Source organism: Mixophyes fleayi, chromosome 5 (genome assembly GCF_038048845.1).
Source record: "Mixophyes fleayi isolate aMixFle1 chromosome 5, aMixFle1.hap1, whole genome shotgun sequence".
NCBI lineage: Eukaryota > Metazoa > Chordata > Amphibia > Anura > Limnodynastidae > Mixophyes > Mixophyes fleayi.
Genome location: NC_134406.1, coordinates 31,168,663 through 31,240,751, shown reverse-complemented (window position 1 = coordinate 31,240,751; position 72,089 = coordinate 31,168,663). Strand labels below are relative to the sequence as shown.

The 72,089-nt window shown below is 40.4% G+C and overlaps 3 protein-coding genes across 3 annotated transcripts in view; 1 reads left to right on the top strand and 2 right to left on the bottom strand.

Annotated features, from left to right (window-relative positions):
* Positions 1–340, bottom strand: part of PTF1A (pancreas associated transcription factor 1a) — a 1,255-nt gene extending 915 nt beyond the window's left edge. Inside the window, exon 1 of the mRNA XM_075211227.1 lies at positions 1–340. This exon is cut by the window's left edge and continues 252 nt beyond it. Within this exon, the coding sequence (XP_075067328.1) occupies positions 1–340 (340 nt within the window).
* A 30,126-nt stretch (positions 341–30,466) lies between these two features.
* On the top strand, positions 30,467–35,335 carry SPMAP1 (sperm microtubule associated protein 1). Its single transcript, XM_075211473.1, has 3 exons — positions 30,467–30,733; positions 32,490–32,589; positions 35,031–35,335. Exons 1-3 carry the CDS (start codon positions 30,467–30,469, stop codon positions 35,186–35,188), a joined length of 525 nt encoding a protein of 174 aa, XP_075067574.1. The 3' UTR covers positions 35,189–35,335.
* Positions 35,336–45,868: 10,533 nt separating this feature from the next.
* MSRB2 (methionine sulfoxide reductase B2) lies at positions 45,869–70,959 on the bottom strand. The gene is made up of 5 exons (XM_075211949.1): positions 70,655–70,959; positions 54,050–54,156; positions 53,781–53,857; positions 50,394–50,541; positions 45,869–48,376 (listed from the first exon to the last, which is right to left on the bottom strand). Exons 1-5 carry the CDS (start codon positions 70,770–70,772, stop codon positions 48,278–48,280), a joined length of 549 nt encoding a protein of 182 aa, XP_075068050.1. The 5' UTR covers positions 70,773–70,959; the 3' UTR covers positions 45,869–48,277.
* Between the last annotated feature and the right edge of the window lie 1,130 nt (positions 70,960–72,089).

Here is a 72,089-nt window from a genome sequence, read left to right as displayed (position 1 = left end):
GCTGCATCTCCGTATCAGACCTGATCCTCCGTCTCCGCTTCGCAGCCGAGCTGCCCCCCTTCATTCCTGGGGACAGGTCTCCGCTGTCATAGGGGAAGCCGCCCGAGGAGGAGGAGGAGAAGGAGAAATTGCCTGGATCACAGTAGTCTTCCCCATGGAGTATCCGGCTGTCCTTATAGTACTCCTGGATCTGACCAGTCAAGAAGTCCACATCATCTTCTAAGAAGTCATCTGCGTCCAAGGGGTCCCTGGAGGACTGGTCAGTGAAGAAGTCATCTTCATTAAAGTAAGGGGAAGGGAAGGACTCCAGCCCTGTGAACTGCTCCAGCACTGTGTCCATGGTGGCCCCTTGTTGCCCAGCAGTGGTCTGGTCCCTGGTGGTTCTCTGCAGGTTGAGGACTTGCTGGTCTAAAGACTAGACACGCGAGGATTCTTATAACTACATCCACAGACGCGTGCCTTTACCCCCAGCCCACAGCCAATCAGAGGGCTGCACCCCCTGGCCATTTAAACACCTACATGTGCTGGGAGGACAGAGCCCACCACGCCCCCCTCCCCATTCACACAGGTAGCTGCAGCTCGGACGCCCAGCTGCTCCCTCCGTGCATCCCTTTCCTAGCATACGAGGGAGGTCAAGAAGAAAGACAACAGCCAGTCGCTGCTTGTATAGAAGACAATGAGCACACTGGGATTTCACAAATCTAACTGTCACCATATAAAGGCTCTTTAACTTGTACAGTCCTGGACTGCACGCCCTAATACATTCTGGACATTGTCCCGCTTTATGGCAGTGCGCATACATTGTGGCTATTCCAGCCACTGATTTCATGCATCTCCATGTTAGACAAAGTATAACTATTCTATCCAGGGCTATAGAAGATCTAGTCAGTATGACTGAGAATAACATGAAACAACTGAATGAACAAGAACATAGTGATCAGAAAACGTGTTACATTGTTATCAGCATCGGTATATCCCATGGTAGACACCATTTTCATATATATATATATATATATATATATATATATATATATATATATATATATATATCACATTACAAGTATATTGCTATCTAAAAAGTATTGGGTTAGTTAATGGAAAGCTGACACTATGCAGAATGATAGAAACTTAGGGCTAGATTTACTAAGCTGCGGGTTTGAAAAAGTGGAGATGTTGCCTATAGCAACCAATCAGATTCTAGCTTTCATTTATTTAGTGCCTTCTACAAAATGATAGCTAGAGTCTGATTGGTTGCTATAGGCAACATCCCCACTTTTTCAAACCCGCAGTTTAGTAAATCTAGCCCTTAGTGTTTCATATTTTCAATATAGTATATTAAGGTCACCTATGTGTGTGATGCACATGTTTCTATTGCATTACAATGTAGTGAATTACATATTTATAAGGATCAGTATTATTGTAGTATGATATAATCAGCGTTATGAAGCATAATCCCAGCAAATAAGGAAACGTTCCTGGGTGCAGGTATATGTTCATTTGTAAGTTTATTATGATACCATTCACCTTTTGTAATATACAATAGACAGTATTTTACATATAGGAATCAGACTGTAATAATCTGGTCAAGTACAACTGTTGTATTACACAGAGCAGACATCGATCTCTCCTGCACATAGCTTGGAGTATTATCAACTGTTATGTAAAAATATAATTCCTTTACATCCATATTACAACCATAATATTTTATTATATATTTTCATTGTTAAACAGATTGCATTTCCTTTATTGTCTCTCCTTTGTCCATTCACACCAATAGCTTTGACACCTCTGTCTGTTTTTCCTATGGCTGATGCTTTATGAGCAGGTGACATGTCCTTGACAATTATTGTGTCGTCTTTTCCCTAATTCAAGAGGTTTCCAGAGCCTCTTCATGAGGATAGAAACCTTCTGTAAGAATCAGGGGTTCGCCTGTCAGAATAGATTATTGTATATGGTGACAGGATAAGTCCCACACGTTAATAAGGTCCGATGGATATGTCCACTTGCTTTCTGATTTACAGTACATACAGGGCCATGCACATCGATCCAAATGGATCCTTAATTCATCTTTTATCATTTATTTTTTTACTATCACAGTTATAAGAGTCAAGTTGAGAGCTGAGGGGTGTAGTTTAAATCTTAAATTATGACACTGGCAGTTAGGGAAACGTGACCCCAAATTAACTGCCCAATTGAGACCACCTTATTAGCCTCTGCTCTCAAAGTCTATCTGAGATTTGTAAACAATTAACCCTAATGACTGTCACCATTTTCAGTGGACTAGATAAAGGACGCAGGGTCCTCATCAATCAACAAGTGGAGGGAGATGTGTGGTCAATACTGAGGATCTGGGGATGTAAGCTGCTGTGACCAGGACATTATCTGACGGTGACCTCTGTCCTGTACTGACCATGTTGCTTCTAGGTGTCACTAAGAGAACATACCATTTAACCATTCCCCCAGACAAGATCTATCAACACTGCCTTTATTCTGCGATCTGTATAATATGTATAATATAAAATAGTGATATAGGTTGACCTGAACAGGTTATATTACTACAGAATGTCTCAACATAATATCATTACTTTACCCTAACACCTTGAGTCTGTACCATATTTTGTATTATATGAGTGGTAGTATCACAGAGTTAACTAATAGCACAATAGCAGTAAGTTCAGCAACGTATAGGACTACACTCTACGGGGCTTATGTAAAGTTGAAAGCGATTTGTCCCTATGTCTGTCTTTTATAACGTTGCTTTATTCTCTGTAATATAATTTAATGTTATAATAACGGCAAATCCAGCAAAATTCATTTAATATAACAAAACGTACGTTCAGAAGTAATAGCAGTGTTCTATATATATGTATGAGGTTAATTGTGTTTGTTCCTGGTTACAACAGAAATGTTGGGATATTCAGTTGACTGATACACGTTTTCCTTCTTTGATGTGGTTACTTGTAATAAACATAATTCCAGGAGCTCACAGTACCTGATTAAAACATCGGGCCCCCGCATCTCTCTGACATCACCAAATACACCCCAAGGTCAGGCACACAATGATTAATACAATGTAAACTGTGAATGTACAGTAGTAAAATGAGAGATCAGAAAGTTCACTAATCCAGAATTATTTAACTGCACAGGACATGGATCCCAGCAGCCCATCAGTAACACAGACATAGTGTGACACCACTTCTCTATACTAATGATTTGGGGTCTGAATATTATATTTCAGTCCCTGAATTCGCTTTATATTCTGGATTCTGCAACTTACAATGTATGATGCATTTAATGTTGTGTTTGCATTTAATAATGCGATAAAAATATAAGTCATTAATTGTTCGCAAAATTGTGAGTGAAATGAAGATAAATTCAGACAGGTTTTTGAGAGCATATGATTTAAATGTATAATATAATAACATGTTTGTTGACTGATTGGATGGATACAAGTTAAATAAATATAAATATAGCATTCAATGTGCTTATATAAACCATGAAATACCAGCATCACCTCTGGGTTAGTTTGGCTGGCAGAACTATATTGGAAACGTGACCATATTGCAAACTGTCATCTCCAAAACTCTATTCAAGTTTAAGCAACCTGCTCCCCTGCAGCTAGGTCTTTCTGGGCGGCCTGCTAGCTAGGAAATGCTGGGACTTGTGGTTCCACAAAAAGCTGGAGCGCATTAGCTGGCTTACTTTTGCATATACATTGGGTAAAGGGGTGTAATATGTAAGTTAATCTATATTTTAAAACAAAATACCTCCAAAAGACTTTAAAACTATTAAAGATCCCCCAAATACTATCATTAGTATAAATAAATTATAGTAATTTTGTGTAATTATGTAATTAGTGTCTTGAAATGATATATATGCCTAGATATTTCCCAATTCTTTAACACCCCAACATGTGTTCAGGGTCCTAACTGTGAAACGTACACTCAATGAAATCAGATGTAACAAACTGTAATGGTTCTGAGAATTTATTAAAGTCAACAGTGAAAAATGATGCAACAATTTTAATATAGGGGATTACAAGCTATATCTCCCTGTTACAGTATCTATACGTATTCTAGATACGCTGGCTGTATTGTCACCATTTGTATAGGGCCGATCTCTTGAAGCAAGTAAACCAAAAAATGTAACTAAAAAATCTATTTATATGTCAAGTGTACTTAACAGAATATCAATACCAACTGTTTTCTCTAGCCCGGAGCGACACAAGCTTGTTAATAAGCAGCCACCATTTCATTTTCCCCGGTGCGTCTCACACAATTACCCCAAAAGCTGCGACGCTAATTTTTGGGTCATTTAGGGCAGTTGTGATATATTTAGGGCTAGTATATAAATGATACATCTGCTGTATGGGAAGAGGAAGGGGCCTGTGCTGTAGCCCCCTGTGACCGGCTGGGCTCATGGCCCTGTACACAATGATGCCACAGTTACCCCTTTCTTTAACCTCGTTCTCCGTCCTAGTTGGCACCTGCACGCCGGGCAGGCGCTACACATACATTATACAGGGAGCTGGTACCTGTGTGATTTACTGGTAATGTACCATAAAGAACCTCCTTTCAGTCTCTTTCATGTTAAGATGGAAGAGGTCACTGTGTCTGCCCCCCCCTCCCGGGGACTACTGCAGCCCTGGGTGCCAGCGCAAGCTGCAGAGCCGGCCCATCCATGGGAATCCAACCACTTGTGCTTCTCTCCCCCCACCGCCTGCAAAACAGCCAGTCAGGGGAACAAATGAGGTGCAATCGATCTGTAGGCTTTCTGACAAATGAAATGACAAGCTAAACATGGCTGTCCCACCATCAGGCAAATATACATAATCCAGACATATTAAAATTATGGGAGGTTCCCTTATTAAAGCTATGGATGAGAAAATAAATGCTGCATATACAATTATGTCATGCTTCACTGATCTTTATGTGCCACAGGGTTAGTGTTATTCAATTATATATCTTATATATAATTCTCTCTCTCTCTCTAATCAGTCTATCTTAGATATCTTAAAGTATATCTTAGATATACTATATATCAAATATCTTTATATCTTATTCTATCTCTCTCTCTCTCTCTCTCTCTCTCTCTTTATCTATCTCTATCTATCTCTATCTATCTCTATCTATCTATCTAATCACTCACTTATATATACTATCTATCAAATATCTGTATATCTCATTCCTTCTAACAATCAAATATAATTATGTCTATCTATCTATCTATCTATCTATCTATCTATCTATCTATCTATCTATCTATCTAATCACTCACTTATATATACTATCTATCAAATATCTGTATATCTCATTCCTTCTAACAATCAAATATAATTATGTCAATCTATCTATCTATCTATCTATCTATCTATCTATCTATCTATCTATCTATCTATCTATCTATCTATCTATCTAATAACTCACTTATATATACTATCTATGAAATATCTATATATCTCATTCCTTCTAACAATCAATCAAATATAATCATGTATATCTATCTATCTATCTCATTCATATATATATATATATATATACTCTCATTCCACTTCTTTTCTATCTACAAATAAAACATTAATTGTATCTATTTATATAATGTCTATCTATCTATCTATCTATCTATCTATCTATCTATCTATCTATCTATCTATCTATCTATCTATCTATCTCTGTCATTCCACTTCCTTTCTGTCTACACATAAAACACTAATTGTATCTATTTATATAATGTCTATCTATCTATCTATCTATCTATCTATCTATCTATCTATCTATCTATCTATCTATCTATCTATATATCTATTTCTCTCTGTCATTCCACTTCCTTTCTGTCTACACATAAAACACTAATTGCATCTATTCACATAATGCCCACCTATTGATATCATTATGTGTATATATATATATATATATATATATATATAAACCATTTTTCTCGCTCTTTCTCACTCTCATTCCACCTCTTTTCTATCTACATATTAAACACTGATTTTATCCATTTGTATAATGTCTACCTATCTATATAATTATCAACCTATATAGTATCTATCAATCATATACTGTATATAATATCTGTCTCATATCTATATCTAATCAATCTATCTTATATCTATCTATATAAAAATCAATCTTCTATCTAACTAATATATAATATTTATCTAATTAGTCAACCTATTTTATATATAATATCAATCTACCTAATCAATCTATTATATATATAATATATATCTAATCATTCTTCTATATAATATTTATCTTTCCCATGTCTATCTATCTAATATCTATCTGATCTCTCTTTCTCTCTGTTACCTTATTATATATGTCTTATAGAAGTGCACAGTGGCGAATAGCAGACAGGAGAAAACACAACTGTTTAGTACATTAGCATAAATAGCTTTATATAATATACATTTATGCAATATCATTATTATGCTTCAGGAGAATACCCTCCCGTCCCATACGTTTCAGCATGGATGGATATAGTTGTCCTTATATTAAGTATACAATATATCTGAATCGTGTTATAAGTCACTGGCTTGACGGGAATAGCTCCCCCTAAGGGTAAGGGAGTGAGATACCCTCTGCTTGTGTTCTGCGAGGCTGCAAGCAGAGCGAATGCTCTTCTCCCCAGTAACCAAAACCATTAAAGCAGTGTTTCATAGGCTGCCATACAGAACAATTAGGAGCACTCTGGGGTTAGGAAGTGAACACTAAGAAATGAACAGCGATGACTTAATGAGGCCTTCAAAAGCAACACCTGCAAGGACTGCCGGTTGTGAATTAAAAAATGGCATTGAGAGATGGCGCTTGTACCTGGGTCCTATTCTCAGCAGCTACAAGACGGGCAGGCTCAGGGCGGTCACCCTGCTGGAGAACATGCTGCACTATGAGGCAATACATGGGAATCTAAACACTTGTGCGCCCTGCAGCCAGGCGGGGGCTAAGCTTCCCTTTCACCAACAGACACAATTAAGCAAAATGCTCAATGAACATTATAAATGGTGTGCAATGGCTCAGCAGATTGCCTAGCAAATCAAATGATATGGTCACTTATTGATGGTTTTCATGCACTTTACAAGGGGAACAGGTAATCTGTGACTTTATGAATGACGCGAGATTTATTGGGGAGCACGCCTGGAAAGGGGGGGTGGGGGGGTCCTGGTATTATTCTCCCCTCACTCCTGATCCTGACAAAGGCACCGGGACATGGTCACTGACAATTCTATTTATGCTCTTTTCTCAGCTTGCTGTTAGTTTGCTTTTACTACACAACATGGCTCACGTTATACACCTGCTGGGTACGAGGTAGCCCTCAGGTCTCCCAAATGCTGGGAACGTCTCCTCATCCCTACACAGGCACAATGTGGATTCATGCTTTTGTGAGACACAGGTTCCCTATTGTAGGATATTCTAAATTACACATAGCCCGTCTGATAAATTATGTTTAACTTTACAAAATAAACGTAATCGGGTGTTTATTGTTATCTCACTTTCATTTTATTATCTGAGTTAGTGATGATTATTGGGACAAATGTTAGGTAGCTGTTCTGTAAATATTTTGACTTTAGTTACTAAATTGCTTTCAGTGGCAAAATCATGATACAATAGTATAGAATTGGCCACACTTGTTTTGAATCAAATCCATCTGTAAAACAACAAAGAATAGATACATATTAGGAACTTTATTAAGCGAGTGAATTGAATTCCTTGCCAGGGAGATTTCAGAATCGGGATCACACTGTCAAAAGTGCTGAATATTTAAACAAAATAAAATAAGATAGATTAAACAAAACTATATTTTTAAACTATGTAAAATGAGCATGGATAATACATCTGATGTAAATCTAGTAAATAAATTATTATTTTCCTCAATACTACAAAACGAAATTATAAATACATTCAGAGGTAGGTAGATTGTGGGTCTCTGGCAGTTGTGGTACTACATGTCCCAGCATGCCAGCCAGCTACAGGTTTCTTAAGGCTGGTGTACATGGTGGACCTCATTTAGAGTCGGACGCAAAGTCCGATTTAGGCGCATCCAACCAAAAAACACTACCACGCATGTGCAGAAAGCACCAAATCCGCCTGCATATTGGACGCAATTAACACTTGCGGCAGCTTGCAACTCACTACGAGAGAATGGGAGGAACACGGATTTGTGAAGGCGTGACCATGTAAATGCATGCTAGTCGCAGTGAGGCGCAGACGCAACACACGTCAAAACAGGGCTAAATCTGTGCGGCAGGATTTAGGTGGCGCAAGCGTTAGCTAGCTGCAGGAACTGCTCACAGCTCGATAGGGTATTAAGAGTGGGATACAACTGGGGTTGCTTGCCACTCTTAATACCCTACCAAGCTGAGGCACACTCCCACTCCTACACTTCTTAAACAGACTTTCCATCCGACTCTAAATGAGGTCTGGTGTGTCTAAATGCATGTGGACCCTATGTAATAATGGTAATGGGCCCCCAAAGATCAGTGTGGTGTGTTTAGTAGATATTGTCTGTTTTATAGTTCTGAATTCTAGATGGATCGCTGTGCAGTTCTCCCCATTTAGAAAACCCCATTGCTACACAGGCTGCTCTGCAATTACACAGGGATCAACTAAACAGCCCTCAGTCTGCAGAGCATATTGGGGTTACAGTAGGGCCACCACACAGAGGCTGGCCAGCGTATAGATGCTACCATAGGTATCCTTATTGCTCTGCCCTTGCTGGTATATGCAGTAAAATATGCATATTTGTATGTTATTCCAGTTAATATATTTTAGCATTTTTTTTATTTCTGTCTTGCATCTTGTTCATAAATTCTTTAGGTTTTTTTTAGACAATTATTTTCTATTGATTGTATGACATAATCAAAACTATTCTTAATGATTATTAATTATTATTATTATTATTATTATTAATGTTTTTATTACATGTATTTATATAGTGCCTTAATACTCTGCAGCTCTTTACAATTGGAAACAAACACAATAATAAAATAATATTGAGCATTAAACAGATGGACAAAAAGGTAAGAGGTATATACTGTATATAACATATAGGATATATTGGAAAATAGGTGTTTGGAAAAAGAGCCCGGTGGGGTTATTTGACCCAGTCACAGTGCAATGTTGATTTGGGATCACACAGGTTTATTTGAGTATGGGTGGATATTTAATTCAAGTTTTGAGTGAACTGTTTAGAATGGTGGTAATCGGGTCGAATTGCCTTGAGTGGATAAGAAGATGGTTTGGGAATTTGATAAGCTTCTAATGAGGTGAGATTTCAGAGAACACTTGATGATTTTAAGGCTAGGGGAAAGTCTTATATGAGGGAGGACATTCCACAAAGTAGGTGCAGCCTGAACAAGTCCTGTTATTGTCAATGGGAACAGGTAATGAGTGTGGATGGGAGGAACAGGTCCTGGATAGTGCAGAAATGTTGAGTTGGGAGATATTTTGAGACAGGTGAGGAGATGAAAGTTGGTGCAGTTTTGTTAATGGCTTTGTACGATAACAGAAGCACTTTATATAGGATTCTGTAAAATACAGGCAACCAATTTAGAGAATGACAGAGCGGAGATGCAGTAGAAGAACATTTTTCAAAGAAACTTATTCTACTCATTTCATTCAAACTATTTTAGGGGTGAAAGTTAGGTAAGAGGAAGACCAGTAAGAAAGGAATTACAATAGTCAATGAAGGAGACTATGAATCAAAGCTTTTGCAGTGTATTGTGTGAGATATGTGTATATTCTGGAAATGGTTTTTAGGTGTATGTAACAGGATTTGGAAACATATTGGATGTGGGGAAGCAAGAACAGTCCTGAGATAAAGCTGGCACCTAGGCAACATGCTTGAGTGCTGGGGTTTATTGTTCTGTTTGCAACAGATATAGATATGTTGGGTAGGTAGCTTCTGGTGGGTGGTGGGAATATAATTAGCTCAGTTTTTGAAAGACTGAGTCTGAGGTGGCCAGATGACATCCAAGATGAAATAGCAGTAACGTGGGTCAACACAGATGGTGAGAAGTCCAGAGAGGATAGATAAATCTACACCATATAGAGGTGATACTGAAATCCAAAGGAGCTTAGTAAGTTTCCATAAAAGTGGTATAAATAGAGAAGAGGAACGGCCTACCACTAATTCTTGTGGCACTCCATCCATCTGAACGAGGAAGCAGAGAAGTGGTGGATCAAGTGAACCTGGATAGGACAGTGTCCTAAAGACCAAGTGAGTTGTAGTGTTTGTCCATGAAGAGAGTGGTCAACTGTGTCAGATGCAGCAGAGAGGCCATGTACTCACAGCTGATATCAGGCCACTGGCTTATTGCAGCATTTGTGACCAACCACAATGCCTATTAGCAATTTCCTATAGATGCTGTTACAGACTTGTTACAATTACAGAACCCCGCTTCTCTGGGACCATTTGTGTGGTGCACTTGTCCCCAATACTTACGCTTTCGAGACCACTGTTTGAAAGCCGCGGTGTCGGATTCTCTGGTAGAAATGACACCCAGGTCTTGATTGGACAAGGGAAAGAGTCGTCCAATCAGGAGTCAGTGTTATTTCTATCAGAGCATTGTGTGAATCCCTCTAAGATTTAAATCCTCATTAACATTTTTTTATTGAATGGTGTGGTATTGCCTTTCACATACCTGTGCACATTAAAGCATTGGAAGGGTAGGGCTTCTTACCTTAAGTGATGTGTTCTCCAAAACACAATGGGACAAAAGAAAAGCAGCACATATTTAACTGCAGACAAATCTTTTAATTCACTTTGCTTATTTTCTCAGAACACAGACTCTTGAAGACCTGGAGGTTCCAGAATTAGGACCAGATGACACTATAGAAATGTGTGTACAGTGTTACTGGCGGTATAGTATGAATATCTCCTGAGACGACAAGTGAAGTGACCCTATACCAGGGGTGTAGCAATAGGAGGTGATGTGGGTTGGGCAGCTGCCCCCCCAGTGGCCCCCACTCTGGGACCTCATATGAGTGGTGCATGAGCAGGACCCGCTGACGCTCTGAAGAGGCCCCTGCTCTGCTCTATTGAGCCTGAGAGCGGTAGGGCCATGGGGCAAGTATGACATCCCTAGACCACTACCCAAAATTTGCTCACATGGAGATGAAAGACTTTGGTGGCCAATACAGTGCCCACATCCATCAGTAATAAAGATCATGGTCTACTGTGCCCCGGTCCATGACCTGGGATCTTAGTTGTCTACACGTCCGTGAGTACTACATCGTCGTTTCTCTGATCAGTGACCTCCTTGTGGGCTTCAATCTGTCCTCCATTACCCCATCAAACACTAAAGGAGGAGAGCTGGAATTATGACCCATGTGCACCACGTAGACTGACTCACTTTATTTGACACCCAAAATATCATGACATGGATTTTAAGGCTTGCGGACATAACATTTTTACTATTGTATTTTTGTTAGCCCTGGGGTTTTGTTTCAGGCTCAGCCTGTATGTCAAGTCAGGCTAAGAGTCAAGGTAACAAGCACTAAATGTTCAGAGTGGGAAATGCATGTTTATTGCAGTTTACAGCTCAATAGATCTCTATCAGGTGATATCAAGCAGAAGGGGAAAGGGTTCTTCTTCATAACACTGATACCTTTTATATTTTTCACTAGAAGGTGCCCCAACTTCAGGTCTATCTTCATCTTGACCGGTTAACTCATAGGTGGGATTGGTGGGAAAAGTTGCTCTTGTTCCAAGGACTCCAACAACTGGGATGGCCAGACCAGTGTGCCATGTATCACAGCTTCTAAAGCAGAAGAGCACCTGACCTTCTTATCTTCTTGCTGCAATAGAGCTCCACCAGGCTATATACAAAGGATAATATTCGGGGGTTAATGTACCATTAACAAGATGATGCCCTACATATATGAACAATTACTTATTAGGTGAAGATTTAACTGTGTGTTTAGTTCTTCTATAGAACAATATGTATATTGTCAGTATTGTCAGATTTGGGGCAGGGCACATCAGAAAAGCGATCTTTGAAAAAGTCACTGAGGTGAAGAAACGCGTCAGTATTAATTTATATTGTGAGGATAGTTTTGTAGGGGAGACGGTTATTCCACTTACTTTCAGATCTTTACTATAGATTTTCTTCTCACTATACCAACAGCACAAGTGATGCAGCTGAGATCTAATCTAACAGAAAGCGGATCGTGATTCTGAATCATTCATCATCAGCAGCTATTTATATAGCGCCACTTATTCCGCAGCGCTGTACAGAGAACTCACATCAGTCCCTGCCCCATTGGAGCTTACAGTCTAAATTCTCTAATACACAGAGAGAGAGAGAGAGGTCAATTTTGATAGCAGCCAATTAACCTACCAGTATATTTTTGGAGTGTGGGAAGAAACCGGAGCACCTGGAGGAAACCCACGCAAACACAGGGAGAACATGCAAACTCCGCACAGATAAGGCCAGGTCAGAAATCAAGCTCATTACTCCAGTGCTTTGAGGCAGAAGTGCTAACCACTAAGCCACCATTATAGGGGATATGGTGTAATCACTGTAGCTGTTTAAGGTAATAAGAAGTGGAATGTTGTGTTATCAATGGGGGGACTCTTTACCCCTAAACAGTTGTTTGTTTACAGCTCTGTGATGTATCTCACCATTTACCTGGAGCCTGCACTACGAATAGTGAGGTGAACTGGTCAATCACCTCCTCTATTATTACTATTCTCTAACATTTCCTGCTCGTCTTACTAGAGGAACCCAAAAGTGCTTAAGATATTACAAAGTTATATTATCGTGTACCGAAAATTTTCCAAAATTTGGATTTTCCCTGAACATTTACCATCAGCAGGTTAATATATCCTATGATATGTTCTGTAACCACTATTGTTTATAAATTAAACACATTGCACGATTGTGGAAGATTAATCTGGATCTCCCATTTGCTATATTATTTTATCCTTACTTCCAGTATCCTTTAGTGAGATAGTTAAAATTACGGATCTTTAATTGTTGCAATATTAAGGTAGGAGCCCGGACATGGCGTGCTCGCCTCCTGGACCCCCTGCTTTTCTGTCAAAAGAGCAGAGCACGGTGACACATCTGAGCATGCACAATGGGTGTGTTATGAACTTGCTCTTACAATAGCCCTTATCCCTGACTCAAGAAGATTCCATCTTGGATCTCATTTCCTGTTTGGTTATGGAAAAGGCACTTCCTGTTTTGAAGCCTTTGCTTCAAAACAGGAAGTATTCTGTTTGTATCTGTACTAGATGCTTCCACAGAACCTTGCTTCCTCTTGTAGTCTGGATTGCAATTGATTGATATTTCTACCAGACCTTTATCTGCCTTGAGACTTTGAAATTCTTTTGTTGGATACATGAGATTTATATGTATATCAAAATAAATCCTGTTTACTACAGAACTACCTGGCGATTGGATTCCGTTTGTGATACCGCTGATAAAAGGGCGTTGACACATTGTGTTGTGGGTGTGGCCAACATGGGGCATTGATACATACATTATAATAAAACATTACATTTATCACTCCCTCCCAGTCACATCACACCATCCGCCCAGGCACATTATGCCACCCCCAGCCGACTGTACTTATCTATGCTTCTGGTGCTGCTGACATCCATAAGGGTGGAACTTTCTGTAGAGTGAGCATGGAAACTCTTTGTCTCACGAGATTACCAAATCTTGTGATACTTAGAGCTCCTCGGCTTGCTCTGCAGTCTGTGTCCTGGTCAGGAACTGGGAGCAGCTATCAGTTCTTTTTCCCTTACCAGAGCTGGATTAAGGCTCAGTGGTCCCGAGGTATTTAAGACAGCTGGGCCCCTATTATGTAACATAGTTATCATTTTAGACAAATACACAGGCACTACTGTTAGAAGCACACAGCTCTGCCTTCCCAATCAGTACGTTGTGAAGCAGGACATACCTCCCAACTGTCCTTGCAGTTGGACCAAATCCTGACTAAATGAGACAGTCACCCAAATTCAGGACTGCCCCACCAGATTCAGGACAGTTGGCATACAGGTAGCTGTCTTGGTCGCTTTCACCACGTGTAGCAGCTGGTTTCTTTAGCTCAGTTCCTTCTTGTCTTGATCCTGGAATATTGGATGCCCTGTTTTAAAAAAAAAATGGGTACATGAGATTTAGAAAACTCCAACCAGCCCCAGTGCTAAAACAGTAGCACTCACGTTTTATAATTAGGCCTCCCTCCAGTCCCCACAAAAATTATATTTACATTTAATAAGTAGACCTATTTCCCTCGAACCAGTCCCAGCAATAAATTAAATAGCATTAAAGTTTAATAAATATAGCCATTTTCCACAACCATGACCGGCAATAAATAATTCATATTCACATTTAATAAATAGCCCCCCTCCCAAAAACAGACACATATTCAACCGATTAAAATACATGCACGCATGCACACTATATTAAAATACTGCACGCACACACACACATGCACACTATATTAAAATACTGCACGCATGCACACTATATTAAAATACTGCACGCACACACACACATGCACACTATATTAAAATACTGCACACATGCACACTATATTAAAATACTGCGTGAGCACACACACATGCACGCTATATTAAAATACTGCACGCATGCACACTGTATTAAAATACTGCGCACGCACACACATGCACACAACATTAAAATACTGTGCGCGCACACCCACACTATATTTAAAATACTGCGTGTACACATGCAAACTATATTTAAAATACTGCAGACACACATGCATACTATATGAACATGGCCAAACACACACACGCACTATGTGTACATGGCCAAACACACACACACACACACACACGCATACTATATGAACATGGCCAAACACACACACACGCAAACACTATATGAACATGGCCAAACACACACACACACACGCACACTATAAGAACATGGCCAAACACACACACAGGCACACTATATGAACATGGCCAAACACACACACGCAAACACTATATGAACATAGCCAAACACACACACGCAAACACTATATGAACATGGTCAAACATACAGACACACGCACACTATATGAACATGGCCAAACACACACACACACAGGCACACTATATGAACATGGCCAAACACACACACAGGCACACTATATGAACATGGCCAAACACACACACACGCAAACACTATATGAACATAGCCAAACACACACACGCAAACACTATATGAACATGGCCAAACATACAGACACACGCACACTATATGAACATGGCCACACACACACACAAACACTATATGAACATGGCCAAACACACACACACACGCATACTATACGAACATGGCCAAGCACACACATGCACCCTATGTGAACATGGCTAAATACACACACGCACACTATATCAACATGGGGCCACACACACACACACACACACACACACTATACTAACATGGGGTCAGACACACACACTATAGCAACATGGACACACACACACACACTTACCTTGTTACACCTGATCCAGCCATCTGCATGCCCGCCCAAGCAGCAGCACCCCCTTCCTGTGCACTGCTCGGTGAACGGAGAGTCAGTGACTGCTACCTATGCAATGGGACGGTACCACGTGACAGGTGCCGTCCCATGTGATTACTTGCATTGTCACTGAGTCTCCGTCCGGCGAGCAGCACGCTGGAGGTGCTGCTGGTCGGGCGGGCATGCGGACCGGCCCATCTAGCCATCAGCCCTTCTGGCATTTGGCCCTGCATGCAAAGAAATACAGAAGGAGAACATTTTTCACAAGACCGTAGGTGAACCTGGGTGAGTTGTGGTCATTCCTGATTTTACATTGTACTGTATGACTTGTATGTTATGCAAAAGGATCAGCACTTGGAACGCAGAGGTTTCCATGAAACGTTTACTAAGTTATCCTGCAAGCATGTAACGATGTACATAGATATCCAGATATAAACCAATATATTATATAAATAGAAGCAGCCGTACTGTCTCCTTCCTGTTAGGTGCTTTATTTCAAATCGACACCTCCCTTCTGCACAAGATATTTGTCTCTTATCCACTCTCATCACTTCCTCCCATTCCCGGTTATAGGACTTCTTTTGAGCTGCACCCACTCTATGGAATTCCCTCCCTCGCACAATCAGACTCTCCTCTGGTCTACAAACTTTCAAGTGTTCTCTGAAAACCCACCACTTCAGACAAGCTTATAATATTCCTCAACCACCCTCTTAACCTCACTAGATTACCCTATTTCCACCCATTACACAATTCACACAAGACAACAATCCTCTGACAAATATTGCTGTGTGCCTGCATCATATAGCATACTAATCCTTTATGGTTTTGTTTTTTACCTTTGCAATCTGGTTGGACTGAAATGCAATATGTAGACCTAGCCTCATGTACCCAACTCCCATTGTCCTATAGATTGTAATCTTGTGAACAGGGCCCTCTCACCTCTCTGTATGTCTGTATTACCCAGTATTGTTTTATTACTGTGTTTGTCCCCAATTGTAAAGCGCTACGGAATTTGGTGGTGCTATATAAATAAATGTTGATGATAATGATGATGAAGAATGAGGGTAAAACATGAGAAGTGTATATATAAGGGAAGTGTCTATGTAGCAGAGGTTGTACACAGGTTACACAAGGGGCAGTGTGGCTCTGTAACAGGGGTTGTACACATGTGTACATAAGGGGAGGTGTGGCTATGTAGCACAGGTGTACATAAGGGGCAGTGTGGCTCTGTAGCAGGGGTTGTATACTGGTGTACATAAGGGGAGGTGTGGCTATGTAGCACAGGTGTTCATAAGGGGAGGTGTGGCTATGTATTAGGGGTTGTACACAGGTGTACATAAGGGGAGGTGTGGCTATGTAGCAGGGGTTGTACACAGGTGTACATAAGAGGAGGTGTGGCTATGTAGCACAGGCGTACATAAGGGAAGGTGTGGCTATGTAGCAGGGGTTGTACACAGGTGTACATAAGGGGAGGTGTGGCTATGTAGCAGGGGTTGTACACAGGTGTACATAAGGGGAGGTGTGGCTCTGTAACAGGGTTTGTACACAGGTGTACATAAGGGGAGGTGTGGCTATGTAGCAGGGGTTGTACACAGGTGTACATAAGGGGAGGTGTGGCTATGTAACAGGGTTTGTACACAGGTGTACATAAGGGGAGGTGTGGCTATGTAGCAGGGGTTGTACACAGGTGTACATAAGGGGAGGTGTGGCTATGTAACAGGGTTTGTACACAGGTGTACATAAGGGGAGGTGTGGCTATGTAGCACAGTTGTACACAGGTGTACATAAGGGGAGGTGGGGCTATGTAGCAGGGGTTGTACACAGGTGTACATAAGGGGAGGTGGGGCTATGTAGCAGGGGTTGTACACAGGTGTACATAAGGGGAGGTGTGGCTATGTAGCAGGAGTTGTACACAGGTGTACATAAGGGGAGGTGGGGCTATCTAGCAGGGGTTGTACACAGGTGTACATAAGGGGAGGTGTGGCTATGTAACAGGGGTTGTACACAGGTGTACATAAGGGGAGGTGTGGCTATGTAGCAGGGGTTGTACACAGGTGTACATAAGGGGAAGTGGGGCTATGTAGCAGGGGTTGTACACAGGTGTACATAAGGGGAGGTGGGGCTATCTAGCAGGGGTTGTACACAGGTGTACATAAGGGGAGGTGTGGCTATGTAACAGGGGTTGTACACAGGTGTACATAAGGGGAGGTGGGGCTATGTAACAGGGGATGTACAGAGGTGTACATAAGGGGAGGTGGGGCTGTGTAACAGGGGTTGTACACAGGTGTACATAAGGGGAGGTGGGGCTATGTAACAGGGGTTGTACACAGGTGTACATAAGGGGAGGTGGGGCTATGTAACAGGGGTTGTACACAGGTGTACATAAGGGGAGGTGTGGCTATGTAGCACAGTTGTACAACCCAGTAAAACAACATATAAGATAAGGTGACTCAAAAGATATAGATTATTTATTTGACACCAGTGGGTCATGGCTAAACCACAGGTCACAGAGCAGATTTGTAAAGTAAATTATAACACCTATGTCTGCTTCATTGTACTTGTGTATTTGGGTGAAACAACAACCAAATGCTATGCTGCTATAACCCAATATATATACTGCATTATAAAGTATCATTTTGACTTTCCAGTCTCTAAACTTTTAACGTAACCTAAGTCAGCTGCGATTTCAAATTATTGACGCCCAGGTGACAATAATAGAGAACAGAGGATGGACATATTTTGATTGATAGAAATGGAAGCTCAGTTTCTTTTACTACATGTAAATTCCTCAATTTGTCAAGAAAATGTTGCAGGATGATTAATCTGACCATATCCCCATCCTGCCCATTGCCTGTGCTCTTTACACCAATGAACTGATATTCTCAAGTTTGATAAGTGATTTATGCCCTGCAACCCAAACAGGAAATCCCTCTCTGTGGAGTTATCGTCAGAACATGTTGATGAAACTGGCACCTCGAGCCACAGGTTGGAGTCGCTTCACCTACAGTTGCTCATCAGTTTTGACTAGGTGTGCAAATTAGTGCAAGGATATCCCAGTCCTGGAGTGTACGCTTCCACCCACTATTCTTCTTTGTTGACCATGTTTTTCCTGCAGAGATCTCTGCTGACATCACTTTAGACACCATGGCTTGTGAAACATTAGGAATTTGAGCTGTTTTGGTCACTAAAGCACCTGCCCAATGAGCCCCAAATATTACCCCCTATTGAGGTCTCCTCTTGCAGCCATTGTAGCCATAAGTATAGGCAACCAGAGCCCTCTAGGATATTTATACATAACCCTGACCATACAGGGATCTTATTTGCTTAATAATGCATGAACCACGCCTGTATGGAAGCCATTGCTTAAATATGCCCGCTGCCCCTCATTTACCCAGGTATTTCCATTTTATATACTTGTTTATACATTAATATGTTCTTTTACGTGGATTCATTGGATTTTAAATATTGTGAATAAGTCTGACTCAGATAAGCACCATCACGGGTGATATTGTCAGTGATGTACATAATATTATACAACAGTTTGTATAGCACCAGGTGTTGAATCTGGGTGTGTGAGATACACTATATTATTATTACATACCTACTGTATAGCAAATATCAGAGTACTATAACAAATGTCATGGTGTACGTTATATATAGGTTCAAATATTAGTATTGAGTAATTTTACAGGACACAATTATCAGACACGTTTACATGTTCAAAGGCGAAAGAGTTGTTGGTCTTTTGATGATCAGAGCCATTAGAGGCTCCTTTCTTAAACTTTTATCTATCTTGGTAAACAGTGTTATTTTTATCACCTATGTAGGAGCTTCCAGTTCCGCTGTTTAGAGAAAAAAATAAATGAACGTTTTTAAAAATAAAACAAGATTTTTATATAAAAAAATATGGTAGTTATAATATAAAGTGTTTATTATATCTCCCCCGCCCCTCCCCCCAATGAATAACAATTATATTCTGGAGTTGGGGCGATTCATTTTTATAACTTCCAGACTAAAAAAACATGACCATCAAGTGGCATTCCCTGAATACATACTTGATAAATTAGGCTTCCACATGTAAAGGTAAGGGTAAGCCTTCCTGCGACAGGGTTACTGCCAGTGTAAGGGGGCCATAACGCCTTACATCTATAGCTCAAAGTGTAAACTATTGTTTAACTGATTATAGGGCTTTTCATCCTTTGATAAATCTGACGTTGATTTTCAGGCAAACGTTGCAAATGGTTAAATAATAAATAGGTTTTTGATTTATCTAAAAAACATGGAAATAATTGTGGTTTAAGCTGCTGTCATAGAACCACTTCTTAGTAAATCTTACCCTGTAACTGCAGCAAATATGGATGACTGCTCCAGAGAAACCTGTAACCAGGGCCATCTTTTCCATTGGGCACAATGGGCAGGTGCCCAGGGGCCCCACGGGCAAGGGAGCCCCATAGGCAGGGCTCCTAATTAGAATAATCCTGCAAAACAAACCTTCAAGGGTCACTAAGCAAGTACATCTATCTAGCTATCTATCTATATCTATATATATGTAGGGGCCCCTGTGCACTGCTTTGCCCGGGGGCCCATAATGTTGTTAAGATGGCCCTGCCTGTAACCTGAATTGGACATCAGGGGAGGATTGATTGTTGCTGCTGACTATAACAGTGACACAGTGATTTGTTTGAGACCTCACTTCTTATCCGAATTTCAGTTCAGTGTGAGTTTAAACAATTTGATTTGATTCCCTGTGTTCCAGGCACAACATTAAGATTATTTAAGTTTACTTAGGGAAAACATTGCTTCTAGGAGAGGGTGACAGAGAAACAATGTATGTGTTGTTATAAAAAACGGACAACACAAGTAAACATTTTAACAAATTTATAATACCTTTATTTATGTTAGGGAAACAGACTCTTTTTTTTTTATTTCTTTGTTATTTGGCACCCCCTTGTGGCTATTTTATTAACTGCAATGGTCCGCGTGGACTACTACTGAGATCACAAAGTAGGGTATATTCAGTGGCACTGAGGGGTCTGGCGATTCAAGTCAATCCCCTGCAGAAAAGAATGTTTAATCGTAATAAATAGATATTATAGAAGTAAATTTCGAAGTGTAAAAGTCCACTGTTCAGCACCTCAACTTTTGTAAGTTTCTAGATCTCACATGACTTGTGGCGCAAGATAGCGGCCTTTGTGGAGGATTGACTGTGCTATTATTATTGATGTTGCATATTTATGTCAAGTTTATTGGTCCTTTATGCATTTAATTTGACACAGAAATGAACAATACATGCTAGTCATTAGCTCCTCTAGAAATTCATATTCCCCACCTTGGGCTAGATTTACTAAGCTGCGGGTTTGAAAAAGTGGGGATGTTGCCTATAGCAACCAATCAGATTCTAGCTGTCATTTTGTAGAAAGTAATAAATAAATGAAAGCTAGAATCTGATTGGTTGCTATAGGCAACATCCCCACTTTTTCAAACCCACAGCTTAGTAAATCTAGCCCCTTGTGTCCAACAGGGCAACATTTGGTCTAAGAGACAATTCTGCCACTATACAAGTACAGTCCAGGTATCTTCCCACACGGATCCACTGTGATTTCCATCCCACTTTACGACAGCTACTTTGCTTCAACAATCTGCTGTCCTGCTGTTATCCCATACACAGAATGCCCTGTCCCTATCCATATCTATCCCCTGTCAGTATCCCACTTTATTACATAAACCTGCTATGTTTTTCTATCCACATATAGACACTTGAGACCTGACAACCTCCCTTTACTTCTTCCCCACATAAAGCGTCTTCTGCAGCCTGCCCTTATCTATATCTGTTACTGCCCCTTCTCTCAGGCTTGGACGGGTGTTCTCCTCCTGGGAGGCTAAATCATGACTAAGTTTTGCTCACAAAACAAAATCCCTTCAAAAGTGGCCAACTAAACCCAACCACTTACATGTGGCTGGCAAATACATTTGTGCTTGACAATATCAATTTGTTCAATATCGCTGATTGTTCTATTGTTATTAGTAGTAGTGGTAGTATTGTTATTGTCATTATTATTATTATTATTATTATTGTTAATATACATTTGTGGCAAAATATTGTGCAGTGCTGTTAAGCAGTGAATATGTGGACATTATGCTATGGAAAATGGGCAATAGGGTTTGTGCAATGGGGACTATTCAATTTAGCAATATGGCTGCCAATAAAGTATGTGCAATGTGGTTGGTGATAATGTATCTGCAATGTGGTTGGTGATAATGTATTTGCAATGTGGTTGGTGATAATGTATGTGCAATGTGTTTGGCGATAAGATATGTACAATGTGGTTGGCGATAGGGTTTGTTCAATGGGGTCTGTATAATGAGATAGCAATGGAATTTGTGTAATGTGGCTGCCAATAGCGTGTGTGTAATGGGGTCTAATTATTTGGCTACCAATAATGTTAGTACAAAGGGGCTATAAATGAGATCTGGTTATGTGACTAGCAATGGTAAATGGGCAATGTAGGTACTAACACTGATGTGAATACTATGTGATATATGCATGGGCTATACACATATGGTTATGTACATATAGAAGGTTGCACAGACGGGGATAAACACTTCCACAATTATAACTACTAGTATTAAATGCAAATAAACCCAGACTTGACACACCTTTACAGGATAACACTATTGCACCAACAAATACACACAGACTGGGGGAGGGGGACAGTGTATAGTCCTCATAGCAAAATTTGGGCAGAGGCCAGGCGATGTCGCTCCAGTCTCCTGAGCTCTGCTCTTGTTGCGTCATATTTGTAAAATTAATTGTCTACTTTTTGGAAGGGAAGTTGTATTAAAAATAATATATATATATATATATATATATATATATATATATATATATATAATTATTTTTTCCTACAACTCTCTGGCTCCCTCTTGTGGGGCAATGTAGTATGTGTAATTAAAGTCCTGATCAGTGCCAGACCACGATATTTTACACCTCTCTTTATATGCTACATTCATTGAGCCAGTTAAGATTTAGAATATATATCTAATATGTGGCTTCTCAGTCTCATAATGTCTCCTATAATTACACTGCTCTGCAGAAATGACATAACAAAACAATAACATAGGCCAAAAGTTAACTGTTTTTTATATTGCTGATATTCGTACAGATCCTAAGGAGAACTTGTAAGTTTGTGCCTGGGGGTTAACATAACTAAATGGCCTTTAACACTACAATAGCATTAGGAATAGTTGCAGATACAGGTGACCATAGGAAGGTATGTCATTGTGGCAGCTGCTGAATGGTGACGATGGTGAGAATTGTAGAAAGACATATGGCTTCCTCTATGGAGAAGTGTGAGGCAAAAAACTAGATATAAACAGAACAGTTTATTAAAAAAAAAAGGTCACACTTCACCTGTCCACAGACAGAGCAGGGCTGCTTATAATTCAGTGATGTTTTTCGCACCAGGACATTTATAAAGGAGATCATACGAGTGGATTATTGCTTTGCTCTGTCTGTGAACAGGTGATATGAAGTTTTTGTATGTTCTCCCCTTGTGTGCCCTCCCACCCTCTATATAAATACTGCCACATTAATTGTCTTCTAACAAGAGTAGCTCTGGTGTATGTAAGGCCAGGTAGTAGGGGACTTAGCGGTATATTTACTAAACTGCGGGTTTGAAAAATTGGAGATGTTGCCTATAGCAGCCAATCAGATTCTAGCTGTCATTTTGTAGAATGTACCAAATAAATGATAACTAGAATCTGATTGGTTGCTATAGGCAACATCTCCACTTTTTCAAACCCACAGTTTAGCAAATATACCCCATGGACTGTAAGCTCCAATGACATGAGGGCTGGTGTGAATAAATAAACATTCTCTGTACAGTGCTGAGTAATATGTAGGCGCTATATCAATAAGTGTTAGCAAATAAAAAATATATATGTTGTATACAGAGACTGCACACACTGAAGGCGCCCTCAGCCACACGTCACTGATGTCCCTCTTCTATTACTCCCAGAAGGAGCAGTTTCATCTCTTTGCACTTGATCAGTGTAAGGGTGAAGCCGCTGTCTCACACAACCAGCGTGCGGTCCGACAGTGTACGGCTCTACCGCACCAATATTATGTTCCAGCTCACCTGCCAACATTCTAAAATAATTTCCCGGAACACGGCTGCTGATCCTGAGCATCCAGACCCGTCACACGCGGTCTTGTGTCCGTTATCCTTGGAGCACTGTTATTTACAGTTCTGGAAAATAGGGACCATTACAGGGACAAATCTTCAGAACCTTTGGCTGTCTCTATTATTTTGATTATCTAATGATAAGACTGAATTTGCCCCTTTTGAAGGTCAGGCAGTTGTCAGTATCTTATGGCTCCTGATGACCTGCTGCTATTTTTGCTGTGCACACAGATCCTGTGCTACGTTATTTATCTTTTCAATCACACTCAGCCCTGAGAATCCATCGACAGGAACGGAGAAAGTGGCTGTAATTATTATAATCTGGGAAAAGAACCGGCTTTAGAGTGTCAGGATAATTAATGGGAGACTTAGGTATAAGATTTATTATAATTACACTGACACCTGCTATTGCTTTACTCTGCACCACTACAGAGGGATCAGTCTTACATGTGAAGATATGTAGGAAGCTCTTAGATATTGGAAACAATGTTACAGCATTGTCACTATTCTCCAATGATACATTGTATAAGAATTGTTTACATCCAATGACGGGAATCTTCTGTATTGTCGATGTTCATCTAGATCAGTAGTGTTCCAATAACAGCACTTTAATGCTTACCAACATTTAATAAGTATTATCTTAACTGTGCACCTTCCAAGGGTTCATACACAATGTAGCATTCATATTACATTGCAACTCTGCCCTAATCACTGCAGGGGGAATAGAGAATAAACCACCCATATAATAGGGAGCATTGATCCCTCTGGAGAATAAGCCTATAATACACCTGAGCATTTGTAGTGGCTGTAGGGTGGTCCGAGGACTAGAACATAGTGAAGGTGATTTATGATGTATACAGGATGCATTTAGGTCTGCAGTAGTGTCTATCTGGACCACTCCGGCCCTTTAAGGTGCTCGCCCACTTTCTGGTCTGTGGACCCTCTTTAATCTACGTGTGCATGGAGGCTTGTGGGGAGGCAAAAAAAATCTTCCCCAGTGTGCACAAAAAGTGTAAATGTCACATCAGAGTCCAAACTCCGATCACTTTACTACCAGTCCTTATTACATCAAACGTTCCTAAAATAACATAAACATTAATGGTTTATCCTCATTTATGGCTCAAATGAATCATGGGTGAGGGGGCTGAGAGCATCTATATTACATATGGCAGGTTTTTGAGTTTCATTTTTTTTTATTTATTTTTTTCAGTGAACAAAGGAAACCTAAGATTTTCTCCCCCAGTACAACTGGAAGGTGCAAAATGCATCTCATTATAAGTATAGGACAAGACATCATCTCTGCCAGCGCTGAGTTGGTGCAAATACAAGTGTTTTTGTGGAGTAAAAATCCCTGTGCACTCTTCCCCATACCAGGGAATAACTCTATAAAGTGCTATACCCCTTTATCTCATTTTAATGATTTTGCAGCACAAAACAAAATCTGGCTTTGCGCAGGTAGACAACTAGGCCCACCCCTAGTCTGCACTTAGCAAAGTACACCCTGATTAGCCACTGATGTAAAAATGCTGCTCCTGACTCACATTTTTAGCTGAAGTGCAAAACATAAACCGTATATTAGAACTCTTACTCTTCAAAGCATCCGTACCCATTTGTGTTGACACTTGCGGCTGTCTGTGGCTGCTTTGCGGCTCTTTTTCTGGAGGCTGCTTGTTCCTTTTCAAAGCTTGTCAACATACTTCCATAATAATATCTATGGGAACACATTGGGTATATAAAATCGGTATGACCTTAAGGCCATCAAGCAGCGGAATCTTAAAAAATAAATAAATGTCAAAATGACAAATGGAAATATATAGATATGAGAAATCATTCCAGGTGCAGTGATTAAATCACTATTTAACATTTCAGAATAACAGTATGTATGTCCTCACAAGTACAGAGCAAACAAGATCCTAATTCCACATATAAATAGTCCCAAGTGGGTATTAACACTGAATATATATCGGTTTTCACATGGTCTCCAAACAGGATTAGATGGCTTAATTCCGATAGGAAGGAAGGATGATTATCCAACTATTCTATTCAGAATAATCCAATCCTAAATAGATTTCACACACTAAAAAACATTGCAAAACTATACTGGAAAGTATTAATTATTATAGTACAAATAGATATTGCATACTAAGCAAATACCTTATATTCTTGTCTTTTCATAAATATTTATTTAAACATTGCTATCTATTACAATGTATGGACCCACACCTTACTTCTGCCTTATCAGCCTTATGCACCTCAGCTCGATACATTTCTATGCAAAGAATAAGTCCACTTTGTGATCTTTTTTAAGGTCTTACATGTGCAAAATAGACCATATGGGTCTATTCTACAAATATAATCCTGATGCTACGGCTAATGGTTTTCTAGCTACCCTCTATAGTAGAGCTATTCTGCAGATTCTCTACCTTCAAGCACAGAGAAGCACTTGGCATTCCTGGAGGGAAATGTAACAAGCTGAGAGTTTCCCAGCGGGTTTGAAAGGTGGAGATGTTGCCTATAGCAACCAATCAGAGTCTAGCTGTCATTTTGTAGAATGTACTTAATAAATGATAGCTAGAATCTGATTGGTTATTCAAACTGCCAGAAAACTCTGAGCTTGATACATTTACTCCCTGATGTCATTGTTGGAACAGAGCAGTGCAAAGAGCTTTATGTGATACTCCATTCAGTTGACATTGGCTAGATACCCTTAGGGGCCTATTTATGAAATCCCCTGGAAATGCCACAAATGTAAGTATCACCTCTACATATAACAAGGGGATCGCAGCAGATATCAGAGATATCTGCTACAGTCCCACTGTTATCATCATAAGCAATAGCAGTTCCCATAGGTTTCTATTTAACAAGCTCTGAAGATCAAAGATTTTCAGAACTTGTGCCCGGTGGCGGATGCCAGCTGAAGCTGGTGTTAGCCATTGAAGCCTATGGGGAGATCATTGCAGTAGAGGGATCTTCGGATCTCTCACCGCATCTTACGTGTTTCCCTACCAGTCACTGTCACACGGTGGTAGACATTGGTGCGATGACCAACTTTCCGACATGAGTAACTGCGACAACAGCATGCTGATTGCTGTAATTTAGATAAGTAGGAAATAGCGACTTACTGAAAAAGACACAGACAGCTATTCCGGCGACCCTGCTATTAACCCAGACTGTAGAACATGCCGGCACTCAGAGTGACGTCATGTTAAATAGTGACAGTTACATTGCTGTATTAATGGGGCAATGCGAGCACCTGCCGGCTCTATAATGTTTTTTTACAAAGAGTTTAACATTATAGAGCTGCCGGGTCCTCGTATTTTTTTAATCTTACTAACTATATAACTATGTAACTGTTATCAGATAGGAAGCAATCTGAAAAATCTAAATTTACTATGTTAATAACCCCAACTTTCTTTTGCCTCCCTATAAAATTATCACATTTCTTCTTCAGGCCCACTTGCATAGTCTGTGTTACTCAGTGGACCCAACATCACAGAAAAGCCTCTCTATTACTTTAGGGACTTTGTGTTTATGTTCACTCAGTTCAATTAAAATCCTAATAACAAAGTAGAATGAACAGGGACTGGTGCACAGTGTAAATTCAAAAAGTAGTATATATGATTTTATAATATGCTAGATCAAGACAACTGAATAAGTCTAAATGTAATCTAACAGAAAAAAATTTAATCCTAGGCACCAGGGACCTGATTCATTAAGGAACTTAAATTAAGAAGTTTCTTTTTAAGTCTGCTGGACAAAACCATGTTACATTGCAAGGGGTGAAAATTAGTTTTCTGTTTTGCATAGAAGTTAAATACTGACTGTTTTTTCATGTAGCACACAAATACTTGATAGCTTATTTGTACACTGAAATTTAAAGTAGATATTTGTGTGCTATATGAAAAAACAGTCAGTATTTAACTTATGTGCAAAACAGAAAACTAATTTTCACCCCTTGCATTGTAACATGGTTTTGTCCAGGAGACTGAAATAAGAAACTTCTTAATTTAAGTTCCTTAATGAATCAGGCCCAAGATCTTTATTACTATATGTGAAATGTAGAAATGTGAGAAATTGCTGAATGCAAAAACAAAGGGATTTAAAGTCAATCGAGATTGTTTCAAAAAAGGAATTATATGTTTTATAACATTCGACACTGGGGGCGTGGAGGTGTACTCACAAGCCAGACAGTCAGACAGCAAATATCACTGTGACCTGTGTTCCTGGTGAAATACCCTGTCATCGACCTTTGCAAGCCTGTAAGCTTATACAGCCAATAAACTGCCATCTACAATACACTTCTAAGCCCTACAATCATGACACTGTCAATATCCAACTACATACACACAATACAGACACACACCCTTTACGTCAAACTACAATGCACTGCTACCAAACACTATAGTGACAACCACACAATTGCATAGACACTGCCAACTTGCACCATGCTGACCTACACTATGCTACAACCCTCTCTACACTGTCACCCAGAGCCGGATTTAGACCTCATGGGGCCCTAGGCAAGATACTGGTTTGGGGCCCCCTACCTAAAACAATCCATAGCACTATATTTTTGTAGCATACCATATACCCCTATAGTTGAGTAGAAGGGAAGCTATGTGCCGCAAAAGGAGGGGTGGCCATACCATTGGGGGTGTGACTTGCATCGTTGGGGGGCGTACCTAACGTGAAAAGAGCTAGGCCACCCTCCTACAGAAAAAGGCAACACTAAATAATTACAGAGCAGTCTCGTTTTTTAAGTAGTTGGGTCAAAACAACCTAATAAGTATTTAAATCAGGACAGAAATCCTTATTAAGTTGTTTGCAAGAATAATATGCATAAATCCAATCATGTGCCCCTTGTAACTTTTGTCCCTCCATCATAACACTATGCTCCTTAATTGCCACCTTTGCCCCTTCATAATATCACCTCTGTGCCCCTTTACATCACCTCTGTGCCCTTCACATCACCATGGTGCTCCTTCATAATTGTGTTTGAAACAACTTGTTTACCCTTTATCATAGTGTGCTATTGTGCCTCCGTTAGTTTGCATACCTTTCAATTGCTTTCTTCTCTTCTGTTTTTTTCTTTCTGTTTTCTCATCTTCTGTTCTGTTTTGTCTTCGTTCTTGCCCCGTCACGTGCGCTGCTCCTCTCCGCTGCACAATGAGTCTTCTCTGAATATGATGTCGGGCGTGATGACGTCAAACGGCGTGACTCACCCCGACATCCAGTGGAACGCAACTGAGCAGGGAGGAGGGGAAGAGGCTGCCTGGGGCTGGTGTAATCATGTGATTTTTTTGTTTTTGTTTTTTACTTCCTCGGACACAATGTTTTTTATTGTCTGGCATACCCCACCACCCACTTTGCTGCCAGGCCCCCTGGGGACCACTGGGCCCTAGGCAAGTGCCTAGGTTGCCTAATGGTAAATCCGGCCCTGCTGTCACCCCACATAATACTGGAAAAGCACTGTGCTACAGCCCCACACATTACTAACAAACACAATGCCCTACACTAAATACACAAAATACTGACAACATCCAATCTGAGATCTCCTGGAGAGAAGTCCAAATATTAGGCAAGTATGCGGATATGCTTCAAAAACACTACACATACACTGCTTGCAATACTGTCACCTATACTACGCTGCCAACACACATAGTATCCACACTATACTACAAACATTCACACTATAGTCATTAAATTCAGCCCTACATACAGAACCCCCACCACAAACCTATGTGACTAACCATCCACATATCTGTACATCAAAGCCGTAACTTAAACTTTTAGCGCCCCTGAGGTGAGAAACAAAAATACCACCCCCTTAGTCCTCAATTTTAACCAAATGAACCTAAAATATTCATAAACTGCACCCTCCCTTCAGCATTGTGTCCTGGGCGGTCACCCCTATTGCTCAGCCCTAGATAAGACCCTACTTTACATTTACCTTCCTAAAAGGTTTCACCTGCACATACCAAATATTACTGCACAAGAAATAAAAAATGCATTACAAAATCTAATTTGTCTTTTAATCTTAGCTTCTAATACTATGTATGTGCCTTTTCTATATTAAAAACAGGGAATGTTAGTTCCACATATTGAAATATATGTTAAGCTGACCAACTCACGCCAAAGTCTTCCCATTCTGATCAGTCCTAACATGATCAAATGCTATGCTATTTTATCTGGGCTTAAGGCTTTCCTGCACACGGCTTTTAAAGGCAAGTCTTTCCCAAGCACTAGCAGCCATGGGAGACCTGGGACTCACCTGACACAAGTTGGAATTAATTAATGTAAAGAATGGGGTGCAAGAGTCATGGGACTTACATTGTATAAACAAAAACAGACATAGGTCCTCTGCACTCACCATGTACAGACTGGGGTGCAAGAGGGGGTTGCCCACATTGTATAGACAAGAAAACAGGGATACTCTGCACTCTCCAAACACATAATTAATGCTGTACCAAATACTTTTCTATATTAAAAACAGGGAATGATAGTTCCACATATTGCTTCATATTCCTTCTGAATAAATGCCTGGGTCAGCACTTTTGCTAGTATACAAGCTGTCCCAGGGTGTAACACATTTGGTGTGTGGATCCTAATCTGTGTGTTGCTCGGGAGACTTGTACAGATAGCACGGTGTAATTGTTAGTAAAAGAGGCATGTACTTGTGTTAGTGTGTGTCTATAGCAACCCATCCTGACTGTGCCTTCAAATGAGTATTGTGCATTCCTCAAGAGGCAGATAGATCTACAAAGCCTCAAATATTTCACTTTCCAAGCTGGTCCAATGGCGGCATCCGCTGGGTCTCAGAGGAAATTAAAATTAAGCGAGTTAAGTCGCTTTGCCCCTTCTCTTTCTTTAGCTGAGCTCCAGATGAAGGAAAAAAGGTTTGTTTTGGATTGTGTGGCAACTGAAAGTATCGCAAAAGACTACAGCTTCTCCTTACCAAAACTAGGCTCTGTTATCCCTCCTTACAATGCCCAGAAGGATTCCCATGTAAACGGCTATTTCCGCCACAGACCTGTACCTCCTTTACTTAGGAGGACGGGACAGGTGAGTGTGGACTTACCTCTATTTATTGTCAGTGTTGCATGTCTCTTGGGAAGTGTTATGTTCAGTGCAAAATATTTTCATGGCCTGTCGGTTACCTCATCCACCAGGGCAGGCTCAGGTCACCTCTGGAGCTGTTTTCAAGCTGTTTTGGAACTACAAGTTCCAGCATGCCCTGCCAGTGAGTTACTTATTACAACTCAATAACTAATGAAAAGGTGTCATTATAAAAAATTGCAGACTTACAGCACAGACAATGCCCACTGGTAACAGGAAGCCTTTCCTCTGCAAGGAGATTTATCTCCATCCAGGGAATACATTAAGGTAAATCTTATTTAATGTGAGATTTTCCATCGCAATCAATTTGGTTTAGGAAGGTAAATAGAATTGATGTTCCTGCCGTTAAAATAAATTTAGAGCTAAGAGTAACACTATATATAATAAATTGTGGCAATATTTACTTTTTATATACATGTATTTTGAAGAAACATTTTTTTTAGTATAATATTTATTATCACAAAGGAAAAATATATAAATCTGACGACACTATAAACTTTTATACACATCACAAGCAACATTTTGTTCTTAGAATCAAGGCAGTTGCTGAAGTCAGATTTTATAATATTGGTGATAAGAAATATTGATATATGTGATATTTAATCTTTTCTAAAATCTGACACAAACAACTATCTTATCATAATTCTTAATTCTATCTATATTGTGTGTTTGATTATTGTAGTTTATAGTCCATTATGATTTATAGTTTTTCATTTGTGATATTAAACAATCATCAGAAACCAAGAGTGTTTTATTTTGCTGTAATAAATCTGTTCTCAGTTTTCAATTGTTTGATAAACCCGTATTGAGAACAATAAATGCTAAATGTAGCAATATGATAGTAATTTTGTCACAAAATCAAACCTGTTTCACAAGTCCTGTGTAGCTGAGTGTAAAGTATTGTTCTCTATTTTTAGCCTTTTATGGGCTCTGAGTGGTTCCTGTCATTGGGGAACTTGTATTAAACCCAGTCACAATAAAATATGGCATTTATCAATTTGTTACTTTTTCCCCTGCTCTACACTAGGTCTATAACCACATTAATCATTGCGTCTATTTTGGGGTTTGAAGAAATGTTGCCGTTTTGATGACCGTGGAGTAGATTTACCAAACCTTCTGAAAAGGAACAGTGGCAACCCAATCAGATTCTAGCTGTCATTTATCTAGTACATTCCGGAAAATGATAGCTAGGATCTGATTGGTTGCATTGGGCAACACCTCCACTTTTGCTTTTCTATATGGGCACTGAGAAGCCCCTCCAAAGCCACACCCCTTTTACGAACAGGAGTGAAATTTTTTTTTTTTGCTCCACTCGCAAAGGAGGAAATAAAAGGTGCATCTTCCATGTTAAATGTGTTGCATGTTGTGCCCAGCAATTTATTGCACTTGTTTTTCTTGTGCAAAAGCTTTAATAAATGTCCCCATTGACTTTTACTAAACTTTCAGGCAAGATGTGTGGCATTCAGCACCTAACAAGAGCCCTTTTATATTAAATTAGTTGTTATTGTTGTGTAAATTTCATGCTGAGGATGTTGTGTGTGATGTTCTTCATAAGATGTGAAATGTAACCCTCTCTCCATGCTGGAGAGAGAAAATATCTGTTATGTCTGTTAAAGGAAACTCACAGTAACAAATCGGAATGTGAGACAACATGTGTGTGGTTTTATCACATAACAAATATGGAGCCATTTTGTTCTTCTAGTCAAACGGAGGAACCTCGATCCACGGTGAGCTCGCCGACCGTTTCCAGTATAAAGGCGCTGCTGCTCTTTACTTACTAACCAGGAATAACTGTGGAGCAGGTACAGTAGTTTCAGATATAAACTCAAGGAGTTGAATTACTAAACCTTCTAAGAGGAAAACAAACTAGTTGTCATTTATCCAGTGCATTCTAATGTGGAATCTGATTGGTTGCTATGGGCAACACCTCCACTTTTGCTTAATAGAGGGTTTAATAAATCTACCCTTTGATGTTATTTAGTTTAATTGTTTATTTCTGTCCTACAAAGCCTTATAATCAGGAATGACTGCAACTGCAAAACAAGAGATCCAGCAAACTGAGATAGGGGAGGTAGAGGAAACATTGTACAGACATGGACATATACACTGCATTGGGTAGAACAATGACAGCGTTTCACTTATTAATGCTTGGATATAAACACCAGCATTTGTATTGCACAACCTGGTTTTATATACTAAGAGGGAACAGAGAATATGGGCTCTGAGCTGTATAAGATGACCTAGTGATCCAAAAATAAACAAATTGGTAAAATATCTATCAAAAATAATGTCCTAATCTTTATTGTTCAAAAAAAAAAAGAAAAGAAATGAAAACAAAAGAAAGATTAAGACATTATTGTTATTATATGAATCCATCTTGGTTCCCATTTCCTGCTTGGCCATTTCCTGCTTGGCCCTATATATAGACTCTTCCAGAATAAGCCTCTGCTCAGTATTTTGTTTGCTCTGCTCCTGTTACCTGAACCTGATCCTGTTGGATCCCCGGCTACCGTGTATGACCCAGCTTCCATCTTAATATCTGCTGTTATATGCAGCTAGCATTGACCCTGCTATCCTCAGTGCAGTGCTGAAGTACAGCTTAGTTGTTGTTGTTGTTATGTTTCATTTTGTTACAGCTCAGGTGAAATTATTCTATGTAAGATCTGTTGTACTTAAGGTTGAACACAGGCCCTTTTTGTTACTTTAGTGGTCACACTAGAGGAGGGGGTCTCTGTACAGTCTGGCCAGCAGTGCGGATATCTGTGCGGTGAGTGTCTGCGCAATGTGACTATAGTGGCCTCTGTTAAACAAGGGTGTTGTGCCATGGAGGTGACTGTGCGCTGTGACTAACCAATCTATGCAATGTAGCTCATTGTGCAGTGTGGCTGGAAAGTGTGTGACTCCATATGGGGGCTATAAGCTCCTTTTACTATGTGGTCAGCAATGGGGTCACTGTACAAAGGGAGTCTCTGTTTAATATTCCTATCAAAGTCAGTATAACAACATCACTTTCTTGGGATAACCAAGAAAGTCTGTGACTCTCAGGTCTACCTAGCGCTGATTACTATCAGCACTATCAGCTCACTTCCAGGAGTCTCTGTGTAATATGTGTGGGTCTGTTGGTGTTGAGCTGGGTGCACACTACAGGAGTTTCACTCGAGTATCGGGCCAATCACACGATAAATAACTGTTCGGTCTGATATCGTATTAAACTATGATCATGTTTTATCGTACCAAAGCATATTGTATTGTTTGATTTTATAAAATGACTAAAAATCACGATCAACCATTGAACGATGTCGGGCAAATGTGGAAGTGTGTACGCACTCACAACCAGCAGTGTAGACAGACCTCTATAGACTTTACAGAATCACTATCTTTATAGCAGATGGTAATGACAGATGAAGAGCACAGACCTGATGGTAAACCATGTAGGTGTGCACCCATAAATCTACATGCTCATCTGGACTTTCAGTCATTAGTAAAATTGTTCCAGAAATCGCATCTGCGATATGTTTCTGTAGTGTGCACCCAGCTTTAGCGATGTTGTCTACATAAAATGACTGTTAGTAAGTAAACAGATTAGAAATAGGGTCGGGATCTATAAACCTCCTATCACTTTGATACAATACACATTATGTATTATTGATTGAACTTTTATTGATACAATCAGGTTATTGTGTGTTACTATGGTGGTAATCGTTTTTACGATTACCACTATTCCGACATGGAAAAGCCCTACAAAGAAAATCCGAAATTATGAAAAACCAATTGGAAAATAAACAGACTCACCTTCCACCCGACGCTGGAGATCTCCGATGGGAGCATTAAGCTGACAGCAAGTGATTCCGATTGGAGAAGTGTTCGGCACTGCAGGCTGACGTCATCGCGACGTCTGTCAATAGAAATTTAAAGCGGCAATGTGGGGACCCCTAAAGTTAAGTGTTTAAACACTTAACCCGACATTGCCGCTTTAAAATTCTATTGACAGATGTCGAGATGATGTCAGCCTGCACTGCCGAACACTTCTCCATTCGAAATCACTTGCTGTCAGCTTGGTGCTCCCATCGGAGATCTCCAGCGTCAGGTTGAAGGTAAGTCTGTTTCTTTTCCAATCGGTTTTTCATAATTTCGGATTTTGTTTGTAGGCTTTCTCCATGTCGGAATAGTGGACATCAGTAAAGCGTACCCAACCCCGTTACTATATCACGCACCATTTCATCAGCCTTTCTCTCCTGTCCAGGTCATTCTGCAGAACACGCCAGAGGCCATGGCATGTTCTTATCTTCTATCAGACCGGTAATTGGCTACAATGGACTCTATGGGTACAGACGGAACACCCCGTCTCTCAGAAGAATGCCCTCCCCATTTGGAATTGTGACCCAGTCAGTAATTTACTAAGAAACACATATTTGTGCTTAGAGGAGTGTACCGAAAGCTCTCTGTCAACTTGATGAGTATCGTGTAATCATTATCAGGATAATAATTTATATATATATGTATATACATTCTGTCTTCTATCTTTTATGATTATGTGGAATATGTTTAAGTGGATATTCATATTTGTTTTTAAAAATTAAAAACTGTTGTCATACAATCGTTATTGTGCCAAATATGGAGGAGTACGAAATCAATGCTCTGCTACAAAAATATATATTGTCATAAAAATCTGTGTAAAAATTTAAATTTGCTACAAAACTCATATCATATGACTTTTGTGTTATATGGACACATCATGCCACAAAATAAATATTGCATCATTACAGTAACAATACAAAATAAATGACAAAAAAAAAAATTTGGGTGACAAAATCTTGTTTTGTGTTACTCTATGTATTTGTGTCATTGCTATGAGGTTGCTTAAAAATAAAAAAAAAGCTCTTGTGCCACATAATACATTACTGTGTAATCCCTTAATCAATTATGTGAGGATAAATATAGTCCTACTTATGTAAATAAATCTACGTTTCTGAAATAGCAGCTCATTGTGCCCATGGTCAGGTCAAACACTATGATTGGCCATGTACCTGGATTAGCGTAAGTGCTCCTAGAATTCCGTTTATGGAACAAGATAGCGGTAGCGGTGGAGGTGCAGACGTTGGCACCAGCCGCTGAGTGGCATTGAGCGGAGTCTGTATAAAGAAAGGAAACCAATGCACCTAGTTTTGAGGACAGATTATGTATAATTAAACATAATTAAACAAGGAGAGGGGCATTTCTTTGGGTGAACGTCCATTTACAGTTGACTTCTGCACCAGATCTGAGCTGGCAGTGATCGGGTCTCATCCTTCATTTTAATGGTATGTAAATTGCGACCTTCCAGTTGCATCTCGGTGGACAAGCGTTTTCCCATGCGCACTTTTCCCAAAGTTAAACAAAGCTGCAAACACACAAATGTGTCATAACTATAAAAACCAGTCCAGATGTTCTCTCACTCTCATGATTAAGACATGAATTAGGATAAACCAAACACTGTTATCAGGCAAAATCTGAAAAGTTTATGTTGTTAAACGGGGTTGTTCTAAAATGGCCAAAGGTTGGTCTTTGGATGTGACGGTTCCACTGTTCCACAGGGCACCTTTTCAATTGATTTTTACCTCTCCAATTTGCTGCTACTGATCTAAGCTAACGGATAAGCGCCAAGCTCATATTGTTCAACCCACAAAATTGCTGCCTCTAACAGTAGAGCTCTTTGCAAACATTCCAAATATATACGTAAAGGTTCTTACACACATTTGTGTTTAAGCTCCATAGGCAAACCGAGGAAGGGGGGCGGGGGTTCCTAGTGCCTGGAAACCCCCCTCCAAGCCTGGGGCACTGCATAATTGAGGTGGCTGGACCCCGCCCCTGCTTCACACAGCTCTGCTTGAAAAGGGAGAGCTGTGTGCACCTAACAGTGGTCCACGCAGCATTGCCCATGTATATTATGGGGATAGGAAGAGTTGGAGAGCAGCCAGGCACTGTCTAAAATTATAGCCACACCCTCATGCATGCTGGTCACGCCCACTGGCGGCGTGGTGTGGAAACCCCCCTCTACAAATCCTGCATTTGCCCCTGAGCTCCATCCTGTTTGCCCTACGGTGAGCAGAAAGTCTGAAGTCATGTACATTAGTACATGTTTATTTTTCAGTATCTCCGTTTACTTCCCATTAATGAATACATATAACCTGCTCACCACTCATTAGAGGCCACATTAGCTTCCGCTTTCATCTAACAAGCAATTAGTAATTACTTTGCAGTACAGACACACACCCTGGGCTAAGCATTATAACCTAATGAAAATAACTCTTTGTAGAGATAATATTATGTTTATCTAGTGGATGAAGCAGACCGGGTAAGTAAACAAAACTAAACAAAAGATTAACAGGTGCCAATCTCTCTATATTGATATAGAAATCAGATTGTGCCAGGGAAGCTCTTCTCGATCATTTACATGCCAATGTGCCCAGCAATAATCTCAGCTCCTTGACCCTACCTTGCGCAATTAACATGAAAGGGGTTGAGACAGCCATATGTCAAATTAGGATTCGCACAATTCTTAGCCTTTGCTTAGACATCAAGGGGGCTATTTATCAACCTATAATCTGCTGCTGTCCATCATTAATAAATAGCTTTGTTACAACTTCTAAGCTTTAATCTCCAAAAACTGCAGCATAGAAATAGTAACAAGGCTATTTATTAATGGAGGAACTCAGCAGATATCGACAATTTCCCTGCCTCTTTAATAGCAAGTCCAATCCCAATAGTTGTCTATGGGGACTGCAATTATGCCCTAATTATCAAATAAGGAGCTTAGTCCTTGTATCTGAAGATGGCATTAGCCGTTATAACCTATGGGGAGAGCTTCGCAGTAGAAGGGTTTTCGAATCCCGCTCGTACAGGCTCCCCCCCCCCCCCCCATCGCAAATTCAGCCTGGCCATAGAAACCTGTAAGCAATTGCAATTTACTCTTTACTGTAAGCAATTGCATTCACTTTACTATAGTTTATTCCTCGGGACACACTCCTATCGGAACCACTGTCCCAGCTAATCAATTTTAAAAAAATGTCCATGTTAATTCTTTTCTTATCACTGCGATAAGAACTTGAGCAATTTAAGTTTGGTCATAAATAGACCCCCAAATATAATACGAGTACCTTGGTTTTAGTTCAGTGTTTTTAATTATGTCTTTCCCATGGAATCCTGGATATGTGGGAGAAAAATCACAATACCCTTAGTTACGTAATGTGTCATACCAGCTAATTGTCATTTTAGTTGCAAATAGCTTTCCAACTCAGACTTTCTTCATGTTTTGTACATAGATAATAGGAATGTCTTCTGAAACAATTCAACATTAACTATTAATGACAGTACAAATTAGTAAACAGTGAAAGTGCCTTTTATCATTACACAGCAAGGTCTGACCGCTCATGGCGAAGATTAGCCTTGTAGATTAATTTGTCCTATCGTATTTCTATATAAACGTTTATCTGCTACATACATAAGCAAGTTAATTACATTCCCTGGCAATAATTGGAATACAAATGAATGGCATACTTGCCAACTTTTAAAGTCTCACCCCTGGGAGATCCTAGAGCAGTGTTGGCTAACCTGTGACACTCCAGGTGTTGTGAAACTACAAGTCCCAGCATACCCTTCCAGCAATAAGCTGCTATATATTGGCAAAGCATGCTGGGACTTGTAGTTTCACAACACCTGGAGTGTCACAGGTTAGCCAACACTGTCCTAGAGGGAAGGTCGCGCTGCAAGAGCAGTGGATGGAAATGTTGATGCATTCTGCCGCATCCTTTTGGCCCCATCCTGTCTCCTCCACTAGAAAGTGGTTGAGATCAGAGAGAAACGCCTGCTCTCCCAGGAGTCCGGGAGAGCTAGCTGAAATACATCAGTTCCAGGGGCAAACGCACTATTTGTAGAGGGGGGTTTCCACACCACGCCACCAGTGGGCGTTCCCAGCATGCATGGGGACGTGGCTATAATATTAGACAGTGCTTGGCTGCTCTCCAACTCTTCCTATCCCCATAATATACATAGGCAATGCTGCGTGCACTACTGTTAGGTGTACGCAGCTCTCCCTTTTCAAGCAGAGCCGTGTGAAGTGGGAGCAGGATCCATCCACCTCAATTATACAGTGCCCCAGGCTTGGAGGGGGGTTTCCAGGCACTAGGAAAGCCCCACCCCCCGGATTGTGTCCAGTATACATTGCTTTGTCTGTCTTGTTTTACTACAATAAATAATTTTCAAAATAAAAAAAATAAATATTGAGACTTTTGATTGGAGCTCCCCCCCCCCCCCTCTCTGCTGCCAGTGGTGAATGAAATCGAGGTGCTGGTTCTGTACCGGAGCAGCCCCTACAGAGACTAGGGACAGCCCAGATCCTCAATACTCAACTGCCTCGGTGATACTGGTCCAGAGCGGTAAGAGTTAACTTACCACTTTGCCGGGCTACTCTCTGCAGATCTGCTCATGTGTGAGCCAGATTTGGGCATCAGTTCCACCCTACTAAAAATAAAATAAAGTTTAAAAGAAAAACAAATTTGTTTTAAAGATTAAAAATAATATTTTAAACATTAATGCATTAAAAACAAATTATTTATTCTGTGCGCAGGCACCATACTTGTAGATGCAAAGGCATGGGGCAGCCTATGACCTTATACAACCACAAAAATAAAGCCATATGCTTTTATAGGTCACCAAATTTCAAGGTGGTTATTCCTTATAATGCAGAAGTTTTCCTAATGAAATTATAACATCAGAACTCACCTTATAATTATCATCCTTTACCTATAAAGCCATAACATATTACGCATCACTATATAGTGAGTGTGACAATATGGACCGCCTATGCCACCCTGTCTGTGGTTGCTGGGAACCGTCTGGGCTTACTTTGCCACAGTTCCCTTTCGTTATCCCAAGTGCACCTTCTAACCGCAGTAGGAGGGGCTTACAAATGCTGCCACAACTGGACTCCTTACCACCATCCAGTACCGGGTTCCTTCTGGGTAACTGTCGCTGCTAGGATACCCCCTCGCTGGTACACCTGGGCTGGTACCCCTGACCGCTTACTCTGGATCAGAGTTGCTGTGGATTGATCCCCCCCTGGCCTATCACACTGACCAGAGTACTGTGTAGCGAGCAGAGCGGTGGTGCTGGGAAGCTGGGTCCAAACCTCAGACAGCCAGAAACGGATTAGATTTTGAGTCTAATCTGTAGGTCACAGGATTTTCAGTATGGAAGACGTTTTCAAGCAGGTCTTTGAATCAAGTGATGTTTATTTGCAGTCATACTGATTGAAGGTACCAGTGATCAGGTCAGATGAAACAAGAATGATGATACATTTCAGTGTACAATGTCTCTCTTTTGATATAGTTTGGACACAGCCTCAAAGGGCAAGCCAACCCCTGAGGTCTGAATTATTTTTAGTATCAGGATGCGATATATGTTTCCCAAACATGGATTTACATGCAATGCAAAGCTAACAATATTTACACTTCTCTGTTATGTGCTAGCAGCAGATGCGCCCAGATTGAGCTCTCTCCATTTTACCAAATTTGATGGCACTTTTGGAAACATTGATGGACATTTGCAGGTGTCCGAAATGTCTTGTAGCCTCCATGACTTGCCCAAACAGGAGTGGGTAAAGTATCTGGTTCCCACGCTACAAGGTCGTGCAGTGGAAGCTTATCGCAGAGTGGCCCCAGAGGACTGTGTGGACTATGACTGTCTGTTGTTTCTGGGAACCAGCTGGGCTTACTTTGCCACCGTACCCTTTCGTTATCCCAAATTCGCCCTCTAACCGCAGTAGGAGGGGCTTAAAAATGCTGCCAACTGGAGTCCTTACCGGCATCCAGTATCAGATTCTTTCTGGGTAATTGTCACTGCTAGGATACCCCCTCGCTGGTACACCTGGGCTGGTACCCCTGACCTCTTGCTATGGATCAGGGTTGCTGTGGAAGGATCCTCTCTGGCCTATCACACTGGCCAGAGCTGCTGTGTATTGGGCAGAGTGGTGGTACTGGGGAGTTGCGTCCAAACCTCAGATAGCTGGAAATTGATTGGAATTTGAGTCTAATCTGTAGGTCACAGGATTTTCAGCCTGGAAGACGTTTTCAAGCAGGTCTTTCAAGCAAGTTATGTTTATTTGCAGTCACACTGATTGAAGGTACCAGTGATCGGGTCAGATGGAACAAGAATGATGATACATTTCAGTGTACAAGGTCTCTCTTTTTATACAGATTGGACACAGCCTCACAGGGTAAGCCAACCCCTGAGGTCTGAGTTATTTTTAGTATCAGGATACAATATATGTTTCCCAAACATGGATTTACATGCAATGCAAAGCTAACAATATTTACACTACTATGTTATGTGCTAAAACTTAATGATGCATTATCTGAAATGTAGTCACGCCAGACAGCCAGGCAGCGGCCTGTCACTTCTCATAAAGACTTACTTAGCATTTCCTGCTATCAGCAAACAGATTTCCTCTAGGAAAGTTACAAACCCAAACAATGACACTTGCATACAAAACACATCCCAATGTAACATGATAAGTGCATTTCAAATTATACATTGGTGCTGCACCTCCGATTGAAATACATTTCTACAATAAATTATTTCTACATGATCCAGCCACAAATAAGTTATTTATAAGTGATCCAGTCACATTGAGGGGATCATGATACAAATAAATGACACTGAGCGGTTTGGACGCTCAGATGGCAGGCTAATAGAAGGTTGCATTCATGGCCGTCATTTTCAGTAATACCTCGTCTGTAGCAGCTACAATTTTCATCTATCCACTTTGTGACTCAGTGTTTAATTAATATCTGTCCATCCACATCGATATACAGGATTGGGAGATTTATGAATTTTACATAAACATCTATGGGCAAATTTTTTCTACAAATCAATTAAGTGTTAGTACACTCGTTTCACAGTGCATTTACTGTTTTTCCACTCGTCTGTGTCTGTGTTTTATTGCTAGTAGCCGGCTACAGTTATCTTTTTATATATTGACATTATTCTCATGCATTGCAAGTGTTATGCTGTTTATTGGTTCATTGTTATTAATATTTGTATATTCTTATACTGAGTATATAGATACATGTGTTCTTTGCCATTGTCAGACACATTTGGCATTATTTTTTCTTTTTTGTTTATGTTTTTATTTTTCATTTTTATTTTTATGAATGTATTATATTTATATATTATTAAACGTGGTTTATTGATCTATCAAATAGGGAATGCGACTTTTGGTATATAATAACACTTTTATTGTTACTGTTTAGTACAGACACTCCTTCTAACATATTATCGCACCACCCGCACATGCACTAAAATGGAGACTCAATGCATGATAAGCACAAACAGTCAAATATCTAATAATAACAAAATACTCAATAATATGTGGCTGACGTAGAAAAATAAATAAGGTATTAGATGGCAGCTCCATAGTAAATAATGGCGGTGGTATGTACCACAACAGCTCAAAAGGTGACCAAGGAAAAATGTGACTTTACACAATGAAGGTGCATGGTACAGCCAGTAATATTTTACTACATTGCCAGGGAAAGGACATATCTCACAGTACCATTAAAGGAACACATTGATTGTGGCAATAAAGAGTAATATAATGACCCAGGAGGGAGTAATACATATTGGAGTTATGAACATAATTGAGATCCTCTATACAGCAGCTATATAACTCCAGTTCTCTATGGGAGAGAAGACAGAACTAAGAATTATTAAAGGTGTTCTCCACCTAAAAATTACAATCAAATTATGTTCTGCCTCGGGAAAAACCTAGCAAAGCAGTATTACTCACCCACTTGTCTCCAAGTCATCTAGTGATAAGCTGCCGGCAGGCTGTGGCGGTTGTATACTGCAGTTTGCCATTACCAGACTGCCTGGCTGCTCAGCTATAACATAAATTTTATGTACATAATAATAAAACTCCAGCTACACTGAAAGGGGGTAGAACATCCAAGCTGGAACGGAGCAGCGAGCCAGATACGAGCTGCAGTCAAGCGATGTCGGACAGCTGCATGGAGCTATGAAAAGACACCGATTTTCTAGGGAATGGTAGAGGTTCAAGAGGATGAGTAATACCAAGGACAATTCCAAGACATAATAAAATAATATTACAGTAACAATAGTACCTTTTCAAACTGAGCAACTTAATAAAAGAGGTCAAAATGACAGAATGAAGTTAGATAAAGTAAATGGAAAGCAAAGAGTGTAAACTTGGGTGTGAGCTAAAAATCTTTCCCTTCATGTATCATTCTTTTTCATCGCCCTATCTATAGGATTCCAATTTCCATTTAAACCTCCTTCCCATTTCCATGTCCACCCTCTTCTCTTCTTCTAAGTGTACATTCTATACACACCCCCTCCCTCCCACTAGGAGGTAAGCTCTCCCTGGTAGGGTGTTCTTTACCCTATGTCTCACATACATGAATTACATTCATGTATCTGCTATTATGTTTATTCTATTAATGCTCATATCTGTAAGATGTATGTCATATCTTTAAGATGATTGTACGGCGCTACAGAATCTGTGGCACCCTATAAATAAACAATGGTGAGTATTATCTTTTATTTATAAGGCGCCATAAAGGGTCCGCTGCACCGTACATGACATATACAGAAAGCAGTGATCCATAACACATAACATGATACATGAAGAACAAAATACAAAGACCAGGCATACTGAATTAATGAATATACAGGTAATATAGTAATGCAGATCTCATATTGTGGGGAAGTGAGTGAGAGCAATGGTAGTGACCAGAGAGAAGTAGGCCTAAGTTTAAGATAACAGGGTTAGAGAAACAGGCCAAGAGGTACACAGGGTGATGGAATATTATAAGGAGAACACAAGGAAAGAGGGCCTTCTTGTGAGTGCTTATATCCCAAAGGAAAAGGGGAAACAGATATAGGGTGGTATCGACTGGGGGAGTGGGGGTGAAAGCCAGGACCTGGGAGTTAGGAGGAAGGCTACTAGGCTTGAATAAAGAAATGAGTCTTTAGAACCCGCTTGAAGCCTTTGAGAGTAGCTAACCTGATGGAGCGTAGGAGATCACTCCACAGCTGGGGAGCAACCAGGGCAAAGTCCCGAAGGCGGGAGTGGGAAGAGGTGATCAGTGAAGTAGTGAGGCGGAGGTCACTGGCAGAGCGGAGAGGGCGGCGAGGAGTGTAGGTAGAGATGAGGTTGGAGATATACAGGGAAGGGGGAAGTGAAAGGTTTGAAGGTGAGAGTGAGAAGTTTTAAGTTAATTCTGTAGGCCATGGGGAGTCAATGTAAGAACTGGTGGAGTGGGACAGCAGAGATAGAGCAGTGGGAGATACAAATGAGTTGGGCAGCAGCATTGAGGATAGACCTAAGAGGGGCAAGGTGAGAGTTTGGTAGGCCAGAGAGAAGAGATTACAAGAGAGTGGATAAGAGTTTTGGTAACTTCCATGGTGAGAAAGGGCCATGTCTTGGATATATTCCGTAGGTGGAAGTAGCATGATTTTGAGAGGGACAGAATGTGAGGTTTGAAGGAGAGGATGGAAGAGGAGGGGATGAAAGATAGATTTGGGTACCGTCAGCATAGGGATGATACTGGAGGCCAAAGGAGCAGATGAGGGCACCAAGGGAGGAGGTATAGAGGGAGAAGAGATGGGGGCCAAGAACGGAACCTTGGGGAACGCCAACAGGTAAGGGAAAAGGTGGGGGGGGGGGGGGTGGAGTCATGTATAGAGACTGAAAAGGAGCGGTTGGTGAGGTAAGAGGAAAACCAGGAGGACAGTGGTACACAAGTCTATAGATATGAGAGTTTGCAAAAGGAGAGAGTTGGCAAAAGTATCAAAGGCAGCAGAGAGGTCAAGAAGGATAAGGGAGAAGTGTCCTTTAGATTTAGGTGGGAGCAGGTCTCAAGAGAGAGGGAGCGGAGGAAGAGGGAGGGGATGGAGTTCTGTGGACAGGTGGGGGCTGAACGGGAGAGAAGGGTGTGGACTTCACCTGCAGATACCGGAGTGAAGGAAAAGAAGGAAGGTGGGCTAGGAAGTGGGGAGGAGGGGAAGGAGGTAGTGTCCACAGAGAAGGGTGGGAGGGTGGCAAACAGGGTAGGGAGGGGGGAGAGTGTGTGGCAAGAAGGGACTGCTGGGAGATGTCATGATGCATTGACTCAATTTTGGAGGTGAAGTGGGTAGCATAGTCGATAGTAGAGAGCGATGATGATAAACCATCTTCCAGTCATGCATTTTACCTCACATTATTCCTTAATATCACTCTTAATATTCCACCTCCTACATGCACCAGTGTCATTAGATCCCACACATCTCTCTGTCCTTATCCACCTTTCACCACTACACCCCCCACACTACACATTTACTCCCTTGTCCACTACTATTCCCAAATAAATTCACTTAGACACTACTGGCATAACCTCCCCCCCCTCTCCCGTATCACACCTCTATACCCCTTTCGAAATCCTGATCAAGACGCGCACCGTCTATTTTGCACATCAAATATTTGTATTCAATCACAAATTTCATCTGTTAAAAATTAAATTGTAATTATTTAATTTGAAATAAAGTATCCAACCAAATTATGATTTTATTTATTATTTCCATATGGCTATAAGAACTGTGGTAAAAGAGTGTGAGCTATACCTTCCAGAATGATACCCACCTGACAACTCTGAAAGTAATGATTAATATTCCGATCACACAGCGATATTACTCCTACATTTTATCCTCTGTGATATTTTTATTTTAAAGCACTGAAACAGCAAAAAAAAACTGAAATATGCTGTTTGTAAAGAAAGAAGACTTTTGTTTTAGTCCAGATTAAAAACAATTTATTCCCAAATTCAAGAATGAACTTTACTGTTACATGGAAGATATTTTTCTTTCACATTTTACCTTAAAAATAAACCTTAAATACAGATTTAACTTTTAGATGCTGGGTTGGATTTAACCACTAATTTAAACGACTTATTGTTTGTATTAAACATACAGGATGCACTTGGCCCCAAATATAACAATGTATTTAATATGTATTTAATATTACAAACTACTCAAGTGACATGCGTCCCATTTACTTTCCTAAATCAAATAAGACTTTATTGGAGATCTATACAAACATCTCACTGCAACATGTCACTAAGTTTGACTTTACAAATATAAGGGAATCTAAAAGTACTCACACATAGTACAGACTCTGTACACATAAAATCCACAGTCTACAGTCACAATACAAAAACACACAAACATGAACAAACCTCATAAAGAGACAAACACATGCATTTCCCTCTCTGTTGCCTTTTTTGACTTCTTCTTTGCTTAGTCCAGACATTGCAGCAGTAAAGGACATCCCACTTCTAACAGGCATGACCCAGAACTACATGTGAAGACTAAAGCCTACCAGCTGACATTCGTGTACATGTCTAGACTAATGAGCCTTTTTCTCTGTATGGTTCATAACTGTGTCTAATGACACAAAAACACCAGCCTAATAAAAAAGTGGGGACACAAGTAGAGAGCACATAAAGGCATCCCATACTTATTTTATTAAAAGTAGGAATTTGAGGCTGACCACCCCATCAAAACAAAAGTGTAGCAGCTCAGAAATTCCCAGACATTTAGACAAATGTCAGAGTCGCCAATCGAGGCGCCAGTAGAGCACCCATAGTCAATTGTGGCTATTAAGCTACAAGGATTTAGTCTTCTTTAGAATTTTACTACTGCAAAACTTAAATGAGGAACCTGGAGACTGGTATCACATTACCGTTAATTTCAAAACGACTTTAGCACCCCTGCTCACTCGTACCAAAATGCACCCACATTCTCCAAAATTCCCCCACATGCCACAGACCCTTTGCCACCTCCCCATACAGAGGAATGAGGGAGGGTATGTAGTCCAGAATTTACCTTACTAGCTCCCTCCCCTCCTCTCTGATTGGCTGTGCTGTGTGACCTTCCTGCAGTGTCCAGCGGAGGTCACATGATGAGAACCAGCGGCTCTCATTCACTCTTAATCTCTGCTTGCAAGTCATTTTGGGAGCAGCAGATTTGGAGGCCACATGTAAAGGCTCGGCTGTGGACAACACCTCCACTGTTTGATAAATCCCCCCCTTAATAAGAAAAAACATATTTGTCTCTGCATTAGGCAAGTTTGGTGGTATGAGGAATTTCAGGACAATATAATGATGGCGCATATTAATAATTATATTAAGTGCATGCGGGTCACACCTGCCATGAGATCCTGCAGACAATTCATATTACAGGTCTTGCATATTTTGGCTGCAATTTTGGCTCCCTCTGAGAAACTTATTTGAGCTACTAAGTCATTTGCTGCTAGGTCCTATATAACATACCAGTGACATTAATATATGTATAAAGTAGAGTAAATCATATAATATAAATCTCTTATATCATTGCTTCAATGTTCACTACAAAAACTTTTATGAAGAATAAATCACCCCAACTGTAAATTTCTATAGATACTAGAAGTCACCGCAGATTTCTGTGACCTGTATAAGTGTCTTGCCTACTCTCCCAAAACTCAGGAAGTCCTCCCACGAGAGTAGACCACCCTCCCAGAATCAACTTCTCTTTCTTATTAAGAGGGTGGGGTCTTAAACACATGATTTTCGTCATAGCAAAGAGGTGGGCGGGGCCTGATTATGCAAATCGCATCATCATGAATACGTGCCCATGTGGTCAACAGGAGCACAGGCAGCCACCCTGACAGTGACAGACCTGTCCGATTGGGTAGAGCAACAGAACACAGGTAAGTAACCTTTTTTTATTTATGGTTATCTTATAGAATTTTCAGGTTTCGGGCAGAGTTATCTTTTAACATTTAATGTGCAGATATATCTAATAAAATTTTATATTGTTGATCTGTGAATTGGGAATTGTAAACATAAAGCACATAGAGCAGTCAAAATGTATATTATTTGTCTTGATCCTCTCTAGTCACAGGAAAGAATATATAACATTTGGGACTAGATTTACTAAGCTGCGGGTTTGAAAAAGTGGAGATGTTGCCTATAGCAACCAATCAGATTCTAGCTGTCATCTTGTAGAATGTACTAAATAAATGACAGCTAGAATCTGATTGGTTGCTATAGGCAACACCTCCACTTTTTCAAACCCGTAGTTTCGTAAATCTAGCCCTTGTAGTGAATAACAAACACAGACAACAACTTTTGGCCACATGATTATTAGCAGGGTCCACACACGACAGCTTCCTTTACAAAGTGAATTACCAAAATAGAAATTTTGTTAAAAAAATCATGCTTATTTCCACAACATACAAATATACACCTCGATGCTGTGTAGTCCACATACAAAAAAAACACTACATTAACAACTGGGCAACAGGTTCCATACAAAATACAACTGCATGGGGTTTCCAGAGAGGAAAAAAAAAAATTCTTTAGTACAACAAAAATAAACTTTCCCTTAATTCCATACTAGGAAATATCTGGAACGTCCCGTTTAACTTGGTTTGAAAGTAAGTGCAACGCTGTTGATACAAAATCTCTGTCCAGAAGGGGCGGGGCCATCATCGAACACGTGACCAAGGTGAGCATCACACTAAAGAAAAAAAACCAAGAAAATTACAGCCTGATTTTGTTTGATACGTGTATAAGGAGCACACACATTAAGCAGAAATAAGGAGAAAACATCTGGTTAACTATGTATATTACGGATAGCTCTTAGACTGTAAGCTCTTGCAGGTAGGGTTCTATCCATCAAGTACTTCTGTATATTTATGTAAAGATCTTGGGCCTGATTCATTAAGGATCTTAACTTAAGAAACTTCTTATTTCAGTCTCCTGGACAAAACCATGTTACAATGCAAGGGGTGCAAATTAGTATTCTGTTTTGCACATTAAGTTAAATACTGACTGTTTTTTCATGTAGCACACAAATACTTGATAGCTTATTTGTACACTGAAATTTAAAGTTGATATTTGTGTGCTACATTAAAAAACAGGCACCGTCCCATGTGTGCAGGCAGCAAGAGAGGCAGACAGAAGAGTCTGTCTCTCCAAACAGTGAGGATGGAAGAAAGTAAGTGTGAGAGAGGGCGGGGGTGTTAATGTAATGTGGGTGGAAGGTGGGCTATTAATTTAATGGTGTAGTGTGTGCGTGTGTGTGTGTGGGGGGGGGGGGTCTTAATGTAATGTGTGTGTGAGGTGTGCTATTGTTTTTTTTTGGTGGAGTGTGGGTGGGGGCTAATTATTTTATGGTGCTTGCTATTAATATATTTGGTGGGGCTATCTAATTTAATAGTGTGGCTAGTATTTGAAGGTGAGGTTATGGGACCTTTAATTTGTGCTATCTATTAGATATGAATATTAATTGTTTTATGTCAGGGGTGGTTGTGGGAAATAGGGATATTTATTAAATGTGTATGTTATTAACTTAACGTTGGGCCTTGTGGGGGAAATAGTTCTATTATTAAATGTAAATACTAATAATTAATTGTCAGAACTGGTTGGGGGAAAATAGATCTATTTATCAAATGTGAATACTATTAATTTAATGTTGGGAATGGCTGCAAGGAAAGAGGCCTAATTATTAAACGTCGGTGCTATTGATTTAACGCTGGGGCTGGTTGAAGTTTTCTAAATTTCATGTACCTGTCTGTTTTCCAAATATAGCCCCAACAATTCAGCATTCAGAAAAGCAGCAACTGAGCTAAAGACATCAGCAGCCGCAAGTAGTGAATGCTGCAAGAACAGGTAGGAGAGGGCAGGACAGCTGCCAACTGTCATCATTCTGGTGGTCAGTTAAGAAGGAATTTGGGTGACTGTGCCGCTTAGTCAGGATTTGTTCCAACTGCAAGGAGGGAGGTATGTCCTGCTTCTCACTGTACTGCTCTGCTTATGAGAGCTGTGTGCACCCAACATTAGTACACTCAGTATTGCCTGTGTATTTATTGAAATGCTAGCCATATTGCACCATAGGGGACCCCCTGTCTTATGTACCCGGGCTCCCTAGAGCCTTAATCCAGCTGTGTCTATATACCTCACTATGGACTAAGGTGATACGAATATAGGTCATGGATCTCTCAGTCAGACTTCTTATCTGTGTAGTAGTAATAATTACCAGAATCCACCCATTACTAATATATTGACCATTAATAAGTCACTGATTAGTAGTGCGTGGCCACTGGTACTCCCAGTAAGGGGTGATTGAGGGCAGGCGAGGCAGTTCCGAGTGGCATGTGGATGTAAGTGGGGGCTTGAGTGACACGCTGGGTCTGAAGTGGGTTTTGGAGTACATATGGTGCTTGCTATTAATATATTTGGTGGGGCTATCTAATTTAATAGTGGGACTATTAATTGAAGGTGGGGTTATGGGACCTTGAATTTGTGCTGGGGTGGAGATCTTTGTTATATGCAACAATAAAATAAGTATTCCAAGAGGACAAAGTTCTAGCAGCAGAAACAAGGACTAAAACCAAATAGAAGAAATACACTAGCCATAGATATGGGACAGCTGTTTAGTTTGGTCTAGTCTGTCCTTTTATAATCTTACTTATAAACAATGGCAGCTATATCATTTCCCAATACCATTTTACACACCCCACCACGATTCTTACCTCTTTGCAAATAACTTCAGTTCCTGTGCATCCTAACGAGTTATCCGGCCGTCTCAGTATATTTGTGTTGCTTTCATTGTTTTCGACGGTCCCGTGTGCTTCCCAGAACGAGGGCCAACCAGTCCCAGAATTGTACTTCTTCTCTGAACTACAAATAATGGTAAAAAAAAACAGACAGAAATGTTAAATACCCCAGAATTCCGAAGAGTCCAATAACAGTAGATAAGTACACAATTTTTTTTTTTTTTTACAATCCATTCATTTAATTCAGCTATTGGAGTTATTTATTGGGCGAATTCAGCATCTAGTGACCACTTCAAAATCTTTCATTGTGACTGAAGAATATACCATAGTTATTCTCAGCATCAAGAATCCCAACCAAGGACTTCATAGTCAGAGTACTTTGTAAATGGGTTTTTGAAAGACCACAGTGAGTGTACAGTTTTATAAGGAAAATAAAGAGAGGTAAGGCTAAGGCTCTTGTGTGAGGGCAAGAGAGGTTCACCTACAAACATTCAGAATGAATGATCTGCGTTAGAGAAAATAAAAACACATTTTAGGCAGAATTTTAGATTTGATGTTGTTAGTGATATCGGCAATGATGGCTTACACCCACACCCAGCGAATCTACTTTTTGACTAGGGGTCAAATCTAACTAAAAAGATCAGCGCTGAGGGGTTGCATAAAATAATGAGGTCATATATAATTATTTTAAATTCTATATATGATGTAATAGTCAATAAAAATGATAGTACAAACAACATATGTAAAAAACAAGTTAAAACAGCATCTTATGTACAATATATCAAGTAGACCAAAGATGATGGTGCAGGGTAGCCAAGGTTATCTTATTCTGGCACAGCAGCTGCAAAAGTTTTCATAAATACATTTGGATTGTACAGATATATTAGTATCACATATGGACCAAAACACAGCTCAAATATAAGGATAGGTACACACTGGAGAATTTTCTGACCAACGTGTTATCTACGATTGTTCCTACGACTGAAGGTCCGACCAATCGGGCGATACATGCATACACACTGACACGATTTACCTTCAGATCTGTGCTCCTCATCTGGTCCTCTAGTCATTTAGAGAATGATAGCACACTATTTATTCATTCATTCCTGTCACACTGATTAAAACCGCCTTGTTATAGCTATCCACGTGTTATAATGAATTTCATAAGCTTCTGTGACTGAAACAAAATATCAAGTCTCAGAACGAATTATTCCAACTACAGCACTCTCTATATTTATTCACCTGGATATGTTTATTGCCGGCATTGGCTCAAAAGACCATGGGCTAGATTTACTTAACTGTGGGTTTGAAAAAGTGGACATGTTGCCTATAACAACCAATCGGATTCTAGCTGTCATTTTGTAAAATCTTATTGGTTGCTATAGGCAACATCTCCACTTTTTCAAACCCGCAGTTTAGTAAATATACTCCCATGACTCTGTAAACTCTATGGAGATCATGATCGTGAATGCATACACACTGCATGATCGGAAGGTGATTGGAACGAGATTATTAAACAGTACGACCAACCAAATGAAACGACGATCGGCACTTTGGAACGACTGCCGTTCATCATGTAAGTATACATAGTAACGCGATATCTGACCAAACAGTCGTATATCGGCTGATTGGCCCAATAATTGGCTGAAAAACCTTCAGTGTGTACCGAGCCTAAGACTATAAGACTGAGTCCAACTCTAGCACTTACTCAAGCACTTATAGAGGCAATCAGATCCCCAAATTGTTGTGCTTCACACGAGCTCCTCTACAACTATAAAAAGTGTCAGTAATATAAGGAATCCCCCCAAGTTGTTAGTCTTAAATCCACTTAGGAACTCAGAGGTGAGAAGATGAAACGCGTCACCTGTGTTACAGACCAAGATGAAGTACTTCCTATACACCACCACAGTGGACTTATTGTTACATGGGATTATTTCCTTTTTTGTCGTTTCTACCCAGTCAGCACTGTGATGCACAGATCACACGCAGAGGCGCCAAACGATCCCCACAAACAGCGCACCGACAGTCAGTAAACCAGTGCATTTGAATTTAGAATTTAATATTGGTTCTCTCAGATTATATATTAATTTATTACTATTTATACACCCTCAGCACTTATCTTATTTAGCTAGATTTTTATTTTATTTTATTAGGGTTATCATTATCCCTGTAAGGATTGGTTGTACTTTTGGATTGTACTCTTTTTGTATCATATATATTTTATATTTTGTTTTTAGTATCACCCACCCCCAGTGCCTAAAGAGGGGGGAGGTGATACTACTGAGATAGAGGTCAGTATGTTCTGGCATCTCCTGTTGTTAATACTATACTAAATTTAGAAATACCAAACAAATTTTTTCGAGGTCAAAAGGGTTGACGGCCAGACCTCTGACAGGTGCCAATTCCCCTCCACCTCAGCGGTCTTGCTACGAATACATTTTATTGACTCAGATCTCCGGTAACATAGAGACTCTATGAATAATTTTGGTTGCTTATGTAATTTGTTTGTTTATTGGTTATTACATGTTTTGTGTAAAATAGCAAGGTATTGTATATAAATAAATATCAAAAGTGTGATTTATGTGTAGCCTAGGCATTCATTTCATACATGCCAACTTTTGCTTCCAGCCCTTTGGGAGATCCCAGAAGGGAGGTCGGCTGACAAGTATGGGAGGGGACGTGGCGACGCCATCGTGTCACTGTAGCCCCACCTCCATCCACAGTTTGCGGAATCGTGCAGAGGGGTTCGGACTTAACTATGCAAAATGCATCAGGGAACCCCAACTTCAGCAGATATCTGGGAGAGTGTCTGCTCTTCCGGGAGTCTGGAAGGACTCCCCAAAATTCTGGGACCTCCCAGATATTTCGGGAGAGTAGACAAGGTTGTTTCATTTATACATGTGCAGAATCTGAATCTTTAATTGTGTCAATAACTATTGACCATTTTATACATCTATAAATGGGTTATGCTCCTTAGTTAGAGGTATTCTGTTTTGTTTGCTTGACTGTTATATTTACACCCTCATTGTTTCTTATGTTTATTATACAAAAATAATGCTGTATACAATCAGAGTCTGTCATTGTTTTAGCAAAGTTTACAAAATGAAAGCAAATGTGTTATTGGTTGCTATGGAGTCCAGCAGCTTTTCCCTCTGCACCAGTTTGCATAAGTATCTCCCATTGTATACAGAGGATCGAGCTGTTGCCATGCAACAAATAACATGAACCTGTAACCTCAGAAAGAACGTTCATCATTATTGTTTGGAATTTACTTTTCCTTTACTTCCCCATTGTGCTCGTATTGCAGTAATGTCAGAACCGACTGTTGAGAGAGCCACAATCAGCCAAATAACTGTATTTTACCTGAACAACGGGGTGTTACAGCAGACACAATGATACATTCCTTCCTCTGTGTTGTTCAGGTAGATGCCACTGAAAGGCTAAGAAAACAGACATGCTGTTACTACTACGTGACTTGAAGCGACAACCCTATGTAATAACATTCTGTTAAGTTTTCTAAACAGATAGCGGCACTAGTTCCAATTTAACTGCATGAGGAATAATAGATGAGATTGGTGAAATCTACTCATTCTTTATTAATAAGGAATTCACCTTTATCTCATATTACTTACTAGTTCAGTGCCCTTTTCCCTGGTCACGTAGTATTGCTCCGGAGAGAGTTTTTCTTGCCAGTCAGTAGAAACAGCAGACTCATCATATCTTGTAAGTGACCCTAAACCTTAAAAAAAATGATTGGAATGTCACATTTTCCATATAAATTATGATTAAATACAAACACCCATACAATGGCAATCTTCTTTCCTACAGTAGACCAAATGGAAAAGTCAAATGAAAATCCAAATAGACGGTTGGACATAATATGTCAGTGATGCTACTAAATGAGTCAGTTGGCAAGGTCAATATACAAAAAGCCAATCAGAAGCTGCTAGATAGTGCTGCCAATGTCATCATCATGTATGTTTACACCAAGCCTCATGAGAAGTATATCTAGAAGTGTGTCCAAGTCTCATTTGGTCATATCTCTAGGGGCCCTTCTTCCTTACTGTACTCTGCTTATGCCTGCCTGCCCCAGCTCTCTAAAAAGGGGCCACAAGTCTAAGGAACACACTGGAAGGGTTAATTACATACATGTTCATACATTCCATTCGTTATTACAGAACTGAAAGACAAGAAGTCTGTTTAAAACTATTAGTTTACAATAAATGAAATGACTCTTAACCAACTGGAGAAAGTCCCAGACAAATGGTTACAGTATAAGATGTCTGCTTGTTAACTTCTTATACATAATAAGCATTTTGTTATTTGGATATAAAGGGGTAGATTCCATTCAGTGCGAGGTGCCGCTAGTTTCTCACCTCAATGCTCAGATGCCGGTTCCTGGTTACTACAGTAAGAAATTCCCACTCATTGTTCTGCGCACCTCTATGGGACGCAAGAAAAAATGAACGTACATTTCTGTAAAAACTCTGACGCAGTGTGACATCGCAGACTGTAACATAGACACATCGCGCTACCTCGCACCAAATGGAATCTGCCCCAAAGTGTAGGATGTATTATGTATGCAAAAAAATGCTTTCAAAACATATAAACTGGTGCTAATTGTTACAGGGGGTAAGACATCCTTCACACATAATGATTGTATTTGATGTCTTCAAAATATATTTTAATATTATGCTTTTAATAATAAAAGGATCAATCACTTGCAAATTTGACTATTGTAGTTTCCCCACCACAGCGCAAATATAGATACGGACGTAATTTTGTGAGCATGCACTACACAGAAATGTGTATACCCCAAAGTAGACTTAAGTCCAACTCTCAGTGAAGCCATGTATGTTATAGGCCTTGGGGTGAGGGGCAGGTTAACCTTATATTAGGCAAAATCAGGAGCATTAGCCCCGAGTACACCTACTACCTCTATCCCTAGCCCAGACTCTCCCCAACATTATAATAAGTGCATTGGACCTCATAATTCAATTCTACTATATTTTAAATTGTAGTAATCAAAACATAATGCACATTATTGCAATATACACTCAGTTGCCACTTTCATAGGTATACCTGTAGATCTGCTAGGTAATACAAATATGTAATACAAATATCTAATCAGCCAATCATGTGGCAGCAATTCATTGCATTAAAAGCATGCAGACATGGTAAAAAGATTCAGAAGTTGTTCAGACCAAACACTAGAAAGGGGAAGAAATGTGATCTAAGTGACTGACCTTGCAATAATTGTTGGTGCTAGAAGTGGGGTTTGAGTATTTCAAAATGTGCAGCCTACAAATCTGCAGCAGTTGTGTGATGTTATCATGTCAACATGGACCAGAATATCTAAGGAATGTTAACAGCACTTTGTAGGACCCAGGCTGCAAAGTATTCAAGCTGTTCTGGTAGCAAAGGGGAATCTTTCCCAGTACTAAATAGGTGTAGCTAATAAAGTGATCCTCATTGCATCTGTACTTCTTTATTCTTCCTGCAAAGTTAGTTCCTTATCATACTTATGCTGTTTTAATCTAGCATTTGTTTGCCTAAAGAAAAGTTGTAACTTTAGAGTTTAAAGTAAATTTACAGAGGTCATTGGTCCAACTCTGCCCGTTTTTTGTCAGGTAATTTAAAAACAACAACATTTGTCTTCTGTGCTGTGATTAACTTCTCGGCAACATTCTACTAACACATTGGTCACCTGTGAGTCCTTATACCTCTTGTACACTACTTTACTTGCTGCCCTTCTAAATCTTTGTAATATGCTTTAATTCTCCACTGTACAGTGCTGCTATTTTTTTTTACAACATATAAATAAAGGATAAGAATATATATTACAATAATTATATAATACGAATATCATGAAATAAAACAAGCCTATGTGAATGGTGTTTTGTGCAGTATAATTGTCAAATGTACATTGTAATTCACATTGACTAACAACTGAAGCCACAGAGATGAATCCATATCTCTGCCAGCTTATATTCTCACCAAATGCAAGACTTTATATAGGGGTTGCTTGAGATTTTTTACAAAGTTAAGTAAAAAATTGCACGTGATGACAGTAGAACATTACCGTGCCGGTGAAGATACTGCAGTTCGTTCGTACCTAACTGAATTGCACCCAAAGAGTTAATGCATAGATACTTTAAATGAAGGGGTAGATCATCATCATCATTATCAACAATTATTTAAATAGCGCCAGCAAATTCCGTAGCGCTTTACTGTTGGGAGGATGTTTAGACTTTTTTGGATCTTCACCTTAGTTGAATGGTTTGAATGAAGCGGTAGACATCTAGTAATCTATAACTAATACTACTATCATAGATGTGTGCACAGGGTGTGCCCTGGCACACCCTAATGTCAGGTCTTGCGCTGTTCAGGACCTGCACTTACTGCTGCCATGTGTCTGCCCAACCTACTCTGCCAGTCCCTGCATGCGATCATACTCCCACAACTATGCGGTTTAGGCAGGTCTATCCCTATTTTTCTCCTCTGTTCCATCATTCTGCCATCTTCTCATATGTCCTGAGGGATCCCAGATTCATTACTGGGACTTGGGACTGTTAAGGCAGAGCTAGACACTGTAAAATAAGAATATGCAGACCAAGTCTCGCATGTGAGTCTGATCACAGTCTCATCTCACAAGATTAAGCGTAACACAAACTCGCTGTCTGAACAGATTAGAGAGCTCACAACAACCACTCAGCCAGGCTCCGAGCCAGTGGGTAAGAGGCTCCAATGAAAAGCAGCCGGCGCACAGCTGGGGGAAAGCTTGGGTAGAGAGAAACCTCAGAGGGACACAGAGTGCTGAGGACAGAGAATGTTGGTGAGAAGGGAGAGCTGGGGACAGACATGGTGGTGAGGTGGGTACAGCAAAGCTGGCAGACCCAGTGGCAGAACTACTGGTGCGGCAGGTGCGGTGCACCGGGGCCTATGGACATACACAGGGTCAGCGTATGTGTCTGTGAGTACTCACGCAAGTAATGATATGTGCACATATCTTATAAAGGATTTTATCATAACACTGATGAGTGTAAAGGACTGAGGACTGACTGAAGTTGCATATTTATGCCATTGTTTTTAATTGAATATTATCTAACAGATCATTTTCATTCATACATTCTTTGAAAAAATACAGTAATTTTTTGCATAACCATCCTACCGATTCATTAGAAATGTAAGAGGTGACGCCAGGGGTATTGCTATTACTTATATGGTTCACTGATTTGTAGCAGTACGGATACTGTTATTAACCCCGACGCTACAAATTGTGGTGTGATGTGGCTTATTACAATTTATTAGTGTAAGGCAGTCAGTATTACATTACAAGGGAAGCGCTATTTCATTGCTGTTTGTACTATATCTATGAGTGGGGATGAGTAGCCTGGACCAAGATTTATAAAGGAATCGCAGGTGCAGCAATAGCACCGAAGAAGCAGCGGCGCACGGAGGATTATCGGGGGGGGGGGGGGGGGGTTCCCCCTGCCGACCCAAACAAAAAAAAAAAAACCCGAGAGAGAGCTGCTTTCGCCATTGCTGTCCTATACAGCAGCCGCGGCGCTGTATAAGAAGCGTCTGCGGCGGTGCTGTATACAATACAGCACCGCCGCGGACGCTTCTTTGACAGCGCCGCAGCTGCTGTATAGGACAGTGGCCACTTAGTTAGCGCAGGGGGGGGGTTTCTAGAGACTCAGAAACCCCCCCTGCGTGCGCCACTGAGAAGGATAAGGGAGGATGGTCGCTAGGCGGCCCGATGCAAGTGACATGAAGAAAGGGGGGTGCAGACAACAAAGTCCGTCCTATTTTCTTACACCTGAGCAGTGCCGGTAGTTACTCAGGGAAAGGAGGGGACAGGGGGCAAAACAGGAGGCAGACAAGGTGAGAGTAGTTAAAGGAGAGGGGGGAAGGAAGTTTATTATACATCGTTTTTCAGTCGTGCGGCGTGCCAGGTTTATTGGAGGGTGGTCTCAAGAGGATATTGTTGCGGTGCCTACATGGTAGTAGACAGAACACCCCCTATTTTTCCAGATGGAACTGGAAAAGGTGGTAAATTTTATTAGCCTTGCACGCCGCCTGTCTGTCAAGTTTGGAAGTGTTTAATAAAGCTGTGACCAAAATAATTTTGCCAAATACTTGTCTCAGAGTCTTTCTTTACTAGCTCACTGCGCGGGACGCCGGTTGCTCCACCTATATTCCTTATGAAACTATATGAATAGTTTGGCTAGATGGGCATATTGGCTATACAATGGCATATGAGGCCATATGGAATATTTTGGTATAAGGGACATACTGGCTATCTGCTGCTACATTTTATATTTTCACCAGACGCTGCAATTTCGTCAAATCACACATATTCGGATATACTGTCATCACAGTCATGTGCTCTATGTGATTCTAATTTTGCTTTAGTTGCGTGCAAAATACACAGAGATAGAAAGACAGTCACAGAGAGATGAGAGAGACTGACTAAATGAGAGAGACAGACACCAACAGAGAGAGAGACACTAATAAAGAGATACACACACGGAGAATAGACACTCGCACCACATGTCTGTCTGCTGCCTGGCTGTAACTTGTGCCCTTTCACCCACTCACATGTGTCGTACAGCTAAGTGCAGAACAGAGCGCAAAACAGAGGAGCCCTCACTTGCTGCTGTTGAAACCTTGGATGTCACTGACGGATGGCACAGTGTCTGCACTACTATCTACAGACATAGGATCCATAGGGGAGATGAGGGACTGGACCCTAGTCTGTCTCTGTCTGTCTGTCTGTGTGTGTGTGTTAGGGAATTTAGACTGTAAGCCCCAATGGTGCAGGGACTGATGTGAGTGAGTTCTCTGTACAGCGTTACGGAATCAGTGGCGCTATATAAATAAATGGTGATGATGATTGTGATACATCAGTTTTTCATTCCAGCTTAGATACTGAGATAGAGCAAGATACTGTAAATAGAGCAAGAGTAGTGATACTGTGCAGTTGTCCACAGACAGTAAATACTAGAGTCCACTGAACACGAGTAGTAATACTGTGCAGTTATCCAGATAGTAAATACTAGAGTCCACTGAACACGAGTAGTAATACTGTGCAGTTATCCAGACAGTAAATACTAGAGTCCACTGAACACGAGTAGTAATACTGTGCAGTTATCCAGACAGTAAATACTAGAGTCCACTGAACATGAGTAGTAATACTGTGCAGTTATCCACAGACAGTAAATACTAGAGTCCACTGAACATGAGTAGTGATACTGTGCAGTTATCCAGACAGTAAATACTAGAGTCCACTGAACACGAGTAGTAATACTGTGCAGTTATCCAGACAGTAAATACTAGAGTCCACTGAACACGAGTAGTAATACTGTGCAGTTATCCAGACAGTAAATACTAGAGTCCACTGAACACGAGTAGTAATACTGTGCAGTTATCCAGACAGTAAATACTAGAGTCCACTGAACACGAGTAGTAATACTGTGCAGTTATCCACAGACAGTAAATACTAGAGTCCACTGAACATGAGTAGTGATACTGTGCAGTTATCCAGACAGTAAATACTAGAGTCCACTGAACACGAGTAGTAATACTGTGCAGTTATCCAGACAGTAAATACTAGAGTCCACTGAACACGAGTAGTGATACTGTGCAGTTATCCACAGACAGTAAATACTAGATTCCACTGAACACGAGTAGTGATACTGTGCAGTTATCCAGACAGTAAATACTAGAGTCCACTGAACACGAGTAGTGATACTGTGCAGTTGTCCACAGACAGTAAATACTAGAGTCCACTGAACACAAGTAGTGATACTGTGCAGTTATCCACAGACAGTAAATACTAGATTCCACTGAACACGAGTAGTAATACTGTGCAGTTATCCAGACAGTAAATACTAGAGTCCACTGAACACGAGTAGTAATACTGTGCAGTTATCCACAGACAGTAAATACTAGAGTCCACTGAACATGAGTAGTGATACTGTGCAGTTATCCACAGACAGTAAATACTAGAGTCCACTGAACATGAGTAGTGATACTGTGCAGTTATCCACAGACAGTAAATACTAGAGTCCACTGAACACGAGTAGTGATACTGTGCAGTTATCCACAGACAGTAAATACTAGAGTCCACTGAACATGAGTAGTGATACTGTGCAGTTATCCAGACAGTAAATACTAGAGTCCACTGAACACGAGTAGTAATACTGTGCAGTTATCCAGACAGTAAATACTAGAGTCCACTGAACACGAGTAGTAATACTGTGCAGTTATCCAGACAGTAAATACTAGAGTCCACTGAACACGAGTAGTAATACTGTGCAGTTATCCACAGACAGTAAATACTAGAGTCCACTGAACATGAGTAGTGATACTGTGCAGTTATCCAGACAGTAAATACTAGAGTCCACTGAACACGAGTAGTAATACTGTGCAGTTATCCAGACAGTAAATACTAGAGTCCACTGAACACGAGTAGTGATACTGTGCAGTTATCCAGACAGTAAATACTAGAGTCCACTGAACACGAGTAGTAATACTGTGCAGTTATCCAGACAGTAAATACTAGAGTCCACTGAACACGAGTAGTAATACTGTGCAGTTATCCACAGACAGTAAATACTAGAGTCCACTGAACATGAGTAGTGATACTGTGCAGTTATCCACAGACAGTAAATACTAGAGTCCACTGAACATGAGTAGTGATACTGTGCAGTTATCCACAGACAGTAAATACTAGAGTCCACTGAACAGGAGTAGTGATACTGTGCAGTTATCCAGACAGTAAATACTAGAGTCCACTGAACACGAGTAGTGATACTGTGCAGTTATCCAGACAGTAAATACTAGAGTCCACTGAACACGAGTAGTAATACTGTGCAGTTATCCACAGACAGTAAATACTAGAGTCCACTGAACATGAGTAGTGATACTGTGCAGTTATCCACAGACAGTAAATACTAGAGTCCACTGAACATGAGTAGTGATACTGTGCAGTTATCCACAGACAGTAAATACTAGAGTCCACTGAACACGAGTAGTGATACTGTGCAGTTATCCAGACAGTAAATACTAGAGTCCACTGAACACGAGTAGTGATACTGTGCAGTTATCCAGACAGTAAATACTAGAGTCCACTGAACACGAGTAGTAATACTGTGCAGTTATCCAGACAGTAAATACTAGAGTCCACTGAACAGGAGTAGTGATACTGTGCAGTTATCCAGACAGTAAATACTAGAGTCCACTGAACACGAGTAGTGATACTGTGCAGTTATCCAGACAGTAAATACTAGAGTCCACTGAACACGAGTAGTAATACTGTGCAGTTATCCACAGACAGTAAATACTAGAGTCCACTGAACATGAGTAGTGATACTGTGCAGTTATCCACAGACAGTAAATACTAGAGTCCACTGAACATGAGTAGTGATACTGTGCAGTTATCCACAGACAGTAAATACTAGAGTCCACTGAACACGAGTAGTGATACTGTGCAGTTATCCAGACAGTAAATACTAGAGTCCACTGAACACGAGTAGTGATACTGTGCAGTTATCCAGACAGTAAATACTAGAGTCCACTGAACACGAGTAGTAATACTGTGCAGTTATCCAGACAGTAAATACTAGAGTCCACTGAACACGAGTAGTAACCTACAAGGCCATCAACAAAGCTGCACCAACATACATCTCCTCTCTTGTCTCAAAATATCTCCCAACTCGGCAACTCCGTTCTGCAAAAGATCTGCGTCTCTCATCCACCCTCATTACATCCTCCCATTCCCGGTTACAGGACTTTTTTCGGGCTGCACCCACTCTATGGAACTCTCTCCCTCGCACAATAAGACTCTCCTCTGTTCTACAAACTTTCAAGCGTTCTCTGAAAACCTACCTATTCAGACAAGCTTATAATATTCCTCAACCACCATCTTAACCTCACTACCTTTAGCCTGTTACACAATTTCACACAAGACAACTACCCCCGGACCAACATTGTTGTGTGACAGGATCATTTAGCTTATGAGTCACCCTACCTTTGCAGTCTGGCTGGGCCAAGATGCAAAATGTATACTTAACCTCATGTGTCAATCTCCCATTGTCCCATAGATTGTAAGCTTGCGAGCAGGGCCTTCTCACCTCTTTGTCTGTTTTACCCAGTTTGTTTATTAGTTTATTACGTTTGTCCCCAATTGTAAAGCGCTACGGAATATGTTGGCGCTATATAAATAAATGATGATGATGATGATGATGAGTAGTGATACTGTGCAGTTATCCAGACAGTAAATACTAGAGTCCACTGAACACGAGTAGTAATACTGTGCAGTTATCCAGACAGTAAATACTAGAGTCCACTGAACACGAGTAGTAATACTGTGCAGTTATCCACAGACAGTAAATACTAGAGTCCACTGAACATGAGTAGTGATACTGTGCAGTTATCCACAGACAGTAAATACTAGAGTCCACTGAACATGAGTAGTGATACTGTGCAGTTATCCACAGACAGTAAATACTAGAGTCCACTGAACAGGAGTAGTGATACTGTGCAGTTATCCAGACAGTAAATACTAGAGTCCACTGAACACGAGTAGTGATACTGTGCAGTTATCCAGACAGTAAATACTAGAGTCCACTGAACACGAGTAGTAATACTGTGCAGTTATCCACAGACAGTAAATACTAGAGTCCACTGAACATGAGTAGTGATACTGTGCAGTTATCCACAGACAGTAAATACTAGAGTCCACTGAACACGAGTAGTGATACTGTGCAGTTATCCACAGACAGTAAATACTAGAGTCCACTGAACATGAGTAGTGATACTGTGCAGTTATCCACAGACAGTAAATACTAGAGTCCACTGAACATGAGTAGTGATACTGTGCAGTTATCCACAGACAGTAAATACTAGAGTCCACTGAACAGGAGTAGTGATACTGTGCAGTTATCCAGACAGTAAATACTAGAGTCCACTGAACACGAGTAGTGATACTGTGCAGTTATCCAGACAGTAAATACTAGAGTCCACTGAACACGAGTAGTAATACTGTGCAGTTATCCACAGACAGTAAATACTAGAGTCCACTGAACACGAGTAGTGATACTGTGCAGTTATCCACAGACAGTAAATACTAGAGTCCACTGAACACGAGTAGTGATACTGTGCAGTTATCCAGACAGTAAATACTAGAGTCCACTGAACAAGAGGAGAGGTACTGTGTAGTTACATATACAGCACAAACAGAAAAGACACTCAACTCAATCATAAAAAGCTAACAGTATGTCTTTAGACTGTGAGAGGAAGCTGAAACCAGAGGAAACTTAGTGAAAATGTAGAACATAAATACAATTAATAAATTCTGATAACTTTAGAGATCGGATTAACAGAACAGATATTGAATACTAGTTCCTAGTGAATTGATAGGCTGAATATTGGTTCAGCCTACAAAATGGCTACATATAAAGTGTATTGTTGTGTCTTGGTAATATGATATATATATATATTATGTATACAAGTTAACCCGTGCATGATACTCATGCATTCTAGTCAAATCAAGCTACTTAAGGTGCTAAAAAGGTTCTTGTCATGCATTTGGGCCTAGCCCAGGCCTCCTCAGGGGAAGAGCGTTACTTCTCGACGCAAGCAACCTTTTTTAACGTTGGTTTTGTCCACATGTCACCACCTCATCATTTTTCTCCATCACCTCATCCTTCATCTTCATCAAGCTACTTAAGGTGTTAAAAACTCCCCACTGTCACCCCCGGCAACCACCAACCACTCCCAACTGTCACTTCTCCTTCAAGAAATATATAGGTCAGTGTATAACTCTGCCCAGCAGGTGGCGCTGCAGCTTGTTTGTTTTTTTTCACACACGCCACTAGGCATTTATATAGTAGATAAGGGTCACAGCAATAGATAGACTCCCCCCATACATAAATCTCGCAGGGGTTTTACCACAAAGCTCTATCGCCAGGCAAAAGATACACTTTTGGCAGCAGTTTGATTTCAGCGCCCCTATGTGTTGGTGTTCAGTACTGAAAATAAAAAGGAATCAGATAATGATGAAAACATCACCTGTGGTTCCGTTTGCAGGACGTTCACAACTTTGGGCCAATAATTCTATTTAGGCAAATTAATTGGGCACTTTATGGGCATAATACAGTTCTTTATAATGTAAATGTGTTTACTTTCCAAACAGAATTTGTGCTTCTAAACCAACATTTTATAGTCAATAATATCCACATTTTTTCAGCTAGCATTTGCAAAGAGATTCGCTGATGGCGACCCTCTGAAATCTGTAGAATGTGAAACTATTGGCGGAGCTCTAGCGCTGAATCTCTGCTTAGATGCAGCTATCAGCACAATGTCTGTGCAGATTGTAAACAGTAACAGCTGTGATCATGTACAAAACCCGCTCCGCCCCTTTCCAGATTAATCACACAGATAGGATTTTCCCACAAGCATGTACTAAAGTTAGCCTTTTCCCTAAAGCCCTCTTGGCACAGACCACAAAACTGTATCACCTTACGTACTTTGGAATAATGTTCAGCAAATTATAAAATCTTTCACCTGTAACGTTCCCTGTGGTGTCTGCATACATACGGCCGTCAGTCTGGCTGAATGATGCAAATTACAATATTTTGCATCCATTGTAAATTGAAAGAAAACAGATATAAACAAATATGATTTTTAATAACATGAGTAATATGTTTATACATTAGGAGAAAAAAAATCCAGAAAGAAATATTTTCAAATAAATTTGTTTTTAACTTTTTTTTTTTAGGACCATTGATTTGCAACAGATACTGGCAATTAATAACTAATTTTGGAGTAGCTCCAGAGGGGGGTGCATGCATTTGATGAAAATTAAATGCAATCAAAAGAAAGAGCAATGTACTGAGGTGAACTGACTCTGTAACTATGCTAATGACATGGAGCCTGGCAAGCTGAAAGTAAAACAATAAATATTCTGCATTTGGAGCCACTGAGTTGTAATATAACTTATGGTTACTTAAACAGTGGCAATTATAAGGGCATTGACGGTGGTTAGTGCTTGGAGTCCGAGGCTGTTGTGTATATTTGCAGTGTCTTGCAACGTGTACTAATGAAAATTTAGACTTAACGGTGGTTCATAGCGGATATTAAATTATGAGTGTTTTTGTGGGTCATTTAGCACTAACAAAGTATGTAGATTAGGGGGCCCTTGATTTGGGCACTGCCCAGTCTTAATTTGCCAATTACTGTCTGTATAACACTAGCTTTAAAGGGACAATACCTCAAAAATGTTTCTAGCTTAATTGTGCCTAGCACAGGGGGATGAGGGGTTAGCAATGGGGTTTTAACGGGAAATTTTAAATTTGGCTTTCACCGGAATATTGGTATGTGGCAAGATGATGTGAGTCATGTGGAGGAGGGGCACATCTTAAAAGGTGGCATGGTTTGGTTATTCTTCTGAGCTGTGTCTGTGTAGGGATTTGTGTCTGACAGTTCTTTGCCTTCTCTCTGTCATATTTCTGACCTTTACGGACATAGCTGTGACCCCCAATGACATCCCCGTCTACCACATATCTCTCACATATCTCCACTAGGACACGCCTAATTATAATGTGAGCTCTGGAAGGAGATAAAAGGATTATGGGTAAGAGAAAGGAAGCATTGGTTAATCCTGAATGGTGACTTACTAGCACATCATAGATCTGGTCAAGTCCTATAATAAGTATATTTTCAGATCACACAAGATCCAGCCATCCCTGTCTGCACTATGGGCTGTTAATGCCGTCAGAACGTCAAACACCTCACCGAATACCAGCTGTAATATCGTAGAATGTGTATTAGTGTAAATAGCTAGTTTTCTTAACTGATTTCATAACCAAAAGGTATGCTTATCATTGCCAGAAATGCCTCACGCCTCATGAATGTGTACCTCATGCCTCAATGTTGTCACTAATTCCCAGTAAATTTATAGGCTGAATATTGGTTCAGTTCACAAAATGTCTGCCTCCACTGTGTGCAAGTGTAATACTCCCTAACTTGTAGAATGTAATGTGACTGGTTGGTTACTGTGGCTGCACCTTTAAAATATGGAATGTACAGGACTATTATCCAACAAAGGAAATGACAAAAGTCATTTCAGGACACGTCTTCTTGGAAGCACTATTGCTGCGTGTCTGAACATTTACAGCAAATATGCAGATAACACTATCAGGTTAAATACAGTCGACAGGTAATGGTTAAGCATAAATCACATGTTCTGTCATAACAAATTATGAAATATGGTACTTTATAGGGTTTTTTTTATAAACAGATATAATAAATAAATACTATTTTACTAATATAGTAATACTGATTTATATATATATATATATATATATATATATATATATATATATATATATATATATATTATTTTTTTTTAAAGTGGTTTATATGAATTAAAATGGCTTATTCAACAGAGGTCTCCTTTAGAGCAATACTAGTGGAAATCCCAATTTTGAATAGGTTATCAGACAAGTTTCACCATAGGAAACAGCTGTACCTGCTTAGGAATTAGCAAACAATAGAGTGAGACATAGATCTATATTTATTAAGCCGGGAAAAGCCCCTCTCTGACAAAAACGGGGTTTTTCGACTGAGATGAGTCTTCTCCTCAACTTTCACCGACTACTACCATGCTATTGCCGGCGGTAGACCCTGTCGGAGAAGGGATTCGCTGGATGTCTCCGGGAAGCATCCCCATGCACAGCACAGGGAAGCCTACTTTACAAGGACTGTAGTTGTAAAAGAACCGTCACCTTCCTGCGTTTGCTATCGGGGCTTCGAGATCCACTGCGCATGCATCAACTGGCACGGTATCCGGGGCAGTCTCCTTTCAATGTAAATTGTTATAAAGGAAAGAATTGCGGTTTGTAGTCATATAGAGGCCACAAAAAATATATTAGCATGCAAGGCCATGTATCGACATCCTTGTGGAATTAGTCAACTTGAATAGAAAATATTACAGTGTCAAAACAATAAACTGTCAGGAACTTTAGTCCTGGATTTTGTGGACTAAGAACTTTGGTGCAATGCCACAATCTAACCAGGGTAATGCTTTATCTTGGAACCTTGTTGTTCCAGCATTTCAGCAATTGAGACATTCTGCAGCATTTATCAGTAGTTGAGATACTCTGCAGCATCCATCAGCAGTTGCGACACTCTGCAGCATCAATCAGCAGTTGCGACACTCTGCAGCATCAATCAGCAGTTGCGACACTCTGCAGCATCAATCAGCAGTTGCGACACTCTGCAGCATCAATCAGCAGTTGCGACACTCTGCAGCATCAATCAGCAGTTGCGACACTCTGCAGCATCAATCAGCAGTTGCGACACTCTGCAGCATCAATCAGCAGTTGCGACACTCTGCAGCATCAATCAGCAGTTGCGACACTCTGCAGCATCAATCAGCAGTTGCGACACACTGCAGCATCAATCAGCAGTTGCGACACTCTGCAGCATCAATCAGCAGTTGCGACACTCTGCAGCATCAATCAGCAGTTGCGACACTCTGCAGCATCAATCAGCAGTTGCGACACTCTGCAGCATCAATCAGCAGTTGCGACACTCTGCAGCATCAATCAGCAGTTGCGACACACTGCAGCATCAATCAGCAGTTGCGACACTCTGCAGCATCAATCAGCAGTTGCGACACTCTGCAGCATCAATCAGCAGTTGCGACACTCTGCAGCATCAATCAGCAGTTGCGACACTCTGCAGCATCAATCAGCAGTTGCGACACTCTGCAGCATCAATCAGCAGTTGCGACACTCTGCAGCATTCACCTGTGGCTGGTTGGTAAAATCATGGGGCAGCACAGTGGCCTAGTAGTTAGCATTTCTGCCTCACAGCACTGGGGTCATAAGTTCGATTCCTGACCATGTCCTTATCTGTGTGGAGTGTGTATGTTCTCCCTGTGTCTGCGTGGGTTTCGTCCGGGTGCTCCGGCTTCCTCCCACACTCCAAAAACATACTGGTAGGTTAATTGGCTGCTATCAAAACTGACCCTAGTCTCTCTCTGTCTATCTGTATGTTAGGGAACTTAGACTGTAAGCTCCAATGGGGCAGGGACTGATGTGAATGAGCTCTCTGTACATCACTGCGGAATTAGTGGTGTTATATAAATAACTGATGATGATAATGATGATGGCTCTCCCAGCAGCCAGGGGTCAGATCACCGAACCAATGAGGGAGTTTTTGGTGTCATTCTGCTAAAGTTCCTGAGATCCTGTTTTCTTGCTAATGTTTTAACCTTAATTCTGACCTGGGAATTGTGTATCTGAAAACCTTGATCATGAGCTAACTATCCTGTGCATGGCAAACCTTGAATCCTTATACCTGTATGCTGCCTGTATTTGCCTTTCCAGCATTTTAATAGCTATTTCACTTGTTACATACTTCAAAATGCCCCAGTTTCATTATTTCATCATCATCATCACCATTTATTTATATAGCGCCACTGATTCCGCAGCGCTGTACAGAGAACGCATTCACATCAGTCCCTGCCCCATTGGGGCTTACAGTCTAAATTCCCTAACACACACACACACAGACACACACACACACACATACACACACACACACTAGGGTCAATTTTGATAACAGCCAATTAACCTACAAGTATGTTTTTGGAGTGTGGGAGGAAACCGGAGCACCCGGAGGAAACCCACGCAAACACGATTATTTAAACAAATATGAAATCATATACAGTATAAAATAAAAATATATGTTTGCATTTGTCAGATGAACTATGCATGGCAATATCCTATTTGAACTCTACATAACTTGTACCCTCCATTTGTTTTTTTGACAGCAATTTACAATGAAAAGTTGCGTTGAGTTTCAGAAGCAGCACCAGGTGTTCACTTCATTTATAAGAAGCGATCTCATGGAAGAAAGGATCCCTGGGTTATTTCAGGCTGTCGGTACTGGACACAATTCCTCACTGGACCTCACTTCTATACACTTCATCAGAATACCTGAGGGAGCTGGGGCCACAGTCGCAGTACCCTTACAGGATGGCACTAAGTCATGTAGGTCTTCTAAAGCTAAAATATAACATCTAGTTCCTTCTTCATCATCTTCAAATGTACTTGTTCTGTTTTTAGTTACGACTTGTTTTTATGTATGATTTATCTTCCTGTATGGTTTCTTTCATGTTTGAATTGCTATACCCCCTTTCAAGCGTACAGAGTTTAGTGGCACCTTACTAATATATTAATTTTGCTGCCGTTGGTCTCTGGGTTGGTAGATGAATTTAAAGGGCAGACTCTGTTGTCAGTCCAGTGGGGGGACAGATTATGACCCCTATTATGGTTATTCCAAACACGAAAAACACTTTTCAAAATGAACCTGAACTAAGATATTCCTAAGTATTCCACTTAAGTAGAAACAAGTTAGCGTCTGCCATCTGCACTACACTGATATTTCATATCTGCAAGTTAGGCGCTCTTCCCTCTAGCTAGAAAACAATAGTGGGTTAGTTAACTTCTATAGCAAAGAGTTACCAAAAGGACCTAAATAATATATACACTTGAAAAGCCTTGTTTCTGAAAAGTCCCTCCAGTGTCTTAAAGATCAAATGTAATGAAAAAGCAGATAGTATCTGGGTCATTTACTTGAGTAATACAGACAGTAATAGCTAAAAGCCAACTTAATTACGCCAGTGTGCAAATCAATAAAATCCTACATGACATTAGTTATATCTCATTATACTGATCACCAATGGTATTTGTACAAGTGATAACTCATCAACCATGAAGTTTGATTATTAAAAACACAGAGCTTTTGGGTTAATTACCTCCTGAATGTAATTCCCTGGAAGGGACTACAGATGGTGCAGACAGTGGAAATTTCCAGCCCATGTATACAGTGGGAGAGACAGTCATCTTAATCTAGAGGTATTGGTTTCTATAATAATATTTTCTGCTGTACTGTACAAAATTGGGGCTATATATGCACCCCATGTAGCACAAGTTTTTAAAAAAACACAGACTAAATAATACAGCACACGTTTTTTGTATGGGAATAAAAATGTCAGGACTGCATATAAAGTAAAATAATGCATGCCATTCAAAGAAAGATGATTACACTAATGCTGTGCGACTCTAAAATAAACACATTATCCCTACATAACATCTCATGCAAATAAATTCCCCTTCCACCATAAAGCAACTTGCTGTAAATGTCATGCATCTTACCAGCAACTGAATGCACCATTCCTGCCTTACTCCTTGCATTGCACCTGGTGTAGGTGACAGGGGGAAGTCTCCTCTGCCTCATCACAAGGATGCTAAAGCTTTTCAGCAGTCTGGCCATATTGCAGAATATACTGGAGTGAATAGCTGGAAGTGCTGCAGGATTCAGCTTATGCAGTAGATCTGTGTGAGCTCAGCACAGTTCTCGGTGCTGCTGTCACTCCCACCCGTGATGTCATCCACAGACCAGGCCAGTGTGCAGTTAGTGGGTTAAAGGGCACCCGGAGGATGCCGTAACTGCAGTCTTGTACACTTCACAGTCTGTAGCAAAGTGTTTAACCATAAGGTACAGGGGTAATCATGTGTAGCAGCCCCGTAATGTGGAGCAGAGGAAGAATGAAAACCCCTTAGCTAGCACGCCTTCCTTACTTGCTATTCTTATATAATACATAGAATTGTAAACAAAGGTAGGCAAACTGTGGTTCTTTATCTGCTGTGGGACTACAAGTCCCAGTACAGCTTGTCAGTCAGAAGTGCCCTGCTCAGTTTATAATCTAGTTTTTAGTGCTTGAGAAGTTGGGAGACTGACACAGATTTGAAACTCTGGCTCATTTACAGTTGGACGTACATTATTTTTTTGGAGTAACATACGTATATTTCCGCAGGGCTGCCAAGAGGAATTCAGGGCCCCGGTATAACAAATTCATGGGGCCCCCCTTATAGTTGAGTAAGCAAAATTTTTCATGGGTATGGTCACACAATTGGGGGCATGGCAATGCGCCATTGGGGCGTAGCTAGCACAATAAAATCACTAGGTCCTGAATTCCCTGGAGCGTGACATTTGTCTAAGCACTCCTAACTTTCAGGACATCTAGCACCCTTGTGTAGTATAGGAAGAATGCAGTGTGTACAGAAAGAGTTCAGTCTTGGCCTGCGCCCAGCTGGGCTCACCAAACATTGGCATTGTCCCTACTAGAATCACAACATTTCACACACTATGCTGCTCTGTCCTACCTGTTCTTCTCACTTTTACCACATGTGGCTGCTGGTTTCTTTAGTTGCGGCTCGTCCGGATCCTGGAATATGGGAGGACCTATTTGGAAAAAAATGGCTACATTTAGAAAATTACAGCCAGCCCCACCGTTAAATCAATAACATCCATGATTAATAATTAGGCCTTCCTCCAGCCCCAACATTAAAATAGTATTCCCATTACCCCGCAAACAAAATAGCAGCCATTAATTAGCCACCATCTACCTCACACGCACTACATTGCCAAAAGCTCTGTGCCATCACACACACATTACTGTGCCCCTTTATCATCACCACGCTATGCCCCCTTATGATCACACTGCACCCTCCATGCTGCCTTTGCCCCTTTTTTTAACCCCCTGTGCCATGCTGCTTGTCCCTCTTTTCTTTAACACCCTGTGCCATG

Excerpts from the sequence above, each read along its gene's own strand:
- SPMAP1 (XM_075211473.1), top strand. The coding sequence starts at position 30,467 with ATGGCGGCATCCGCTGGGTCTCAGAGGAAATTAAAATTAAGCGAGTTA. Across the intron at positions 30,734-32,489 it reads TACTTAGGAGGACGGGACAG|TCAAACGGAGGAACCTCGAT; the intron begins GTGAGTGTGGAC and ends TTGTTCTTCTAG. Across the intron at positions 32,590-35,030 it reads CAGGAATAACTGTGGAGCAG|GTCATTCTGCAGAACACGCC; the intron begins GTACAGTAGTTT and ends TCTCCTGTCCAG.
- MSRB2 (XM_075211949.1), bottom strand. The coding sequence starts at position 70,772 with ATGGCCAGACTGCTGAAAAGCTTTAGCATCCTTGTGATGAGGCAGAGG. Across the intron at positions 54,157-70,654 it reads AATGGTGCATTCAGTTGCTG|GTTTAGGGTCACTTACAAGA; the intron begins GTAAGATGCATG and ends ATTTTTTTTAAG. Across the intron at positions 53,858-54,049 it reads GGGAAAAGGGCACTGAACTA|CCTTTCAGTGGCATCTACCT; the intron begins GTAAGTAATATG and ends CTGTTTTCTTAG.